Source organism: Sorghum bicolor, chromosome 3 (assembly GCF_000003195.3).
Source record: "Sorghum bicolor cultivar BTx623 chromosome 3, Sorghum_bicolor_NCBIv3, whole genome shotgun sequence".
In the NCBI taxonomy this organism is placed as follows: domain Eukaryota; kingdom Viridiplantae; phylum Streptophyta; class Magnoliopsida; order Poales; family Poaceae; genus Sorghum; species Sorghum bicolor.
In genome coordinates this window covers 59,522,471-59,593,028 of record NC_012872.2, presented here as the reverse complement: position 1 = coordinate 59,593,028, position 70,558 = coordinate 59,522,471, and the positions used below count along the sequence as shown (strand labels likewise).

The following is a 70,558-nucleotide window of genomic DNA, read 5'->3' as shown; positions in this document are numbered from 1 at the left end:
GTGATGAAGCCGTCAAGATATGACCCCACACATAAATTCGCATCCTTGTATCCCCTCAAATTAGATATATGTGATGTTAGCTTCAAGAGTAACAAATGCTTGACGAAAGTTTGGTGAAACCCGACGATTGTTTAAAGTTTGGTTTGCTCTATTTTACTCAATACCAACTTGAAACCTCTCAACCCAGTACTTGAATCTCACGCTAATTACTCACTCCTAGAAAGAGATGGATGGGAAGGGCTCTCACAAGGCTTAGAATATTCTCTATGATCATAAGAACATCATCAAACTCTCCAAGAGACGTGAGATGGGTATATATACCCACTCACAAAAATTGGCCATTAGAGCTAAAAGGACTAGTCGTTGACATGCCCGCACATGAAAAACATCATAACTTTTCTCTATGAACTTTGGTTTCGATGATTTTGGACTTTGCAAAAAACTTATTCAAAGAGCTATGCACCCCCACAAAAAATAAGCTCAAGATAAAAGATAAAAAGGATAAGTGTTGTGGAATGTGTTTTCTCTCATGTTAGCCCTCGAGGTTTTGTTAGTTTGAGCACTTGAGATGATCCCCTTTAAAGTACAATATAGATACACTAAAGATCGATAATGATATATCTATTTCAACCATTTGGATTTTCAATATCTTCATATGACATTTATTTGTCCGTATGGGTTTTAACCATCTTTGTCTCATTCTTCTTGAGCAAGTCAAATTTCAACATGTGATTTGAACCATTTTTAACACATGTAAGTTTTATTCATGGCTTCAAGTTACTTTCACTTATGATACAAGAATGATAACCCACATACAATATGGCTCCTCATATCTCAATTAGTACACTGACTCAACGCAAGTACTCTCTTCTCTACCTTAACCATAGTACCTCGTTTTTTTACCTTAGCCACTTGACAAATTCTTAATATTTTCTAAATATACAAGGTTTTTTTATAATAATTGTAAGAAAAAAGTTCAAATACTACCTATAAGTATGCTTATGTCCAGATAACAGTCAAAATTAATGTTTAGTTTGGTTTACTTGCCCTTAACTATCCAGTCAGTCTAATTTAGCCCTTAACAAGTTTTTTGTTTTTATTTTTGTATACATACAAGTTGAATTTTAACTTGGAGACTTTGAGGTGATATAGCACACCATAAATTATTTTAAAATACATTATAAATTTTATTTCATTATGTTTATTTTTTTGTGTTGATTTATTTATTATATGTCATAATCTATCAAAATAAACATTAGAAATTATGACATATTTTAAAACATAAATTATGGTGTTAGCTATCCCCTCAAAAAAATGAAACTAAAAATCAATTTTATTATTGAGAAATAAAAGGACAAATCTTCTTGTGGGGTAAATTGAACCAACAGAAATAATTAAGGGGAGTAGACTCAACCATACCATGGTTTAGGAAGTTATATCTAGATATAGACCATGCTTGCGGTTAGTATATATTGGATTTTGTTCCAAATTGTAATATGGCAAGGGTGTTTGTAGTGTTTTTTTCCAGTGTGTTTTTAAGCCTCAGTGGGCAGCGAGCGATCAAAATAAGGAGAGAACCTGATTGGTTTTTGCTATAATCTTATTTTCTTAAAGTTGTTTTGTGTCAATTATTTATATTGGCTATGTTTTTTCTTGAAAAATACCATATCTAAGGCCTTGTTTAGATGCAAAGTTTTTTACAAAATGGACACCGTAGTAATTTCGTTTGTATTTAACTAATATCGTCTAATCATAGACTAACTAGATTCAAAAGATTCATCTCGCAAATTATCACGAGCCTTAAAATTTATTTGATTTATTATGGTTAGACCAAACCTAATTAAATTCAACAACATAGCTACTCTCTCCATTCCAAACTATAAGTCATTCAAACTTTTTTGGAGAATCAAAGCATTTCAAGTTTGATTCAAATTATAGAAAAAATATAAAATTTATAACATCAAATAGGTATACTATGAAAATGTAACTGATACAAAATCTAATGGTGCTAATTATGTATCATAAATATTATTATTTTATCATATAAATTTGGTTAAATTTAGAATGCTTTAATTCTCTAAGGAGACTATATATATTTTTTCTAAATGTTAGAAATAAAGATTTTGGTGAAAATTACTCGTCAACAGCTTGTCTAAATGATTATGCAAATATAGCTATATTCTATTTATGATTTTTTGCTAGCCAAAAATAAAAGATGAGAATGGATCTCTAGAGGGCGCACGAGATATAAAAAAGTTGTTGAAGAGTGAAAACAATTTTATGGAAATGACTCTTCAAACGATGATTTAGAGAGTGAAATCTAAAAAGACTTTTTTTCTCGAATACGCAGGAGAGTTGCGTATAAGACAAAAGGGGCAAGAGCCCTTACAACACACACCCACACTCCTAATCTCTTAGAAAAACACATGCGCCTTTTACTAAGACAAAACACGACCTCATCTCCATAGAAAGAACCCTACTAGCTATCTTAGGCTCAAGATAAGAGCTTTCCTGAGCCTTTGCAAGACTCAGTAACGTTGTTCTTCACTTGCAAGCAGCAATGCTCCAGCCAAGTTAGGAGGAGTACCATAAAAAACACATCGATTGCGATTTTTCCAAATTATCCATGCTCCAAGGATGATAAGCGAGTTGAGTTTTTTTGTGTGAACCATCCATTTTTGACTCTGCCTTGGCCCACCATTCATCAAAAGGAGGGTTCATCTTGTTGTGGTGAAAGGGCTGCTAAACCCACTTTCTGCAGCAAAACAAACCAAAATTCTCGTGTAAACACACATGATACTAACATATGATTGATAGTTTCTTCCTCTTAATCGCAATGGAGGCAGTGAGTAGGATGTGGGAGACCTCGACGTGTAAGCCTATCTCCAGCATTTGTTATGTGTTGCCAACCACATAAAGAAGCGACATTAATATGCACGTGCGACACGCACGTGTTTGTATTGTTGGACGTTCGTTGATTTTATTTTCACTCCACGTTAGAGTTGTTGTTCATTCTACTATAAGTAACGTAAGATGTTTGCTATCTTTTTCTTTCTTGTTTGTCATAATAAATAAAATTATGTATGCTCAAATTTTATTATTTTCTTTTTAGTTGTAATACATACACTTGCATGTATTTGTATTGATGTGCCTTTATTATTCTATTTTTCTAAATTAGTTATTTATTATAGTTGCATGCATGCATTCATATTTTCCTTTTTCCAATTAATCTATTTATTAGTTGCATGCATGCATCTTGATATGTATTATTTTTTTCCAAACAATCCACGGCAAGCGGCGGTGCATCCATATTTTTCTTTTTTTAAATTAATCTATTTACTATTCTCGTGCAAAGCATGTTACGGTGCTAATGAATTGGACGTAAAATATTAGCGCAAATATGAACCAGTTCTAAGGAAGCAAGATTATCTAGGAACCAAAAACTGAAGTATTTGTAACTCTATTATTTTCTATTTTGGAGTTTAGGAGGAATTTTGGTTTAGAAGTAGTCTTATAACTTACATCATATAAGATCATAAGTGACGGAGAACTCATATAGCACGACATTTAGATGGAACAATTGTTAGAGAAGGAGAGCTCGCTAAAATCTGCTCTTTTATAGTGTGGTGATTGCATACATTTTTCCGGTCATAGAAAGCAAGTGGTAAAAGATTATTTTTTTCTTTAAAAAAAATTTAAGTTGCAAAAGAGGCCTTCCTCCCTTCTTTACCATCAGGACGTATCCAAAGTGGCAGCCGACAGTAAAAAAAAAGTGGCCGTCGGAGTCTTTGTGCCACCACAAGGTCTAAAAAATTAGAAAAGATACACAAATATGGATAAAGAATTAATATTACTCGGGAACAGAAACTGAGGTCTATTATTTTTTTGGTTTTGGAGTCTAGGAGAAATCTTAGTTTAGAAGGAGTCTTATATCCATGTGTTTTTGGACTCTAGGAGGAATCTTAATTTAGGAGGTGTCTTACATCTTATATCATATAAGATCATGGATAACGGAGGGCTCATATAGTCCGACGTTTAGATCGAACGGTTATTAGAGAGTGAGAGCTTTCTAAAAAAACTCGTTCTTTTATAGTGTGACTATACAATTAATTATTATTTTTATCTATATTTAATGCTTCATATATGCGTCGTAAGATTCTATGTGACAGAAAATCTGATTTTTTTTAAAATTTTTTAGAAACTAAATAAGCCTAAGACACTCTTCTGTGTTTGATTTGAGTGTCTGCTTTCAATCAAAGCTTGCGGCAGCCAAACCCCAGACCCAGGACAATCCTGCCAGTCCCGGTTCCGGATCCAAAGCCGGGCTGTGCCGGTCACCGCAGCCCGCAACAAATAGTCCAATAGGCACACCGCACACCTCCTCCTCACGTGCCGATGCCGCGGGCTGACCGCCTGGCCCCAGCCCCCAGCCCCAACAGGCCAACACAACAACCCCGTCCATCCTGGATGGACGTTTCAAGCGCTGGGTCGCATCCACCGTACACGCGACGACGATTAGCCTGATCCCGCCCGTTCCTTCAAAACCATCGGTCACGAAGGCGAGACCCCCTTACAGCTACACGTCTCGCTGACTCGTGGCCCAGTAGCACCTAGGACCCCGGAAGTCAGTGGGTCAGAGTTTAGGCGAGTTCGTGGGCGGGGGCGTTACGTGGCGTTCACAGTCGATGCGGCGCGTGATCTCACGTACACCATCCGTGTACAAAAACACGAGCGGCGGTTAGCTCACCGGTTATGCCTATCACTGACATGGTGGGCGCTCGGATGCCAGGCCCACCTGTCAGGGTACGTTTCGGCGACGCCGTTCTCGCTTTGTTTGGAAACCGATCCACCTCCCGCTGTCTTGCAGTGCAAGAGAGGAGGCCGCACGTACCGCTCGGATCTTCGGGCCAACAAGTACGTAAAAGCCCCCGTAATCCTCCCCGTAATCACCAAACTTGCCACGCCCCGCGCCGGGGGCAGTTTGGGGAAAGGAGGAGCGGTGGCAGAAGGGTGATTGGTGGACCATGCTCGAGGGCAAAACGGGGAGAGCGCAACAGATAAATCCTCTATTTGGACCCGGCGCTGCTTCCCATCACCATTGCTGCCTCTTCTCTTCTCTTCTCTTCTCTTCTCTCCCATCCCCTGTTCACAATTTTGCTTGTGAATTTCCTGCCAGTTCCTCGGCATCTTATTTCTCGTGTCTACTGAGACGTAGACCAAGAACGAGGAGAGTAATTGGCGAGCGGTTGGAGAACGAAGACGAGACGGCTGCGGCGGCCGGCGGAGGCCCATTTTTGATGCGTGGCGCCGTCGAGGTCCACGCGATTGGCAGAGACGTCGCGTCGCCGAGCCCCCTGAGACTCAGAGACGCTCCGGCATTGGACATGATGAGGTAGCCGGCAGATCTCCGGCCTCTGACCTCTCCCTCTCTCCCTCTCTGTTCATTTGGTTCCTCGGCTATTATGTGTCTGTTCTCGTTGCAGATCGAAGTGCAACATGTTTTTCAACTCGTTTGCGTTTGTTTTCGCCTTTGGTCTCTTCTCTCTGGCTTCGGTTGTTGAAGGATTTGGCTTCTTCGCCGCCGGCCGGAGCTGGCCGGCCGGCCTTGTCAAATCTCTTTCTGGCCTCTGTGCCTTTGCTTTCTTCATCCGCCTGATATTTCAGCTCTCTGTCGGCATGGTATTTCGATTTCATGTTCTTAGTTGCAGTTTTGTTGATCCGTACCATATATCTCCAACTGTTTATCTCGATGCCGGTATCGCCAATTCCAGCGGCCGTGCTGAGTCTGTTGTTCTTCGACTCCACGTTTTGTTCTTCGACTCCACGTTTTTCAGGATTGTGCGCAAGCGTCTCCCAAATTCCGCTGCTTTCCAGGCTGTTTCTGGATATATAAGAACAAGCCATCCATTTGCTGTTTCGGATTTGCACTCTTCGATCCTTTCCTGGTCAGAAGATGACCAGTCATGTAGTTTATCACACCGCCGCCGGAGTAAAATTTCTGGTTTCCTTTGCGGTAGCCATCTCTTCCGAGTTCCGGAGTTCCTAATGGTTTTGTTCTTCCCTTCATGCCCGCTTTACTTGGTTCCGTTTCAACGAGTTGTTCATGTTGGAATTTTGTGGTCGTTTTGTTCGTGCTGGGGCTGGTGATCGATCTGTTTGACTGCTCGTTTCATAGCCGCTAGCAACGGAGCGAGCGATCTGTCACTTGCATTTTGCAGCGGATCTCCTTGTTCGATGAAATCGCTAAAGACTGGCCTCGCCTCTTGATTCGTTGCAGGTACCAAAGGCTGAGCCCGGACTGCCTCCCCCTCGGCAACGGCGGCGGTGGCGGAGGCGGAAGCGCCGTGCCCCGGAAGCAGGCGTCCAGATCCTCCTTCATCAGAGACGACGACGCCCCGGCCGTGGCCACGGATGGCTCCCGCCTCGCTTCGTACCTCGCGGCCTCCCCGCACGAGTCCAAGCCGCTGCGCGCCCGCGCGCCGCAGCCGGCGCCTCTTTCTTCGGCGACGGCCGGCCGGAGCCCAGCGCGCGAGCAGGCGCACCACCACACCTCCGACTCCTCCGACACCGCCTCCCCGAGCTCCACCGGCGGCGGCGGTGCCGTCGTCGGCGACGTGCTGCTGCAGTGGGGGCACAACAAGCGGTCGCGCTGCCGGCGCGACTCGGCCACCGCCGCGCCGTCCGCGCAGCGGCGGCAGTCTGCGGTCGGCGGCGGCGGGGTCAAGATCCAGCGGCGCGCATCGGCGCCGGCGGAGAAGCTCATGCCGCCGCCGCCGACGACGACCGCCGCAGGTTCCTACACGCGCGGGTCCAACCTGCGGTCGGCGTCGTCCTTCCCGTCCCGCGCCTCCGCTTCCGCCTCCACCGCTGCCGTCGGCAGCCACCACCTGCCCCACCACCACAGGTAACGACGATGCTCCCACCCTCCCCTTTCCTTCGTATCCTGCGCGGCGGCGCGTCGTTTCCCCTATCTATTCCCTCTTGTTCGCCTCGGCGACCTTTTTTTTTCTGTTTCCGGTTTTGCCCCCGCGGAAAGTACTGCTGACGAGTAGTTGGAGTCGTGGTCGCGTTCTTTGGGTGGGAAGTGGGATGATGGATCGTGCCTTGGCGTCGCTGTAGTGTTATTTATTTTTCGCTCCTTGGGCTCGGCCGGCCGGTCTGCTTTGGTTTTGGTGAGCTGTACCGCCACATCTTTCCGCACCGTAGGAGAGTTGGATGGAAGATATTCCTTTCTTTCTTTTCCTCTCAATCGCATCATTTCTCCTTTTTTTATATAATTAAAAAAAATCCAAGTAGGGTTTTCTGTGAATATTTTTTTAGTACCGATTCGATCTGGATCGATTTTGTTTTTTCAGCTTATCTTTTGGTATTTTTTTAGTTCTAAATAAATGTATTTTTATTATGATTAGGATGGTTTTTTGGGAAAGTTGTGTGTCTGGATCTGCAGCGTCGACGGTAACCTTACCTTTCTGCTAGTCCGTGGATGTGTGGCGAGAAAGCACTAGCCTTATTTGTCACACATTGTTTGCAGCATGTTGGGGCCATGTTATATTGTACTTCGTCGGTTAAGAGTGATTTGGGCGATTGTTTTGATGAATCTGGTTGTTTTGGGTATTGGGATGATGCCAATGGTATGAATGAATGAATGAATTGCATATTTAGGGTGTCTGTTGCACTAGACTAGAGGTAGAGTAGATGGGTTATAAATATACACATTTCAACTTCCTATCCATTCTATGTAGACGCATAGACAGCAGCAGGAGCAGGAGCTCTCCTCGTTTTGCTTTGCTCTGCATCCACCTTTGTTGAGGGTAGGATTGGAGCCTCGAGTCTGTGGTAGGCGGTAGTACCAATCCACCACCCGACCCACCTTTTTTTTCCTCAACTTGCCAACCACCTCCACGACGACGCCACCACCCCTGCAACGCAAATCGCATCATCACTAACATTCATTCTTCTTTCTTTCTATAGGTCCGTCGAGGAGCGATCGGCGCAGAAGCGGTCGTCGCCGGACAAGGGGCACAAGTCCGCGTCCGCCATGGACGCCGTCCTGCACATGGAATCCAAGAACTATCACCACCACCACCACCACGACTCGCCGTTGACCAGCAACGGCGCCGCCACCACTGCAGCCGAGAAGCTGGGCGTGGAGCGGTTCGAGCTGCCGCGGATCTACATCTCGCTGTCGCGAAAGGAGAAGGAGGACGACTTCCTTGCGATGAAGGGCTCCAAGCTGCCCCAGCGGCCCAAGAAGAGGGCCAAGAACGTGGACAAGACCCTCCAAGTATACAACCAAACCACCTGGCCTTGAGCTCGATCTGATCCTGTTCCTATCCGATCCGATCCGATCTCTCTTCTCGTCGTCACAAAACTTACATGTGCTGCCTTTATCATGCAGTTTGTCTTCCCGGGGATGTGGTTGCCAGATTTGACGAAAGGCCGGTACGAGGTGCGCGAGAAGAAATGCGTGAAGAAGGTATAAATCGAAAACCATTTTTTCTACTACGTACTACCCTGATCTGGCCTGCTCGACGATTTCAGCTCATGCAGCTTATTCAGCAGCGACGATAATTCCTAACTTTTTCCTTTTTCGTTTTTCTGTATGGCTGAAAGAATAAGAAGAAAAAGAAAGGGGGGACGCAGGGAAAATCGGTTAGAAAAAAATTGGGGCATGGGTGTGCGAACGAATGCAATGCAAAATAAAGCTGAAAAGCGGGGCGGAATTGTGGTTGCCCTTTTCTTTCGGGATGGGCCCTCGTCACGCCTCACGTGGGGCCCATGACCCGTGATGCTCCGTGCCCTCATTGATGACGGCACTGCTCTAGTTTATTTGCTCCGCCGCGGCTTTATTGCCGTGGACGTGGAGGGAGATGGATGCGTGCCCTTAACCTGAGGAGTCTTCTAGGTTTAGCTTCATTTATCTGCCATGGCGTATGTGCTTTACTTTGCCAAGCAAAAACAAAACACACGCTACTAGTGGACAACTGCCTCACTAATACAAACATCGTACCAATGGGGTTCACCGTGCCGTGCCTGAAAATTTGCTTGTGAATCGCACGTATACGGGACAGCTACTTATTGCGGTCTGCTCGCATGGGGTCCACCTGTCAGGCGAGTCTTTGGGATTGTCGAGCTCAGCCACTGACAAGTGGGTTCCTGGGAGACACGTACTACGTATCTTTGGCTGGTTTGGACCACATGATTGTGGTCCGGATAGAGCTTGGAATCATAACCATCGAAAAAAGAACAAAAAGGGGGTGGTGCTCTAGTCTTTGTATCACATCGTTGGTTCCCCCTGTTTATTCTGATGGCAAATTGCGACGGCCGATTTGTCAATAGCAAGGACCAGCTCGAATCTTGTAACATGAACTCTAATTATTTATTTATTACTCTAATCTGCAAAGGCTGTGGTTGGTTCGTGCTTTGGGTTTGTTAGAATACTGTATGCACATGACCTGAGCTCGGTCTTGCCTTTACCACACACACGCTAAAGAAAGAAAAAAGAGCTTGCAACAACTACCGATTGATGTTTCTGTACTAAGCATGGCTTGCACTAACTGAGATCAATCCTCCTTGTATTTGGTCTGCAGAAGAGAAGAGGGCTGAAAGGGATGGAGAGCATGGACAGCGACTCGGAGTGACTCGCTGCAAAAGATGGAGTTGCAAAAGGGTGCAATAAGATGGAGGGTGCAGCAGCCGTCATCGGCCATGGGTGGAAGAGGAAGAAGGATCACCGGTAGCTAGGCAACGGGAGAGAGAGAGAGAGTTCGTTTCATCTCATCTCAGAGTGTAAAAAATAGGAAGATAAAGATGGGAGTTGGGAGGAGACGCTGAGGGCAAGGAGTGGTCGCCGTTGCTCACCTTGAGCCGCCGCCGCCGCCGCAGCGGCTCGCCCTGGGAAGCGTCGGAGGATGATGGTGCGGTGCCACACTGGCTGTGTTTTTGGCGGTGAAATTTGTGTGGCGGTGGTCGTGAGGTTTCATGCCGAGCTGCGTGTTTTTTCGTCTCTCCGCGGCCGCGAGTCTAATTTGGTGGTTTGGTAGCTGTGTGAGCTGCGGTCCATCTATATATATCCCACGCAGTCAAATCTCTGCCTCACTTGTCCTAATGCGCTTGAAACGTGGAAATCGATTCCACCGGTGACGCTAAATTGAAAATGACGCCAAGTTCGAAAGGGACGTGAAAGTTCTGTTACTTTTGTATCTTTGGCGTACAGTGTTCCCAGTAGCACGAGCAATTACACCGCTGACTCAGGTCAGGTGTCGACTGGTTGTCGGAAGGAAGGTGAAAGTTTTTCCAAGTTTTAGGTGTACAGTGTGTTACCAGCAGCCCAGTAGCAACACCGATGACTTAGTAGTTGGGCTAGGCTTCTCTGAAGGACATGGGCCTGGCCCTTCAAGTCGCAGTGCGCAAGTTGTACGGGTACGCCATCAGACTAGCGTGTTCTACTTGCTGCTTCCGGCTAGATAAAAAAAAATGGCAAAGGCTTTGTCGCGGACTCGCAGTGGCTGAGATCTCGATGAGCACGACTAGATCCAGCCAGAGAGGCTGGATTGCAGCATGTGGGGTTCTTATTTTTTTTTTAAGGAACTGGAGGGATTTGCACCCCTACAGAAAATGGATTAATATAAAAAGTAGAGGTTCAGTAAATACAAAAAACCAAAAAAAACAGAGTCAAAGACATGACCCGCTCAAGAAAGGTTCTTATTTTAGGAGCTTGACATGGTGGATGCCGACCGTACCCTGCGTTGAACTTGAACGAACCTCGGCAAGTCTTCCGTGCATTTCCATCCAAGGCAACGGCGGCGGCGATTTGGGAGTCGGATGGTGGAAAGCCAAATTGCTCCGCCGCCTGTCGCTTTCTCGCCGTCATGATTGGGGGAGCAATTGGGCCGCGGGAGACGGGGGACACCCGAGCCTGTTTCTTTCGTTTCGTGTTTCATCCTTTCTTCTTCGAGAAAGAAACTGCTACTCCTACTCCTACCAGCAGTAAAGATGGTCCGGCTTCGGCCGGCAGCGACCAGTAAGGCCTTGTTTAGTTAAAAAAAAAAATCAGATTCTCCGTCACATTAAAATCTTGCAACACATGTATAAAACATTAAATATAGACGAAAACAAAAACTAATTACACAGTTTGTCTGTAAATTACGAAACACATTTTTTAATTCTAGTTAGTCTATAATTAAACAATATTTGTCATAAACAAACGAAAATGCAACGGTTGTAAAATCTAAAAAAAACTTCGCATCTAAACGAGGCAACTCACCAGCTGCTCCCCTCCCTGATTGCGCAGTCTGGGCGGGCGTCCCCGATCGAGCCCTGACAGCCGTCGAGAGACCGCCGCCTCCTGCGTTAGCAGGCGCGCAAGACGTGAGCCGGCGGCATAGAGGTGTCGGTGCGCTGGCGCAGCGCATGTGCTGTGCGTCAGACGAAGAGGCTCGTCTCGTCTCGTGCGCGGAACGGAAGGCTCCGCAACCAGAGGAGCGCCGCGCAGCGTTTCGGTGGATCGAGAAGGAACATCCGACGTGAGTCAGGCGGTTGTTCCGGGCACGGACCTGCAAGAACTTGTATTTGTACGGGAACCGTCGGCCGGCGCGCTCCGATCCGTCCTCAGTCCGTCCTCAGAAGTCAGAAGCAAAGCAAGCATCCGTCCGAGAGACTCCTCGGCGTCTCGCCCTCAACCCAAGGGCTCAAGTCGCTTTGCGTGAAACGGCTGGGCGAGCCTGCAGCGCACGCGCGAGAGCGCTCCTCGATCTGCCGCTCGCTCGCTCGCTCGTCTCGTTCGCCCTCTCACGGAAAGGAAGCACGACATGCGCCTGGCTGGCTAGTTGTTGCCCTTCTTTCGCTTCGTCGTGCCGTTCCTGCTTTTCTTTTGACTACTACTACTACTATTATTATCGGTTTTAAGGCCCCAACGTTTAACTGGAGTAGCTTCCGCTTCGGTAATCCTCTGTCTTTTTTTTTTCAGCTCTTCCTTTGTGAAATGAAATGATCAGGGTCAGAGGGCCATCAGCCTGTCGACGTCATGGGTCATGCTGCTGGGTATTGGAATTACCCCACTAACGATCGAGATGTCTGTGATGGAGATAAGAGACGACGAGAAGCGGTCGCACATGTCTTGGGGGATTATACTAGGAGGATTAAAGCGGGATTATTACGAAGAACAAACTTCACGAGTTCTCGTAGTACTACTAGATCTCTGAATTCTAGGAGCTTCTCTTACTAGCTCTGAAACGGAGGAGGAGCAAGTAGGCATCCTTGTGCGATTCACCAGACTCTTCACTGGTAGGACAGTAGCCAACTAGCCATCCGTCACCGTCAGTGCCGCCTGCCTACGGCGACTGACACAACTCCTGCGCTCGTGGTTCGTCTATCTTCAACGTGTTCGCATATCTACGACGATCCCCAGGAATTTCGATCGATCTGCGAGTAGACTTGGTAGAGTCCCCTTTCCCTGCGAGGTCATGATACGAGGATGCTTCACTCCCCCTCCTGTCTCCAGAGATATCAAGGTTTCGCTGGGTCCTAAAAGCATCGCGCAACAACCTTGCCTGGCTGCCTGCCTCTAATAAGCTGCACTAGCTAGTCGAGTAGGGACAGGATCACAAGATAAGGCACATGCAACCTTCTGGTCAGTTTTTTTCTGGTTCTTCCTTGTGCTGGATTTGCTTGGCTCAGGACGAAACTATAGGCCGTATTTGCCCGTGCTCCGCGGCAGCTCTTTGCAGCGGTGTCAAACGGCCGCGGAAGAAGGAGCGCTTCTGCATCTCAATCTGCAGCCACGATTTGCAACGGTGGAGCCACGATTTGCAGCTCTGCCGCTCCGGCTCCGGCGAAGAAGCAGCACAGCCGCAGCTCGGCCGAACACGGCCCTAAGGTATCCGTCCACACATGCACTCAATCTCAACCATTCAATGCACTGCATCGATAGATCCACGTCCACCCACCCACTTATATGCATATATCTTAACTGTTAGATGTATATTATTATGCATTTAACTATTTTTTATCTATATTTAATGTTCTATGTGACGAAAATCTGAAAATTTTTATTTTTTTTTTTAAAAAAATATACAATTCACATCCTTGGCAATTGGCACGGCGATTGACGAGCACTACATCAATCGGCGAAGATCCGGGGGAGGCCTGGCCAAAGCCGCTCATCTCTCCACAAATCCCGCTGCATGTTTCTGACTTCCTTCTAATCACTGTACCAGGAATGTCGTGCGACAAGTGTTATGCATCACTGCTTCCATGCTTCGTCTTCCTGCTAGCTCATCAAAAAAAAAAAAAAAAAACTCTCTCTGCACGCGCGTACGTACCCTGTACCCACATCCATTTGGCCGCCACATAACAAAAGGCAGGCCGCAGGCCCGTGAAGGCACACACAGACCCACTACAGGCAGCAGTTCGGCGTTTTGTTCCATCCGCCACGTGCCCTGCAGATCCGCCATGATCTCATCGAACTAACCCCGAGCAGATCTGCCGTGATCTCGGCCAAGGAATCTCAGAAAGTCAGAATGGAGCTACCTATTGTTCAGTACTTCAGCAGCTAGTACAAAGTCAAAACACCCTTGCACTGGCCACCGGGTCTGGTCTCTGGTCTAGTGATCTTGGAAGCAGTTTGTAACTCTTAACCTGGATCCTCTCTTGAGCGGCCTTGCCATAACGAGCTGTCAGTCCCAATCGAAGAGAAACTGGGCACCGTTAAGAGCAGCAACGAAATGTTAACAACCGATCTCTAGTACTCAAAAGGCATATATAATGTGAACAACAGCACGCCACTCGACTCAAACATATCCAAATAGCGCATGGAAATCAGATTCTGCACAATCACAGACGATTTAGGCCCCGTGGCAGTGATTTAGGTTCCCGTTTTGCCTTTCTAATTCCTTCTCTAAAAGATGAGTTGCAATCTGGCAGGATTTCTCTACAGAAACTGTGAGCGTATGGTCAGGTTTCTGTCCAGAAACTGCAAAAAACTCGAATCAGAAACCCTACCAAATGGGGGCCTTACTTTATAGTACACAGGTTTTCAGGGTACATTCCGTACATATGACAATATTTGCAATTACATGGGAAAGCGCATTGTTCCACATCCGTCCTGACTCATGTGTACATATACATGCTTCAATTCTAGCGGAAGAGCCTAGGAACAGATCGCCGTGGGATCTTGCCTTCAAGCTTCAATCTTCTGTATGCTTCCCTGATGTGGCAAGGCCTAATGGGTCCTGAATCCTTCCTCTCAGTCATAACTACTCTTGCTGCAATACACACAATGAAATTGTTAGGACAAAACAACAATCAAGAAAGCCATCCTGAAGCGTGAAGACTTTTGTTGAAACCTACAAATTCTGCAAGCAAGTTCCTTGTATCATACAGAGGTGGAAAAAAGAAAATGGACTCTGATTCCGAACAGAAACAGAAGCCAAACTAAAACACAAAATCATAATAGTTAAGATTACCGTTGGATGTTGGTTATCATGCTTAGACAAAGTACAAAATATACAATTTAGCAACCCAACCCCGTAGCAGATTGGATTCCATAGAAACAAAGTAAACAACACAACTATTCTGAACTTGCCTGTTTCAATTAGCTCACCAACAAACATTTTTGCTATTCCTGATACCACAATTGATGTAGGGATAGAAATCTTCTGACTTCCAGTGATGCCTACCAACAGCTGCAATTAAACACGATATGGATCAACACTGCAAATCTGGCCGCAGACTGTTTTGAGTTACTGAATAACAAATACATGACAAAAAGATTGAAATTTGTTATCGGCACACCCTCTATCTTACTTATTAATTGGTATGGGGCTATGGGCATAAAGCTTTAAAGAGTACAGCATGATGAAGAAATCAAGCTAAAAACTACCCAAGTTGTTACTTTTATAGGAAATAAAAATCAATACATGTAACATACATTCATATAAGGAATCTAGAGCAAAGTAATTTTCCATGACTTGGAGTGAAAAAAAAAATAGATATTTGCTTTAGCAGCTAGCACTAATTTGGTTTAAGATACTACCATTAATAGTGCATTTGAGAGAATAAACTATCTGCCCTATATGCATATATTCATTTACAAAATTCAATCCTTGAGGAATAATGGGACAAATATAAATAATGCATGAGGTTAGATCATTTAATTTAGGGAAAATAGAAAAGATTGCCTACAAGTCAGGGGGTATCAAAGTTCAAATATCCACTTGCATCTCAATTCGTTACGGTCTCAAACCTACAAGTGTTATGTGCATTTTCCCTACAATTTATACAACTAATAAGTGAAGCCATACCCTTTTCATGTTAGATTTCTGAAATCCAGATCTTCGGAATGACTCATAACGGTTCATCTGCTGTTCTGTAAATTGGGACAGTATAGCACTGACAAAGGACACAGTTAGAACATACACATAGAATTTAGCATTCAATCATAAGAAAGTATGAATACTTTTTATGTACTGAGGAATATAAATCACAGGTGTGAACCATGGTATTTTTCTCAGCAACCACCACTACATAGTAGTAATTCAGAAAAATAACTTTCTAAATATAAACGATCATATTAACAAGCCGCCTATACAAAAGAAAGGGCAAATGATGCTAACACTAATATTGACTTGGTAGCATGATTCAACTGTCAGCTGCTAGTTTTGTTATGTGTAACTGGTTTCAGTGTGTTTAAGTATTGACCTGGTAGCATGATTTAATTGACAGCTGCTAGTTTTGTTATGTGTAATTGGCTTCTGTGTGTTTAACAAAAGCAGAGTAAGGGTTCGCCAACTTGCTGATCCAGTGATCAGCAATCACACCTATTTGTTTATATTTATCTATATGAAAGCACAACTAGAATTACGAAAATCAACGAAAACTACCAGCAATAAGGCAATGAGTGGCCACTCATTTGCTTCGCATCGTTACTGATTTCTGTGTGGATAACCTAGGCATAACTAGGGTTCGCTGGCTTGCAGTCCCCCCCAAACACATATCTACTACTCAGAGAATTATTCGAATTACGAAGAACCAACGAATTTGTATGTCTAGCAAGGCAGTGTCACTTGCTAGATTCAAAAAATCAACAGGAAGTCATAATCAGGCACAAACTTCATCTTGGCGAGCTTGTCGGGGTCGCCAGTGCTGCTGGGCAGCTTCTCGAGGTCGACCTCCATCTGGTCCTCCTCATCGTCGTCATCCTCCTGCTGCTCCCTCTGGACCCGGCCCTTGGCCTTAGCCGCGGCGGCGGCTGCGTGCGACGCCGGGGCCGACGGCTGGCGCGGGGCCAGGCCCCGCGGGCCGCCGCCGTCGTAGTCCTCGGGGTCGTCCGCGGGGCCCGCGGCGCCGGGTTCCTCCTCGGCCGGCGCCGGCGACTCCGGCGGCGAGTCCTGCTCCTCGACGGCCGCCTCGAACGGGTCCTTCATGGAAGACGCGGCGCGGTGGCGGTGGATGCGCGAGACGGCGAGAGGCCGGGGGAAACGGATGCAGGAGAAGACTGTAGAGGGGGGAACGGGGGAAGTGCTGCTGGGCCGGCTGGACTCCTGGGGTCGGCAAGCTGGCTGGGCCTAGGCGGGCGGGCATCGTGGGCTTTCGTTCGCGCGGCATCTGGTTTGGATCCAGGGATTCCAGGCCAGCATCTGGTTTGGCGCGGTTGGTGTTGGACCTCTTGCGTGTTTGGATGGGTTAGGCCCATGGGCTCTGGAACGGACGTGGTGCGCGGTGAGCTGATGACGTGCTAGTAACTAACTATGGGCTCCCTTTCATAAAATAAAAAATAACTATGGGCTGGATCGCGCATGCTACGGAATGTGGATGAGAGGCTAGCCCACAAGGCAAGGCTTTATGTCGACAACAAATCGACGATAGTGTGCATCCACTATAACCACTAACGTAACCACACAGGTGGAACATTCTAATTGCTAGTGCCTAACATAACGCAATGATGATGTTTTATTAGTGTACGGCAAAGGTTACCAAGAACCACCACTTCCAGATGCTATGAAGATCTCTCTAGCTCCGGCCTCATCACCTCATAGTGATCCAACTGCGCGACCGTCCAACATCCACATCCACACCCACCCAGTCATGCACCAGTGTGTGTGCTATCATCCTCCGTGTTGGCCATTTGGCACGCTTCTGATCTGACGCCGTGGCGATCGTGATACTCTGTACTGTACTTCTCGCTGCTGGTGGCTAATAAGCTTGTTGTTGTTCGACAACATGATTAGGTCTTAATTTCTTTCCATCCATCGCGCTTGCAAGTGCAATATTAATGCATCTATATATCTATCTAGTACGTTATATATATACCAAAAGCTAGCAGCAGCAGGCTAGCTAACGCGTGCAAGCTAGCCCTATCCGGACAGGAATTTAGGATAGGATTTGCCCCAGCTTTCCTACAATTCGTATCACATGTAGTGGCGGCTTATTTGTTTGTTTAACCTAAACCACCCCAGCGCATAGGATTCTCGCTCACTAGCTCACTCGTCTTTGACCCCCATATATACACTTTCAATCGCCAAAGCTAATCGATCCACATTACTTTATTCAGATGCAACAGCAGATCACTCGTATATTTTAGGCCCCCAATACTCATACAGTGCAAATTAGGTGCCATCAGCCATCTGCAGAACGACAGAAGAGTCCTTTTTGGCGCCGATTACTCTATATATATACCTTCGTCGTCATCTATCGTGTTCGCCTCGATGTCGATCTCTTCCTGTCGATCATCAGAGCTGGCGTCAGAGTATGTGTGTGGGTGAATGAATATTCGGCTCTGTTTCGATCGAACTCTGACCAACTACACTACTCCCGGCGCCATGCATGATTGCTCTTCTTATTCCTCCAATCGGTTGCGCCCATCTCGCTTTCCTGGAAAAAGAGATGCCCAGTTGTTGCTCTCTCTTGCATTTGTTTGTGCATGCAGTTAGACCTTGACAACGAGCATCATCATTGACAGCGCGCTGGCGAGAGTAATGCGCCAGAGTATTATACAGCATAGACTATGAGAGACCGTATCTGCTGCCGGGGGATCGTATCGTCCCGTTCCTACCTGCAAAGGGAACTGGATTTGGCTTCATGTGCCCGGTGATGTACTGATGTGTCGAGCTCTCAGCAGCTCGCACGGATCGGAGCCTCCAAGGCGATCGACACGGCCGGCCGGCCGGGCAGATGCATGCATGCAATGGCGCCTGGCTCGACGACGACGACGACAACGACCTCGATCGAGCATCAGTGGACAGCAGTGGTGGTGTCGTCTCGATAGGCCGGCTCTGCCTGCCTGCGCTCCGCTCTCCGGCGGCCATATGGGGTTGTGGTTGAATTGTGGCCTGGATGGATGCGTATGGAAAGCCAAGCCTTTCTTTCAAGTTTTGGCGCCTTTTCTCCATGCTCATTGTGGTGCAGTTCCGCTAGCTTTTCTTTCTTTGCCTTGCATTGCGCGATTCCCACGACAACGATCGACAATTGCTGTGCTGTGTATAGATAGCCTTTTTTCCCCTTGTGCGATTCTAGTGGCCATTATAGTCTGGGGGCCGGGCACTTGTGATTGATGAGTTTGTTTGTGTACTTTAGTTTCATCTGTGCTATATATGCCTACAGTATGCGATTTTCAGGTGTGTATACTGGTTTGGAGCATATTTATTTTTTGGTTACGTTACATAGAATATAGTTCATGCATGTTCCAGTTCTCCTGTTTAAACATATATATATATATATATATATATATATATATATATATATATATATATATATATATATATATATATATATATATATATATATCCTCTTTAAAGATAACTAAATAATGGCACAGAACATGTGCTTATACGCTAGCTAGCGCTACCCATATGGTGAGTGCAAATGACAGCTGGCTCAATTTGTATCGGTTACATATATCGGTTCCGCAGCTGATGGGAAATAAAACAATTAATCAATCTCTTCGAAAGTGGACATGGAGGATGAATCAAATTAAATTGAATTTGAAGGTAATTTGATCTAGGCATCTAGCTAGAGGTTATGCTAAATCCTACATTTCACTATAAAGAGTACTTCACTTCTCCGGCCCTCTATAGTCAACGATAGTCGATTTGGATAATGATGTGGCCTAGCTAGCTAGGGAATATATGTCTTTGGCCACTATGTCGTAATTAGAAAATGTTTATAAAAAATTATGTAGGAATTTTGGTGCTAGAGATAGCGAGAGCATAAAATTTTTAAGACAAACAGTATGTAATTGTCATGCATGCATATGTCTTATTTAAACCTAGCATTTTGTCAAATACTATATATCGATTGTATTATGTCTCAAAACTTAATTTTTAAAGCTTCATCGTCGACTAGAGAACTTGTTCAAGTCGACCTGTGAGAGTGAGAGTGAGAGTAAAAACTGCAGTAAATTAACAGTTGCTGACTGTGTGGCGGCAAAATAAACTGAAAACTTAATTTATGAGCCCTCCAATGCGTCTGGAGAATCTTAATTACAAAAACAACAAATTGGCTTCTGGTCGCCATGCATGAGCATCAATTATTGTGCAAAAGCCAATTTAGGGAAGGTCGAGAATGTCGCTTTTGCCTAGTTGACACTAAAGTTTTACCTTGCCAATCTGTGCAGAGATATCGTATGGCATTGCGAGGAAGCATAGTATTAGTTTTTCCATGCAACGAACCAAACATTGCTGCCACTTGATGATACCCACTGCACAGCCCCATATATAGATTATTAAGCAGGACTAATCGAGAGGAGCATACAATTAGGAGCAGCAGACTAGCACACAGGGGCGGTTCTAGAGTAGTAGCATGGGGGACAGCTGTCCCCCCAAATTTTTTTAAAAACATTTAATATGTATACTCTTTAATAATATATACATGTATAATACATTGTTATATATAATTGCTAGTCTATTCAGCTTATGTAACAACCTTAACACTCTATATTCACAACTATTTTATCACCGTTTAGTATTCTAATTATGTTATGTTCATATCGATGAATTATATCGTTTTCGTTCGTACCCCCATGATTAAAATCCTAGATCCACCACTGCTAGCACAAGATGTTCTTCTTGTTTGTCTCCTTGTTCATTAGCTCTATCTGCTGTGCAATTTTCAAGCCTGTATGTGGACGTGTTTGGTTGGCAGGAAGGGCCGGGGCGTTGGTCGATTGTTCCCAGAAAAGCTTAGGCAGCAGGTACGCGCTGAGGTCTTTTGCGTCGCCCACGGCGGTGGTGGTTGGACGACGACGAAAATTTTATAGGCTGTACGTACGTGGTGGCGCTGTCATTGCGTGCGCACAGCCGGTCCTATCAGCGGGAAATTGCACGCGCGTGTGTGATTGATTCGCCATTTTCCGCTCATCGCCGCGTCATCGTGCACTAATAAATATCAGGTTGCTCACGAACCAATAATGTGTCATCAGCGACAGAGTAAGCTTGTTTTATGTGCGTCTGCCTCTGGGCATAGATCATTTATATAAACTACAGCCAAGGCTTGTCGATCCAAACCTTGCTTCCCATGGTATCTCGTCGGTGTGTACTTTGTGCAGTTTAATTATTAGGCTTATTGTAAATTCCGCTAATGCTGTGACTGTGATTACTTGATGAGAATTAGCTTATATTATATATGCACGCACTGTAATGTATTTAGTGATTCATATAATGATACTAATTATGGATAATAAATTTTTAATATTTAATGACATTTTTTATGGGATGGATGGAGTATGTTCTAGATTGTCTAGCATGTTGACAATCAGAAAACAAAAACTTAATTGTTCCATTGCAATTACAGAAACAACACTTTTGGGTACCTGACTAATTTCTTTTGGATAAATTATCCTTTGTTAATAGGGAGTTTCAACTTCCAAATAATTTAAGAGGGATTAAATTAATAAACTCCCTTTATGAAGGTATCAAAAAGAAAAATCTTTATTTTAAGAGGGGGTTTCAACTTCCAAATAATTTTCTTGGTAAAAGGGATGTCTCGGTTTATTAGGAATTGGTACATCGACTGAACAGAGAATTGACCATGATTATATATACAAATCCCAATTAAAACCATTCTTATCCTAGGAAAGTCGTATATTAGCTATTCTTACTGCCAGATTATGCCAAGCCGTTAATTTGTCTCCGGATAGGGCTCTTCGAAAAGAAAAATTAAGAGGCCTTTGACTCATGACATTAGCAAAAATAAGATGAAGTAAGAGATAATATTATGCAAGCTAGGAAAGTGTTCTTTCAGTGGTGTAGAGCTTATCCATATATTTTCCCATGATATGGTTTGTGAGCATCTCTTATCTTAAATGTCCCGCGTCCTACATAATCATCCTGGCCTTTGAAACGATCAAGATGCCCAAGAGGAGGGTGAATTAGGCTAATCTAAATTTTCTCGCAATAATTAAAACCTACCATTTAACACACTCCACCTGTTGTGCCTAGATTGTGTTTCTATCTAGCACAAAAATATAGCACCCTCTAGATTCCAAACCTGCACACTATCATAGAAATTCTAATAAAGTAAAGATATGAATGAAATTGCTCAAATGTAAATGTTCAATGTAAAGAGAGTGTTAGGAACATGAAGATATTTTTTAAATTTGAGGTATCATAGAGGTGCGTTGGAGCACCCACGCAAGGGTATTATGTTCCCCACTACTACAAAAATGATTTTACAAGACACTGCCCAAACATCAACCGAGGCAGTCATAAAATCCATCTACCTCGCAAAATTCTTGAGGGTTTTCTGAAGGTAGTCACAATTGTTCATATCACAAAATGCAATTACGGAGGCGGTCATAAAATAACCGCCTCCTAAAATGAATTTATGGAAGCAGAACTTTTAAGAGATCCACCTCCAAAAATAGAGGTTATTTTCAGAGACGGACCTCTTAAGAGACCCACCTTTGTTAATGTGGCCAAGTGTAGGCAACCCATCTCGACCCGATATCATACTTAGTGTATATATAAAGAGACTTAGGGTTTCATTTGCACCCTCCCTTTCTCAACCACGCGCCATGGTTGTCTCTCTCCCTCTCTCTCACCCATGAGGTTATCTCTCTCCCTCTCGCGACACACTGGGCCACTGTCGGGCACCCTCTCTCTTGTGCATGTGAGCACAAGGGGCAATGGTGGCCTCTCTTCGACTCTCTCTTCTCTTGCACAGGGTCGTGGACGAGCAATGTTTGCACAGAGCTTCTCATGATGGTGGGTGGATCTCGGTAGCCAAAGGTTGGATCCAACAGTGACAAGGCAGATCCCGACGGTGGCACATGACCTCCTCCCTCACTGACGACCTCCACCACTAGACCCGACGACGACAACACACACTTTCTCCAACAGTAGCCTCTACCACCTGATCTAAGGGGCATATGGCATGAGAGGGTAGATCCGGCCATGGCGCCTGACCTCCTCCACTAACAATGCCCTCCTCTATCAGATCCCATGGTGGAGGGCGGGTGAGGGTGGATCCGGCTGCAGGGTGCGACCTTCTCCCCCTATGGTGGCCTCCACCACTAGGTCTAGTGGTAGCAGGCATGATGAGGAGGGTGGTGCTTGTGGATCTAGGCGTTGATTGGCTCGATGGGCTCGTGGATAGGCTTGGTAGTCTTGTACATGGATTTTTTTTCTATTTTTTGATTCATTTTCACAAATGAGCATTGCGTCCACTCAGTAAAGCCACATTAATTAACACTAGCCTTTTGGTGGAGGCGAACGCTTTTCCCGCTAGGGTAAACCCAAAATGACTGCCTCAAAAAACATTTATGTAGAGCAAGGACTGTGTGCTCATTATGAACTGATTCTTTGTCCCTTCAACATATTGAATCACCCACAACAGCTCACCCCATGAGATGGGTCACCCTACAAGCACCACCGAGTGATCACCAATCTCCCTAACACCATCGAGCTGTCTAGATGATGCCAATCACCATGAGTAACACAAGCACAAACTCTCACTTGACCCAATTAAGCATAATGAGAAGAGTGAATACACACATGCTACTCTCTATGCATTAATGAAGTCTTTAATCCTATGATTATCAAATCTCAATTAACCCACTAGGCATGAACTCCCGCTTGCTCTCCAATGTGTTTCTTGAGCTGAACAAATGGCAAGAGAGCCTTAATACACGAGTTGGAGGGGTATAAATATAATAGCTCTGAGGCAAGCCAGGAACTCGCAGTTGCCCCTCCACTTAGCCTTCATGGGGGCACCAGACGTAAGGGTGGGCATTCGGTTCTCGGTTCGGTTCCCTCTGTTGTTTATAAAATTTGGTTCCTAGAACATAAGAACCGCTCGGTTCCAAAAAAATTAGGAACCGAGCATTTCGGTTCTTGGTTAATTTTTTCAGCAAAGGTTAATACAATAAAAAATATAGGTTTTAAAGCAAATATAGGGAACACCACCTCTAATTTAGATAATAATAATAATTGATAAGGGAACAATATCAATATACTAACATAAATACATAGTAATTAAGTATGAGACGTCACACAAAAATCAAACTTTGTCTTACAAAATGCTAGAAAGCAAAGTAAAATTTATGAATTTTAGCTGTTTCGGTTAATTCGGTTAACCGAGGGTAGGAGCCGAATTGTTCTGGGTTTATTTCGATTCCTTAAAACTTGGAACCGAATAAGGAACCAATTTTTTCGATTCCGGTTCTTTCGGTTTCGGTTCTTGTCGGCGTCTAGACTCGTGGTCTAGACACAAAAAGTATAAGTTTGCGTAACTACCCAAGCCTGGATGGTGATGCAAGTGGAACACAGAGGGTTTATACTGGTTCGGGCCTAGAATGCCCTACGTCCAGTGAGATTGGGGGTCTGTATAGCCTTGCACCCAAAGGTGCTTGTAGTAGGGGGGTACAAGCAGGTTGCGAGAGAGGGCTAAGTCCCAAGTCTCGGCTTTGTGGTGGACAGAGTGCTGGTCACTACTTTGTGAGTGAGTGCGGTGGTCGTGTGTGAACTTGGTGAACCTGAACTTAGTTGTGAGCCCTGGCTCCCCTTTTATAGCCTCAAGGGGAGACAGGTATTTACATGAGTAGATTTCCTTTGTTGAATGGTGAAGCCACAGTCCCGACCCTGTTGAAGCCTGTCCATCTCGTCCTTGAGGGATGACTGACAGCATGGCTGCTCCTGTGCAGGGTTACCGAGCCCTGTAGGAGTCATGGGGGTCGGATCGGTGGTACTGCTGATCATCCTGTTAATAGTGGGAGAAGACAACAAACAGTGACGCTGGTTAACCTTCCCCATTTCTCTTTTACTGTGAGGCAGTACACCACAGTGAAAGAGGTAAAGGTTGCATAGTGAAAGAGGTAAGGCTACAGTGACCAGGGTGGTTGGAATAGTCGCCACCATGCCCTGCTGTGATATGGGAGTCACTGTGCCTGTCACGTCGAGGGTACGGGCGCCGTGAGTCAGAAGCCTTGTCCTGATCCGGTGGAGCGGCGTTTGGCGCCCGAGCCCCGGACGGGTCGGGCGAGTCGGAACTTACGCCCGAGGCCCTGAGGGTCGGGCGAGGCGGTGTCTGCGTCCGAGCCCTGGGGGGTCGGGCGAGACGGAACTTGCGCCCGAGGCTAGTGGGGTCGGGCGTGCCGTGTTTTGAGCTCGAGATCGAGGAAGTAGATGGCTGGGGCCCGCGTCCTGGTGATCCTGGGGGCTTGCTTTGCCTTTTGTGATTTTTTATTGCTCTGATCTGGGTATCCTTTTTATGGTACCCAACAGTTCTGGTTCTTTTTGGTTCGGTTCCTCGGTTTCAGTTAATTGTGTCCACCGTGAGACAAGTACTATTCATAAACTAGACAGGCCCGGTGCACCCCAACGGCTAGTTTATGAAACTATCCATTACTTGTATGGCATCTGGTGCTCTAGTTCAATGCACACTGGACGCGTCTGGTGAGTACATGACCAGCTCACATCCAAAAATATGGTTGTGCCTTGGTTCGGTGCACCACTAGACACGTCTGGTGAGTGCCACGACCCTGGGCCCTCCCTTTAATTTTAAGTAGCACCAAAGTTGTCTAGACTCACCTGGTCTAGTGTACAACGGTCAGTCCGGTGTGCTACTCTGCTATGTTGTCAACCTTAGAACTTGCAATGCTCCATGTCTAGTCTGCAGAGCCACCAACTCATCCATTTCCTACACTCTTTTGAGTTGTGTTTGATCTCAAACTTATTTTGGGCTTTCATAGAGCTACCTAGTGCTAGTTTTCATAAGTGTGCACCACATCCACTCACTAGACTCAACCAGATCAAGCTACCCATTTTATACCCCCTTTGTAGTAGGGCCGAAGAAAAAGTAAACATCTTATCACTAAACCATGTGTCCCTCAGTGCCATCGACACTTAGAACTAGCTGGTTGTTAATCTTCGTGTTCATCCTTTGAAAACCGAAATTGAATACATCAATAGGGGCATGAAACCATAAGTGCCCAATTCTATTATTGTGACCTAACTTATATTGTCTCTCTAAAATACATGTTAGTCACAATAATCTTGTGTAGTTATTAATCACCGAAACCCAACTAAGGGCCTACATGCTTTCAGCCTTTAAAAAGGCCTTTCCAATGTTGAGAGTCCTAGGTTTAATGTGAGCCTGGGTCAAAAATTTTGAGCTCAAGTATTATTTGTGAGTAAGGTAGTTTCCTTCTTCTTTAAGGGCCTACATGCCTAACGCCTTGGTCTTTAGACCTTACACGGCAAACTATAATTTGGTGGATTAATTCTATCTTGATGTAACGTTGATCACGCAGCAATACTTGTAGAATATTTATGAGAATATTTTCTTCTAACACCCTTACCCTTTTCCTTAGGCTCTTTCATGAGCAGGACGTTGCATATCGTACGGATTTGTTTTTTGCTTCACTATCATCCAGTTGACTTCCTTGGTAGGCTAACATCCATTCAGTGTTTTGGAACTTGAGAGATTCGACAGTGACGAGAGAGGAGAGGAAAGGATGGCATGCAACACCAGCAGGGCATCATCCACTCAAGCCACATATATATATGTGTGTGTGTGTGTGTGTGAGAGAGAGAGAGAGAGAGAGAGAGAGAGATAGGATTATATATATGATTTTAAGTTTTCATAGTTATATAGAAAGCACCACCTTTTGTATCAATCTATTTGTCAAGTGTGAATTGGAATTTTATGGGGTAGATCGACTACACATTAACATTTCAACTTCTGAGAGAAAAGAAAATTGTAGATGAATAAGTACATATTTATGGCTTTCTTTAATACTAGTTCCCACTTATTTTTGGTGAGAAACAATCTAAGAGCATTAGTTTCTCTTTTATCTTCTTCTGGGTAGCATGAGGTGATGTTTCATTTGCCTTGTATGTATAGCCATAATGAGAGCATACAAGTTTAATAATACAACTCACTTGCTAGCGGTAAGGTTTTTTGTAGCCTTCTCTCAGTCCACCCATACAATAGTTAGCTATTCATTATTAATACATGACTCACTTATCTCTCTCACCAAGTTTTTTGGTTCCTGTGCCTAAGCTGGCTGTAAGTTTACAGTCTGCTTCTCCTCTTTCTTCTTCATTCTCTCCTCCACCTCAGCATTTAGTCGGCTTACAATCCACTATAATACTTGCTCTGAGTAAACAGGATATATAACCGGCCATAATATAATGGCAGGTATGAGCTAGCTAGCTAGCTTGACTATACTTATAGTTATATATCTTGGGCCGTGTTTAGTTTCGGAAGGAAAAATTTCACGATAATGTAGCACTTTCGTTTGTTTGTGATAATTATTGTCCAACCATAGACTAACTACACTTAAAAGATTCGTCTCGTAAATTTCGACCAAACTGTCTAATTAGTTTTTATTTTCGTCTATGTTTAATACTCTATGCATGCGTCTAAAAATTCAATGTGACTGAGAATTTTAAAAGATTTTGGGTTTTAGAATGGAAGTAAACAAGGCCTGCTTTCACTCTTCCACGCACTATTCAGGAACAGGTCGATAAGTGCTGACTCGTTAGTGCCAATAAAGCACTGCACGCGTGTGCCTCTTCTGTAGGCGAAAACAACCAAGCGGCTTTCCTGCTCACGATGGATAGCTACTACTACTACCGAGCTCTCTTCTAGTATGAGGCGTTAACAAATCCGCGAAAGGACGTACTGCGACGACCTTGTGACCAGCTTATTTGCAAAGAAGTAAAACCACAAAGCATAATACAAAGCAATCCACGCGTGAGAATGAGATCTTGTGAATTTTTATTTAGTGGAGGTCAATGAAAATATCCTCAATAAATTAAGTTACCTTTACCGATGGGAAATTAATCACCGACTAGGTCAACTGAAGAAGAAGTCTGGAAGTCCGAGAGGAAGAGGATATCCTCAACGGCAGTGATAGAAGACTCTGGCAGATCGGCGACAGCCATTACCGATGGGAAATTAATCACCGACTAGGTCAACTGAAGAAGTCTGGGAGTCCGAGAGGAAGAGGATATCCTCAACGGCAGTGATAGAAGACTCTGGCAGATTGGCGACGACATGACCTCAACGACGGTGCCTGTCCTATGGGTGACGGAGGCTTTGAAAATCGGTGAAGCAAAAGCGGATCTTGTCAACTTGCGTCTAGTCGCGGTTTGTTCTAATTGAACGACGACAGATGAAGGTGTCCTAACCAATGACATATGGCGTCACCTCATTTGAAGCCGATGACGATGGCACTAGCTGAGGTTCATGGGGATGGCGCACTAGGGGCACTGGCAACTTGACGACTTTCATCCATCAAATCTAGCTGTTTTAGGAGAGGATGCCGTGAAACAGATTTATGTCAAGGTCTTAGGTTTTTTCCCTTTTTTGGTTGTGTATTCTCCTCTTATGAGGTGTGAGTCTAAGTGCTCTTGTACTTTTAGTTGTATATCCTTGGTAATATAGGGTCTGTTTGGTTTGTTGGTCTCATATAGCCTGGCTACCAAATGTAGCTTGGGCAGCCCAGGCCTGCTTTCAGGGAGCCAATGGGTGTGTGTTTGGTTGTGTGCAAAGATAAAGATGGCTAAGTTGAGTTTTTGTTTGGTTAGTTGTGTTTCTTTGATAGAATCACCACATCTCAACACCGGTAAGTTTACCCTCAAAGAAACAATTCATCGAACACCTTCTCAGCACCACTGCCATTGCCATCCGTTCATCCTCATCCTCCTCTCATTCACCTCCACCATGAACACAGCAGAGCACAGAACACGTCAACCAGGGCAGCCGTCGCCCCGCTGCGCAGGGGAGGCCTCGCCGCGGGGTGCCAGCCGGCGCGGTCGCTGGCGTTCGCGGCGGGCGACGCGGGCGACGCGCGGCTCACGGTGCCAGCAGGCGTCCTCCACGCGCGGCACGCGGGCCATGGCCACCATGGCCAAGAAGAGCATCGGGGACCTCACGGAGGCCGACCTCGAGGGCAAGAGCGTCTGTGGCTGCCTTGAGCTCCACAGGCGCCACCACCGGCGGAGGAGGCGGGGGAGGCGCCGACGGCGTCTGGATGCGCGACACGTTGGGCTGCGCGGCCACGGTGGCGAGCTCGTCGGAGACGTCGACGAGTGAGCAGACACGGACCATCGAGCTTGTCGAGGATCCAGACGCCGCCGGCGCCTCCCTTTGGATCTAGACGCGGAGGAGCTCCACTTGGATCCAGACGCCGCGGACACGAACTCGTCGACCCCGCATGGACCTCCACTTGGATCTCGCGGGTGAGCACGGCGCAACCATCGAGCTTGTCGAGGACGTGGACGAGCTCGCCGAGGAGGTTGCCGACGAGCGGACGTGGAGGAGCGTCTCGACAGTGAGGAGACCTCGATTGCGGGCTTAGCCAAGCCTGGCTCCCAGAAAACAACCAGCGCCTACGTTTTTCTGGAGCCAGGCTAAGGGGTGGTTGGTGGCTTCATAGAGCCTGGTTTGGACATCAAAACATGCAACCAAACAATCTGAAGGTGGCTTTGTGGAGCCTGGTTGGGATTTAGCCACCCAACCAAACAGACCCATACATGCTGAATTAATAAAATTCATGATTTTAAAAAAACTAAAGAAGAAGTCTAACGGTGACAAGACACACACGTGACGACGAACATAGCTACAAAAAGACAAGGCAAAATGTAAGTGGTTGCATTGCTTGACAACAGTTGAGAAATGGGTCAAGTATGTGCTACATCCATAGCATGCCCTAATAACTAATAAGTGGCTGTTTGCCTTTTTTCTTTCTTGGGCAGCATGAGTGTGCATAGTCAAAATGTTCTCACAAATTGCCATCTTTTTGGCCAGATTAGGCCAGCCGCCAATCAGCTTGTGAGCATCCCCTTGATTTGTCAATGCTATATAAGACCCGGTGCTGGCCCCTCCACTATCTATTCTAACCAAGTGTTCCCTTATTATCAGAATATATAATTGTCACCTCTCTCTCTCTCTCTCTCTCTTTGTGTGTGTGTGACGAAATGCAAAGTGAGTCAGACTTCTTTTTTAACACTAGGATGTTGCTGCCCATTTCTGTATATTCTATATTCTGAAAACGTCGTTCCTAGACCTGCCTTTTGTGCCTGTTTCATGGCTTTTGTTGCGAACCGCACGGACAACAAATCATTGTTCTCCAAGCTAGGCGGTACACCAGCGTGAATGCGTCACGCACGATCGACCTACTAGCACAAGCGAATGAACAAGTAGTGGTGTCTCGATTAACGATGGGGATAACCTCCAAATAGATACTCGTGGTTTTTCTCTAATCTAATGTAATTAAATGAACTAAATGAAAATAAGGGAATAAATTGTCTATTTACTTCATTATTAAATTAGACTAAAGAAGAACCACATATACCTATTTTGAAGCACCATCTCCATCCTTAGTCTTAATGCTTTTGCCCTAGCAACAAAGGCTAATATTTAGTGAAACTACAATGAATTGTTGTTTGTGTAAGGTACTTGTGTGCATTTAACGGCATATGGCTCCTCAAAGATTAGGCATCGAAAGCGTGCCTTTTTATTTAGTTACGAGGAGTGTAAATCTATAGTAGTATAGATGGCCAACGGGTCGGGAGGCACGGCCTTGAGGGGGTCGAGCTGCCGGGCCATGCCTAGCCACTGGCCAAGCACAACCTCTCGAGCTGATTTTTGGGCTGGGTTAGCCCGGTAAGCAAGACATTTCCAGCAGACCGGACCAGCCTGAGGCTCGTATAAAAAACAAGGAAGGAAGGATCTGAGGGGTAGGGCAATGCTGGTATCGCATCACATAGGAGTCGAGGCATGGGGAGCGCTGCCACCGTGGCACAAGGGAGTGGAAGGGAGTTGCCGAGGCCTTGATGCCTCGTCATCATGGGTAAGCACTGCCGCTTCCATGTGCCGCCACTCGCGAAGGAGCGCCACCACCATCAATAGGGCGGGTAGCTCAAAGAAGAGAGCGAGGAACGGAGCTGCCCTCGGCCGCAGAGGAGCGGAGGCGGAGGCGTGGAGTAGAGCGAGGAGCCACCCGTGTGAGGAGCTTGGGAAAGGCTAGGGGACTAGGAGAGTGCGGCGTGGGCAGTGGACGCGTGGGCATGGGGAGGGGATTGGGAGAGTGCGGTGCCGGGGGTGGGGGGAAGGGAATTAAGGTTAGGTGAGATGGGGGCACAAAGGGCTTCTGCTAGGCCAGCCAAGTCATCGGGCCACATCGGGCCTACTGGTATATATTGGGTCGTGCCATGGCAGCATGCGTGTCTAGGGTGCGCCCCAAGCACGGCCCTGTGCATGGGGCCATGCCGACTTGAACGCGCACAATACCAGGTCGTGTTGTGTTTGGGCCGAGGAAAAAAAACCGTGCTTCTGTCATACCGTGAGGACATATATACATAGTAGGAATGGATACTATGTAAAGCTCCTGGTCATGAACCAAGTACTTGCTCAGCACACGTGCGTCCACTGTTAAAAAACGCTGAGCTTTTTTTAGTAATAAAAATGCTGAGCATCCTATCGAAGAGACGATTGATATGAAAATTTGGATTAAAATAACTGTAAGAAACGTTAAAGTTAATTACCAGTGAATTTGGGGCAATCTATCGTGGTTCATGATGATGGATGGACACCACTGCGTGGGGGTTTATATCGTGGCTATCTATCTGGAAAAGGGACTTAATAATGGTGGGACATGGTACAAGGTAAATCTTGAAAGTGTATAAAGATGAAGCACATCGATCATTCAAATATTCTAGAAGATCTTTTAAAATATTAGTGATGATTTCACCTAGACTATTAGATCAGCCTTAAAGGAGGTTTCAAATTTAATATTGTAACACATCAGTAATTTCGATGACTTGATAGGCTAATTATGAAGATATTGTAACACTATAGAGAGAGTTTTATTTAGATGAGATCCGTTGTCAGTTATCAATACAAATAGTGACGTGTTAGTCATAGTAGTTGTGTGATTAAACTTCCACCGAAACTGTCCTTATAATATGTCCAGCAAATTACCTAAATATATTATCTATCCTAGATTTGAGTAGTGGAGACCAACAAACCACCTACTAGCTAGACTACCTAAATTTGTTCTTAGTTATTAGATCATCGTAAATTCAACAGTGTGTATTCCTTTTTAATCGGCCTTGTGTTTGATATGGATAGTCTATTTATTCTTGTTTGTTAAATCATTATAAAATCTAAAAATACATATTCTTTTCTATTTCATTAATCTCATGATTTCTAGGTCTTGTATTTGACATGGATACTCTATTTATTCTTGTCCATTAGATCATCATACAATTCAATGATGCATATTTTTTCTTTTTTTAATTAATCTTGTGATTTATGGATCTTGTATTTGATATGTATGCTCTATTTATCCTTGGCAGTTATATCATTGTAAAATCCAACGGTACACATTTCTCTTCTTTTTCAATTAATCCTATGATTCCTAGGTCTTGTACTTGATACGTATATTCTATTTGTTCTCCGCTGTTAGATCGATTATTGGATAATCCAACAGTGCACTTTTTTTATTTCTTTTTTCTAATTAATAGCGTAGGTTTTAGGCCTTATATTTGACCTGGATACTCTTGGTCGTTAGATTATCATAAAATCCAACAATGCGTATTCTTTCGTTTTTCTGATACTCTACCGTCTATTATTTGTTATTAGATCATTAATTTCTGGACACTCATCCTTTAACACTATAATATATAATATATGATATTGCATCGATTCAAATAGAGTTTGGTAATGCAACCATCCAAGCGTAACATCAAGGACTTTGAAGGAGTGCAATAATTGTCTCATAAACTGAAAGATAGAACGGTAGATGGAGGATCAGTAGACACTTGTGTAGAGGGAATTGTGATGTACTATCATGTTTGTTTGATATTTTTGGTCATGGTTAGTGATTTTTTTATGGAGGGTAGTTTACGGTAAATCTATTGTCGTACTTTCAAGAAAAAATAAATGAGACATGGTAGAACGACTGAGTTATGAAAACCAATCGTGTGACACATCAATATCTTGAAATAAGACTATCTATATTATATTATGTTATACAAATATAAGCAAAGATGATGTTTTTTTTAATTTTATGATGATTTGTGAACATCGTACCTCTCTAGGCTCTTGTTTTCTTTCTACCGGTCTGCAAGCTAAGTCACTCCTTTGATTTTTTTTTTGTTTTATTTCGAGGTTATGTTCACATGAAGCACAGGAGTTGCGTTGTTCATCATATACCTTTGATTAATTAGCTGGTAACACAGCTCCTCAAAATGCAAAAGGTTGCAACCTTTTAGTGCACGATAGGTTTTGGCAAAGTTGATGTTCCTTTTTTGTACATGTGGCCTTCCTAGGTAGAGTCCTAGACCCCCAACATAAATTTAGCAAAAACATAATAAGAAAGACTGGTGCAACAGAACTTTGGGAGCTTATCTTTACACAAGGCAAAGTTAAATTTGCCCGAAGGACATGTGCTCCCATGCACATCATTACATCACCATTGGATGTGCATTGAGGGCAAAAAACAATTGTGCTCAAGCAAAAAAATCCTTCAATGATAGTACCATTACATGCACACACTTTAGCTGTAGAGGTTTGTGCCACTGCAACTGCCAGACATTTTTTATAACACTGCCGCCGCTTCAAGTTGATTAGTACAAAAATGATGCACAAAACATCATAACCACCAAGCTAACTTTCCCACCCACAGGCCACACCACACATCATTCTCTCTCAAATCAACAATATTTTCTAACAAAAAGCCACACATCTCTCCTTTGCCACAACTAGCTAAGCACACTGTCCCTATAATCAAATTGTTTTCTCCTTTCATGTCAACTTAGATAAGCAATGCACAATACTTAGTTTTAATTAGTACATAAACGCACGTCGTGATCACTAGTTCAAGTTTAATTGTTACTAGAAAACTGCAGCCAACATCATTCATTGGCTAATGTCAACTTCACTTTATGGCTCTCTCTCTCTCTCTCTCTCTCTCTGTGTGTGTGTGTGTGTGTGTGTGTGTGTGTGTGTGTGTGTGTGTGTGTGTGTGTGTGTGTGTGTGTGTGTGTGTGTGTGTGTGTGTGTGTGTGTGTGTGTGTGTGTTGCTTCGACTTTTCCATTTCACGAATGTCTTGAGGCATCCTCAAACCCCAATGACTCAAGGCATGATAGGCCAAGGGAGTAAAGTAATAACTGTATGAGCACTATATAGTCCACCTTCATTTGTGTGGACTTAATTCTCTGAGGATGATTCTTTCTAGGAAAAAACCAACTCACACATCCCTTTCGTTCTTCACCCCCATTTTCTTATGTGGAATTGGACAAGCAACAAGCCCTATATTTAACATTTGGATGTCATTCAATCGATTCAATCCACTTTGGTGATCACTCAAATGATGATGATGTATACCATAAACAGTGATCCTCTCACACATGTCAAGCGAGAGGCATATGTTTACAAATATATGGGTGAAAGCAATCACGCAATATTTGAGTAGCAAAAATAATAATTCTTATTTGTCTTTGTTGGTGTGGCATAGTTGTGCAACGTTCGCTTTCTAATCGCAAAAATCACAAAAAGGTAGAATAATAGGAACACATCAATTCAAAATTACATTTAGAATATCGCATTGTAAATTGTTCATACCACCAATTTTTAAATATGGTAAGTAATTGGTGGTATACATGGTAGCACTAGGCGTCCACCAAAAATGACTGAAAAATGCATTGATATATAATCTGTTCATGCTATTAATACTTATACATCTAGAGAAAAGGCAAAATTTCCAAGAAAGTAACTGTTCATTGGTTTATCAGTTCAGGTTATAATACATCACGACAGCAGTACTTGCTTGTACCATTTTTATATAACCTCCCACGGATCGTCCATCCATCCATGCACAGTTACACTAAACCTTAAACCTCACAAACAAGCAGTACCCAACCACAACCACCTCTCTCTCTCTCTCTCTCTCTCTCTCTCATGTGGACTGTTCAACAGTATGTAGTATGTACACAACATTTGTCTCTTGTGTCATGCATGCCTAGTTTATGTTACATGCATTGTGCAATTAATTAGCTATACGACACAGTTAATGGATGTACCCTTCATGTCATGTGCTGCCATCTTCTCCTTCACTTCACGTCTCCATTGTCTATGTGCTCATCTAGAAATGGAATGAAAAAGGCTAGCAGCGTCGAACGAGCTCGATCAGACGGTTTCAACTGCACCTCCTCCTCCTCCTCCCACACCACCACCACCACCACTAGCAACACTCTTGTGCCCATCGCCGGCGGCCGCCGCCACCTTTCCGTCGCCTTCCTGCGCCTGCTGCGTGCTGCTGTACTCACCGTAGAGGTAGGAGGAGAAGCCCCAGACGCAGAGCACCGAGGCCACGGCCTTCTCCCAGCCGAACGGGTCGCGGAACACGACCACGCCGCCGATCACGTTGGCGGTCAGCACGGCGGTCATGCACACGCCGCTGTGCAGCGACGACGTCAGGTACACCATCCCGGCGGTGCCCATGAAGCAGGCCTGCCACGTCACCACCAGCGCGGCCACCACCGCCCAGTACGCGGCCGGCGAGAGGTCCCAGCGCGCCAGCTCCTCCCGCCACCCACCAGCCGCGGCCAGCCCGGCGACCGCCAGGGCCGTCGCGGCGGCCTGCATGATCACCTGCACCTCCACCGCCATGCGGAAGCCGCCGGACACGGCCCTGCGGTACACCAGCTCCATCACCGGCAGGTAGGCGGCGAAGAGCCCCGCGGCGCCGAGCGTGACGGCGAAGCCCACGAAGTACCTGGCCCGGCTCCCGCCGTCGGGGCGCTCGGCCGAGTCGGACGATCGGAGCGCCAGCAGCACGGAGCTGAGCGTGAGGAGCACCACGGCATTGAGGTTGGAGAAGGTGAGCGGGTGGCGCACGATGACAGCGGCGAGCACGAGCGTGAAGGCCAGCTGCGTGGACAGCAGCAGCGAGGAGGTGGACACGGGCAGGTACGAGGAGCTGTAGGAGAAGAGCAGGTTGTTGACGCCCATGAGGACGCCGATGACGACGCACGCGGCCAGCAGCCGCCGCGTGAACCACGCGAACGGCCGGGGCTGGGACTGGGAGGCGGACCGGCACCGGCCGGCATAGACGGGCACGAGCAGGACCGGGAACCCGACCGACTGCACCAGCGTGGCCACCCACCGATCGCACCCGCCGTGCGCGAAGTAGTACCGGGACAGCAGGCTGGAAGCCACGGAGCCGCCGAGAAGCGCGGCGTAGTTGGCGCACAGCAGCAGCCGCCGCCGCCGCCGCCGACTCGCCACGCCATTATTAGTGGCCGTGGCGTCCGTCGACGGCGCTGGCATGTCGAGGAGGGGGGCCGGGGTGGTAGTGGGCATTTGGCGAGCGGGGTTGGTTTGTGATGGCGAGGTGAGGAGGGTGCGGTGGTGGATGGGGGAGTATTTAAGCGAGATAAGTGCGGGTGATTTGCGTGGAGATTAGCTGTGCTCTTTTTAAAGAGGAGGCGACTACGACGACCCCCTTTTTTTTTTCTTAGTTGATTGATGGGGATCAAGTAAATGGTGGGAATAAAACTGGGGGATCGGTTTGTTTGGATGGGATTTGATTATATTTTCTAGTAGCGATATGTTTTGTTATTGCTCTCAGCAAATTCGTACGTATCCATCTCCTGGATCCTGCTTGGTAGTGCACTAGATCATTGCAGCTAGATCAAATCTCAGAGCTTGGTAGCATGAGTGATGGATGAGCAAATTGACCACTATTCGATCACCAATGGTAAGGAGTGTAGGTGATTATGTGTGGTCATGATCTTACATAATCTGTCGTAATACTTTATTTTCTGCCCCCCTCAACTTTACAAAGAAATTCCATTGGCCGTCGAGGAACAACATGGCCACAACCACTGGTTAATTAAAAGACTTGAAACTCTTCTTGGTTTGGGCACGAATGATCTTTGACTAACTTTGTTTTTAAAAGATGATATGGGATGATTTCAACTTATATCTTCGTACGTACCCAAGTTTAAATTCAATATGTGTTGATTGTAACTAAAATAAGAGATAAGGTTTAAATTCTTGACTTGACATGGATTCTCATATTTTCCTGTTTGTTTAAGGTGCTCTGCGCTTCCTTTTTTTTATTTCTGCTTTGATGTTAATCATGAAATTATACTCTCTCTGTTTATAAAAGAATCAAAAATACAATTCTAAAATAGTGCATGATTAAAGAATCTTAAGTTTGACCAACTATATATATAGATAAAAATATATCAAAATTTTTATGATATCGGTTATTAAATAAGTATTACTTTATGAAATATATATATATATATATATATATATATATATATATTTGGTGTTATAAATGTGTTAATATATTTTTATCAGTAAATTTGGTTAAACTTTAGATATTTTAACAAGGATTGCATCTAGAAGAAGATTCTTTTTGTGGAGATAGTACATATCCTATCGTAAAAAACTGTTTTTCTAGACACGATTGAATTAAGCAATGGACAGAGCTACTTAACGTTGACTGTTCATTACTAATATCAAATATTTGCAGCATATATATCGATATTATTTTGAAGAGAAATCTATCAGCATGACCTTTAAAATTTCAACAAAAAGAAATTCTTCAAAAGGATATCGATGGTCCAAGCTTAAAAGCATACGTTTGCTAATAACATATCACCCTATACCTGTTCGTTTGGCTGATAAGCTATGACTGGAAATATTATTCTCTAATTTGTTGTGAGAGAAAATCACTATTGAATAACTAACAGATTTGATAGATAAATTCAAGCGACACAAACACAACAGGAAAACTACATTGTCCACAGTTTTTTTCCCCTCAGGATCTTTCCATGTTTATTTGCTATGAGATCCAAAATGATTTGCCAGGTTTGCATTCAGCATGAACAGGCCGGCCGGGCACCCCAGTGGGAGATGTACAATGTGGGTGCTTAGCGGGAAAAACACTGCATGCATAAGATTTGCTGTATGACTCACGATCTCACAGATACCCTGTGTCCCCCTTTTGTTCGTACGTTCCCAACTGCTCTTTACGTGACGTGGTACAGTGCCATGAATCCATGATCCCTGCATGCACGCACAAACGGTCGCGGCAAAAGCGCATCTGCGGATGGAAAAAAAAAAAGGATGATGAGGAGCAGCGCCAGGAGGCAGCAGAGCCCGTCAGGGGACTCGTCGTCGTTCCAGACCAGTCTGGAGGTGGAGGCCGCGAGCGCGCGCGCGTGGCGCGGACGGAAACGACACGGGAGAACCATCAGCTGACACGAGCTCGCCGACCACCTGTCGACGCTGGCGTGGTTTTTTTTCCCCTATCGGCAAGGCAAGTGAAACACAGAGGTACCGGGCCTGAAACTGCCTCTCGTCGACATCTCCGGGACTGAAACTGAGGCGCGCCGGAAAGGAGAGGGAGGGGCAAAGTGGCCAGCAGCAGCAGGTCGAGAGCACGTCGTAGCTGCAGGCAGCGGCTGTCGCAGCGTGAGCCACTCGCGGGGCTGCACGTGAAATGCTCCCGATTTTTTTTTATTTTTTGCAATTTATTAGTCTCTCTCTTTTTCTTTTTGTCAAAATTTCACATTTATATTTCTGGCCATCAAAAACCTGTCTTTCACATTTATACTTCTACTACTAGGAGCTAGCGATGTGGCACTAGAGTATCCAAATGTTGGAGCCAACCTCGGCACCCTTATCTACGGCACCGGGCTCGGCGAATTCAACCATAACCGTAAATTATCATGATTTAGACACTCTAAAATTTTACCATGACAGGATCATATAAATTTTGATTGCCGTGGGCAACTCGAATCTCTACAAAACTTCAAGGAATTTTTTTTCGGTTTTCGGAGTATTCTTTGTGGCTTGAATAGCAAAGTCAAAGTTTGTGGTCCGATGAAAATCCAGCTAGCTTTTTTGGCCAGCTCGATGCGTTCCGGCGAAATCCAAAACCACCACTCGTCTTGTTCTCTACATCATAGCGTATTCTTTTCATGAATCCGTCACTGTTTGACTGTTTTCTCCTTTGTTCTTCCTTTTTGGTGGTGTTTCTCGAGGGCACCTCCTTACACGTTCTTTGAGCTTCAAAGTTTTTCGTCCATCTCTGCTTGTGGTCATGACCCTCCTGAATAGGTGCTTCTATAGGGCCTAGACAGGCCCTCCCCCCACCCCGCGCTGCTCTGTTCGAGTAGGGCAGGTGCCACCGCCGCCAAGGCCTAGGCTTGTGCGCGTCACATGGCTAAGTGTCATAGCCAATCCTGAGCCGCCTCGCCACTACTGCTGGCACTGCCCCTTCCCCGGTGGAGAAGTCCAAGGCGAGCCCTCTTCCTCTCTTCGTTTTTTTCCTGTTGAAGCTCCACGATAAGGAATACAAAAGCAAGGTATGAGATTATGTATATATTTATAGTTCTGCCAATGAACGTAAGTGACCGTTGATTGTTTGTTTTAACTCTAGTGATCTACATGTTAGTCCTTAAACTCACTTGTGGGGGTGCATCATTTCGGTTCTTAAACTTTGTTTGGGTCTCATATTCATCCAAACGGATATGGATTCATACCCGCCTCGCCTCCATACCCGTGTGAAAAATCCTATCGTTCCTTTGTGTTCAAACTAGCCACTTGATCAATATGGAGAGGGTGTGAGTTGATTTATCTTGTCTCGTCACCATGTGAGAGGCCGAAAAGGAGACATCATAATTCAAGTGGAGCTACTTCACTTTGATGCGTAAAAATGAAACTCATGTGACCAAGATCAGCTCAGACTCCGGAAATAAATTGTGTGAGCGCGGGCTCACTGCACCGTGGAGATTCGACGGAGAGGTGGGCCAGCGCGGCGGTGCCACTCTACGGCCCAACGTGGGGAGCTAGACGACCTCGTGAGTGGAAACGGGCCTGCGATCTGATGCGGGCCAGAAAATCATTCACAAGGCCCACCAAAGTATTGTGCTGGTGAGGTCAGCCCAATTTTACGAGGAGTCGGGAGGGAAGCCGCACGTGACTCCGTGTTTTCTCCCCAGCCTAAGCTCCTTGGTGTCCGGCGGGCAGTGGTGGCGGCACGGGCGCACCACGCCATCACGCACGGCTGGCACACGGAGGGCAGGGGCAGGCCAGCAACAACACGTAGCAGCCGGCGCCTGGACGCCTCATTCTCTTCTCGCCTATGCGGCAGAAAGACCCAAAGATTCAATCTTTATGCTCTTTGCCTTGCCATGTTTGGATGGTTAGAATTTTGTGCGAGCGTTCGCAAGAATATGTAGTTGGTTACTACTTATTAATTAATTGGTAGTTCCGTTTAAACCCAAACTGTTGTTTTGCGCGATGCTTGTATTGTATGCAATAAAGAGTTTAAGCTTTCCTGACTGGCTGCAGCTGTTTTGGCTGTTTCTACAGGAACTCGTGAGAGAAGTTCCTGCAATTACAGCAGCTACAGCCAACAACAATGGCAGGCTGGTTGCTCCAGTAAAACGCTCAGCAGCTATTTGGTACTATTGTGATTAGAAGCTTAGGTTGTCGGTGAGTTGGAGATAACGGGTAAGGCCTTGTTTATTTCCACCCAAAAACTCAAAAATTTTCAAGATTCCACATCACATCGAATGTTTAGACATATACATGAAGTATTAAATATAGACGAAAATTAAAATTAATTACACAATTTGGTCGAAATTGACGAGACGAATCTTTTGAGCCTAATTAGTCTATAGTTAGACAATAATTACCACAAACAAACGAAAGTGCTATAGTGTCACGAAATGTTTTTCTTCGACAACTAAACAAGGCCTAAGTCGGGTTTGCCGGTGTGAATATAATATTTTCTTGTGTGTCAACTAATATCCGTCGTGTTTGAAGATGTACCTGCATCTATGTCCATGGGCAGACTCGCACACCCGTACCCTTGCTTAGCAGGTCTTTGCCCACGGGCATGCAGGCTGAGCCATCTTTACGCAGGGATTGCGCCCTCGCCAGACGCCAACCGCAACCAAGGTCGTGCCCCGTGCAAACTCCGCCAATGCTTCTGGAGGTGGTCACACGAGAGGATTTTCAGGACCGCGCCCATCGATGAAGAAGTGCAAGAGAGCGTTGCATCGGTGCTAGGGAGCGATTGTCACATAGGCGAGTGACGAGAGAGCGCAGTGACCGACTAATGCCAGCGAGCATTGAGCAGCTTCGTGACCAAGAGTTGGCTGTACTTGTTGGTATGTCGTGGAGACCTGGACGTGTGTGTCTATTCAACATGTTAAACAAATCGAATACACGTATGTGGGCTAGGACAAAGGCCCATTTACCAGCCAACCAGGCCACCTAGGCCAATCCAAGATTTGAGTTGTAATAAAAGAAAATTAAGATTTATGTCTTCTATTTTGTTAAAAAATATTCTTTTGTGCTACAAAATTATATTAAAGAAAAAAATTATTTAAATAATCTATATAAATATACCTCTATATAATATAATATAACTAATATCAAAGAACCCAAGATTGGAGCAGTCACTTAAATTCTTTTGTTGCCTTATTCGCTTGAACTTATCAGCCGAATGTGCCAGCCATTTAACAGTATTTTTCTCTCTCAATAAATAAGTCAATAATATTTTCTGCCATAGCTTATCAGAGAGGCGAAATTTTCACCCTTTTTTTTGGTTTGGAGTTTTTTCGTCTGACTACTTAGGATAGGGAGATCAAACGTAAGACAAACAGAAAGAAAAGGATCCTCTCCTAAATCGAACTTCTCCAAATCGAACTCTACCAAATCTAAGGAAACCATATGAACTAAAATAGTTCGCATCTAGACCCTACAAGACGGACTAAGACGGACTAGGATTAAGATACTTTTTCTTCTTTCCTTCTAAGATAGACGCTTGTTTTACAATAACAAGAGTCCGGATACAGCTCGTCAAACCAGCCAACCAACCAGCCAAGGTGTACGTAGACACTGAAGATGAATTAAATTAGTATAAGCTATTTTTTTAGAATTAATATATGCTATATTTGCATATATGCGTGATTAAGGATAATACAGCCAGACTTTTTTATTTGGTATATGTATGCACACATAATATAAAAAGGAGCCTTTTCACGTGATTGATTGAATACAAAATAGGTCTATTCTTCGAGAAAAGGATGGCATGTTTTAGGTTTAGATTTTTGTTCACTGGTTTAGAAAATATGCTTGTACGATTTGAATCACTGATTCAACCAGAACAACAAGGCACGATATCTATATCTATACGTAGATACATATTGGAACATATCTTACTCTCATATTATATGAGTTAATATGAGGTGTCTAACTATAGTGTGTTGGGTACCATAAAATGGGATACCCAAATTAAGGAAATAAAAATCACAAAAAGGGATAAGTCGAACGCTCAAAACCTCCCAGGGCTCGGGCGCAAGTTCCGTCTCGTCCGACCCCTTGGCCTCGGGCACAAGACTCCGTCTCGCCCGACCCCTTGGCCTCGGGCGCAAGACTCCATCTGTTCCGACCCCTTGGCCTTGGACGCAAGTTCCGTCTCGCCCGACTCCCCTAGGCTCGGGCGCAGACACCGCCTCGCCCGAACCACTGTCTCAGGGCCAGGCTTCCAATGCACGGCGGTCGTGTCACCGATGTGACGCGCGCCATATCCCCCATGCTGCAGCAGGACATGACGGCAACTATTCTAACCACTCTTCTTACTGTGGAGCCTTACCTCTTTCACTGTAAAGTACCACCTCACAGTAAAAGGAGGTATGGAAGGAGTTAACCCCTGTCACTGTGGCTGTCTTTTCCCTACTATTACAAGACATGCTGCAGTATCACCGACCCGACCACCACGACCTCAACAGGGCTCGGCAACCCTCCACAGGAGCAACCACGCTGTCAGCCATGCCCCAAGGACGAAATGGATAAGTCTCCACAGGATCAGCACTGCTACTCCACCATTTACCGAAGATAGTTTACAAACTAACACATGTAAAAACCTGTCACCCCTTGCGACTATAAAAGGGGAGGTAGGGTACCCCTTTAGGGGACCACGAAAACCACAAGACAAGATCACACACACACACATCCAGACCACAGATAGTGCTCCACACCGGAGTAACGAGTACTACTCTGTCCACTTCTCAAAGCCGAGACTTGTGACTTAGCCCTCTCTCGGAACCAGCTTGTACACCCCTACTGCAAGCACTCTCGGGTGCAAGGCAATACAGACACCGACTCTCACACATGACGTAGGGCATTCTTGGCCCGAACCAGTATAACTCCCTGTGTTTCCCTTGCATCACCATTCGGGTTTAGGAGGACACACAGACTTATTACTCGTTAGTGTCTAGACGACGTGTCTAGACGGCGACAATTGGCGCGCCAGGTAGGGGCCTTCTGCGTCGTACTCTCCTTTCCCCGTTAGGGAAAGCCCGGATGGCAGACAGATTTCGTCCTCTTCGCCTCGACACCATCATGATGTTTGGGAGCTTGGAGTTCATGTCTCTCGGCTCCGGCTATGACATGGTCCTTCTCCCACCTCGTGATGACACCGAGCCACGTCCCGAGCCGATCTCGCCACAGTTAGCGCGTGGGAGGCGCTCGGGGCATCATGCAGGGGGAGTCCGGCGCAGGCGTCAGAGGTCCAGCATCTCTGATCTTACCGCTGAGGCCAGGGCTCAACCGGCCCTCCCCCCGCATGTCCCTCATTAGATTGTCCACTCCTCTGGTCCACGTGGCGCTAGAGGAAGGGCCCGTGGAGCGTCAAGATCTGCTTCACGGACAAACAGGGGGACGTCACGACCCCCTGTTCCGCCCCGGTCAAAGGGCAAAGCACGACTCCCACCTCCTCCTCAAAGGAGGGATCAGGGGGCTTCGACCTCTCATTGCCCTCATACGTCGCCTAGAGCTACGATGGGGGAGCTGGCAGCTACGCCTCCTGAGCTTCCTTTCGAGCTCAGGAGCGCAGCCGCCACCTATGCCTCTTCCACGAGCACTTTGCTAAGTGCATACGTGTACCTTCCAGGGCACCACCTTAGGTCTACTCTGGACCTTATCACTACACCACCCGTTTCGTCATACCCCGAGGATCCCACCTCGGGAGAAGATGAATGGGCTGGCGCTGATTTTTTCGGTTGTGACGACCCGGCGCTTCCTTGAGGCTAGTAACTATTGCCTCGGTTACTACGACTCCTATGACGGTGGCTACGACCCGTCATGAGAGTGCTTCAACCTCGAGGTTGGAGGAGCATCCCCTGACGTCCAAGGTGGCGCAGGACCCTCTGAGTGGCGGAACGCGACTCCCCCTCCAAACACGACTCTAGGAAGCCATCCTAGAGCACGCGGGACCGCATCAGCCCTTGTAGAGGTTCGACGTCCTGACCTCGAACAGCTCGATGAGCTAGAGGCCAGGCTCGAAGAAGAACGCGTGTGTCTCCGACAACTACGTGAGACCTTGGAGCAGGACCAGCCTGCCCGGGGAGACGGAGGCGCGGCCACGCGCCGTGCCCGCGACGTCAACCGTCGCATCATCGAGGACGCAGGGGGAGACAACCCCCCGATCTTCAGCACGGCCAGCCAGAACGTGATGGCTGCCGCACTCCTCCTCAGAGCGATGCCTGAGCCATCGACTCCTGAGAGAAGAAGGGTGCGCCAGGGGTTTCGTGGCCTCCTGGAGCAAGCCGTGGTGCAAAACGTAGAAAGCTCTGTGTCGCAGTCCCACGACACAAGGGCAAGACGCCTGGGGGATCAGCCCCCCAACAAGGCACCAACGGTGCAGGGCCCGGCACCCCCTAACCCGCAAGGGGGCGCCAGAGCCCCATCTGTCCACGAGCGCGTGGGACCAACGTGGACGCCCGGGCCACCCTCGAGGCCAGACGACGTGACAGGGACGAGACCGAGTCTCGATGGTACCGACCGCGCTGAGGCGGAAGGTACGACCCTGACCACGACCGCAGCACGTCGCCAGAGCCTCCGGGTCCCCGCGTCTTCAGCGAGGCCATCCGCAGGGCCAAGTTCCCGACCCGCTTCCGACAGCCCGCTAACCTCACCAAGTAGTCGGGGAGACCAACCCTGAGCTCTGGCTAGCGGACTACCGCCTATCATGCCAGCTAGGCGGAGCGGACAATGACTTGCTCATCATCCGCTACTTGCCGCTACACTTGGCCGATTCGGCCAGGGCGTGGCTCGAGCATCTTCCTGAGCGTATGATCCACGGCTGGGCTGACCTAGTCAGGATCTTTTGTCGGGAACTTCCAGGGCACATACGTGTTCCCTGGAAATTCCTAGGACCACAGAAGCTACCGACAGAAGTCTGATGAATCTCTCCAAGATTTCATCAGGCGATTCTCCAAGCAGTGCATCGAGCTCCCCAACATCACAGACTCCGACGTCATCGGAGCCTTCATTGCCGGCACCACCTGCAAGGAGCTGGTACACGAGCTCGGGCGCAAGACCCCCATGAGGACCAGTCAGTTGCTCACTTTGCCTCGGGCGAAGAGGCAGTTGGATCAATCTTCTCCGACGGTACCGCCAAGGGGAAACAAAAGGCCGAGGCCACCGAGGCCTCGGGCTCTCGCGACCCTAAGAAGAAGAAAAAAGGGTCGCAAGGGAAAGCAGGGTCGGTCGGACGACAACTTGGTCGTCGCGGCAGACCGCAAGAACCCCAAGAGGGCTCCTGCTGGCCCCGGCCTCTTCGACGAAATGTTGAAGAAGCCATGCCCCTATCACAGGGGATCCACCAAGCACACCCTCGAGGAGTGCACTGTCCTGCGTCGGTACTACACCGACATCATAGCCAAGGAAGACGCAGAGGAGCCCCCTAAGGGGAACGAAGCCGAGGGGGAAGGCTTCCCCAAGGTACACCAGTTGATTTTCAGTATGTTTGATCACAATTTTATGAGGTCAAGTGAAAAATTTGCATTTTATTCCTTTTTAAAACGTATTTTATAAATAGACCCTTGATAAAACCTTTTCTAAAAATAGTCCAAAGTTCGGCGTACGGTAACTCTACGCTGACGATTCAATATTTAACTTAACACGCAACTGCAAACGCGATTTGGCCGAGGCTCGGCGTTTGATCAATTAGCGCCGAGGTGTTGCACCTACATACTAGTATACAAGCTAACAGCTGATGGCGAAGGAGAAAGTTGGGAAACTATGGCTTGGAGGGCCGGCTTGGAAGGTTGGGAAACTCGTTTGACTGATTTGATTTTCGACTGATAAACTCAAACGAACAAGGTGGAGCAGAAAGAGGCTCCCAGCCAGCTATCTGTTGCTGACTGGTGCCTGGCCCTGTGACCGGCTGAGTGATCTGCTGCCAAGAAAGTTTCCCGCAAATTCAACTTTTTAATATTTTGCGAATTACTTTTTGGAAACTGTTGACAGCCCTTCTTTGCTACTCCTAATTATGTTTGGCCAATTGGAAAACTCAAGGATTCTATAAAGTAAATTTTGGGAACTCTTGGAGATTCTCTAGTTATTTAGGAGCTACGAATTGATTTTGTTGCATATCTAAATTTTCACAATAACTGAATTTGGAAAGGCACATTCTAAATTTCCATGTACTGACTTATCAAAATATATGTTATTTTATCTACTATGTAATGTGCCCGTGCGTTGCTACGGGATAACAATAATTTATACTAAAAATACACGGATCGCACGATAAGATGACAATACTGTAAAATTAAATACCAATGTAAAGTGTCATTTAATTTTAAAAAATAAAGTTTGTGAAATTAACACAGTCATGGAGACCGCGGTGTCACAGGCTATATAGACCCTTCTGTGATGTGTCTAAGATAATGTTTTATATTGACAGAAAAAACCTTCGATATCTATTTCTTTCATGCGCCAATAAATCCACGAATAAGTTCTGTCACATCTTCATACCATGTTATACATACATGAGTATATTTGTAAATGTTAGATCGTGGTTTGCAGGGCGAGGGTGGGGGCAAGACGTCAATCGCGGGGACGCGGTCCCACCTGCTAGCGCCTCGCCCCGTTGTCGTGGTTTCCTTCCTTCCCACTTCCTAGATCGTGGGCTCATCGCGGTTTCCTTCCTTCCCAGATCACGGTTCCACAAGAGCGACGACCCAAGCGCTTGTTGCACGTCGCGATGTCCTTGTTTCTGAGCGTGGACAACGCGCTTTCCTTGTATGCGTGGCGCTACCGTATGCAGGAGAAGCTGCGGGATCGCACGTCGCAAGGGAAAGGCGACGCAAAAAATTGTCGTACGAAGTTTTGGTCTTACTTTTGTTCTTTTTATTTGTAGGAGATTATTAATGAATCTTTTATTTGATAGACGCGTACCGGACGTGCATATGTACTAGGTAGAAACTATAGATAGTATTTCTTTGGGCAATTTATTTAGCTTGCATATAGAATATTCAATAAATTTAGGTATCTACCGGAAGGAAGCGTATAGAGAAAAAGCTAATGAGAAATCAAGAGAGATTGGACCTTGTTTAGGTGGTAAAATTTTTTGGTTTTAGATACTGTAATATTTTTATTTTTATTTGATAATTATTGTCCAATCATAGAGTAATTAGACTCAAAAGATTGGTCTCATAAATTACAGTTAAATTGTGTAATTGGTTATTTATTTTACCTATATTTAATATTTCATTTCATGCGTATATTGTAAGATTTAATATGATGGAGAATTTTGAAAAAAAAAAGGATTCTGAGGTGAACTGCAAGGCCAAGATTGAGTATGGATCTCGGCGTGAAATGACATGTATGAAGGTCGGCGTTGAATGACCTCACGCTGAGGTCTGGCGTGGACACACCACGTTTGGCTCTGGCAGGTTTTGGCGCAGTTTGATATAACGCCTATACAAATATCTCGGCGTTTTGTTGTTTAACGCTAAGTTTTTGGTCTATTTCTTAAAAAGGGTTTCACGAAGAATCCTTTTGTAGAAACAGTTTATAGACGGGCTATGCTAGCGCTCGGACGTCGAAACGCGTGTCCGGACGCCCGCGCCTAGTGCTGCACTGTTGCGCCACTGCGGAGTGTATGCGAGACAAAGGAGTACAACACGCATACTTTGTTGACTCAGTTGCATGCTGCACTATTGGACGAGGCTCTGGTGCTCTACTACTCTGCACGGGAGAGCATGAGCGCGTGGGCCTGTCCAGCTGAGAGAAACGTCTAGCAACATGTAGGCCTTGTTTAGTTCCAAAATTTTTTGCAAAATCAACACTGTAGCACTTTCGTTTGTATTTGATAAATATTGTCCAATCATGGACTAATTAGACTCAAAAGATTCGTCTCGTCAATTTCGATCAAACTGTGTAATTAGTTTTTATTTTCATCTGTATTTAATACTCCATGCATGAGTCTAAAGATTCGATGTGACGGAGAATCTGAAAAATTTTGCAAAATTTTTTGGAACTAAACAAGGCCGTAGAAAAGCGCCCAACCGCATGCCAGAGAGAAGGTGCAAAGCGTGTGTACCTTGTGTCTACGGGCGCAGGAGGCTCGCTCTGCATTGTCCGACTTAGAGCAAGCCCGCAGATAGAGATAGGCAGCGCTAGTGCGTGTAGCGTGTGCGTGCCCGCGAGTCAGAACAAAGAGAGTAGCACTTGCTGTGACATATGTACTCCCTTGCAAGTTGTTTAAAATAACGACATGCTCTCTAAAACCTAACTTTGACTCTTTATTTTTATAAAAATATTTATCACAAAGTGGTATATGTATACTTTTATAAAATAATTTTTCAAGACAAATCTATTCATATGGTTTTCACATTTTCAAATTCAACAACTTAAAAGTTATTCATGATTTACATTTTGAATGTTTGACGCAAACCTTGTCCAAAACGACTTTATTTATGGGTATGGAGGGAGTATGAAACAAAGTGAAATATTTGAAACATATTCTTGCAACATATGTATATATATAGTTATTGCAACATATGCAACATCCAGATAAAAACACTTGTAACATACGTATGATGTAGACGAAACATTCTGATCATATACATGCAACATACATGTATAGCCACTGCAACATTAAAATAAAGCACATGCAACATCAAGATAAAATAGCTGAAACATTGGAAACATATTATTGCAACATACATATACAACAATTGCAACATATGTGTATAGTTATTGCAACATATACAACACCCACATAAAAACACTTGTAACATACATATGGTGCAGACCAAACATTCGGATCATACACTTGCAACATACGTCTATAGTCACTGCAACATTAAAATAAAACACATGCAACATCAAGATAAAATAGATGAAACATTGAAAACAACTATTGCAACATATGTATACAACAATTGCAACATATATACAACATCTTAGGCAAAATAAACTTTACCCAACACCTTAATATACTTTTGCAACATCTATATTAAACACTCGCAACATACCTCTGAAACATGTGAAACATACTCTTGCAACATGCGTTTTCCACCTTCCTCCGTGCGACGCAGAGCAGAGCGAAAATGGTCGGTTCCGGCCAGCCGGCGGTCGAGGATGGTGGCATGGCCTGGCAGTGGCCAGCTGCGCCTATGCCCGCCTGGGCCAGCAACGACTCCTCTCCTAGGGTGGTCCTAGCGACGACCGTGAGCGGGATGTGGACGCTAGGCCGTGGCACTAGGCATTTGCCCCCCATGCTTGAGGCAACAACGGCGGTCAGGTGGCTGCAGTCTCCCTCTCCATGAGTGATGAGCGACGATCAAGCAACAGTGCCAGTCGGTCGACAGGTTTGCTGCCTGTGGCAAGCGGCAAAAGCGAGCGAAGGGGCGAGCGGTGCAGTGGAGACATAGCTGGTCATTCAACACAACTCTCCACGGATACCAATTATGTCCTCTTCTAATATACACATATTCATGTTTTTTTGAGACCACCGTACGTGTACATACACATATTTGTGCTACGTTGTGTCTATGAATTAAAATATAATTAGGTCCACTGAACAGCTGATACGCCCTGGAGCAATGACATAGATGAGGCACAGGACATGTGGAACGATCAGTCTGGACACTTAACCAAATAAAACTCAAGATGCAAGCGGGCTGCTCTGCAGAGCTCTGCAAGCCACCGCCGCAATAATCATTTGCAGGCTTTGCGGGCGTTCGCGGTTTGCAGCCTGTAGGCCCATAAGAACCCACTAGGCCTAGTGATCAAGTCTGCAAAGCCTAGCAGGGCCCGCATGGACTTTTTTTAATGAGAGACATATAGGAAACTAGCTGAATGCAAACAACGAACGGAACTAAATATGGCTCAGCTTGTTTTTTCCAATTTAAAATTGATAGATCCAAGCAACTGAAAGTCTACAAACACCTACAACACTTGATACTGCATGAAAATTGATCACATGTTACAAAATCTAAGTGCGCTCCTTGTTCCTTAATCCTTACTTGATCTCTAAGACACACCAGCTGGACATATGTTCCATTTATCTAAAACAGCATAGCCCAACTGAAAACTGAGCAAATTTTATCCTGCATGTTTCCTATTGTAATCAACGGTACGGAAACGAATTAAACAACATGTGCCTGCTTGTAAATAAACTGGAATATGCTACTTGTGTAGATGTAGTGCTTGATTAAGGGTCTCTGCTATATATATATGTTGCCAGCATGTATTGTCACAAAACTTGGCTTGCATTTTCATGCCAATAATTTGAAGAATCAAATAGTGCCAACAAAAAATAGCATACCTGCTGTGACGTCTGGCCGTCAGCGTCCACATCTTGGAGCAGGGGCAGCGTGGACCTCGAGGCCGGCAACCCGTGACAAGGGTTTGCACTGTTGTGTGAGTGGCGGCGATGGCTATGCCAGATCTAGGGAGCTCAGTTGTGGATGTGGGCACATCGCCAGTCTTCGGTATCTTGGCGATGGGGATCTCGGAGGTCGAAACAGGGTGCGACAGCCCCTTCCCCTTCCTCTTGGTGACGGGAGCCTCGGCAGCCAGAGCTAGGTCTGGCGGACCCTTCCCCTTCCTCTTCTTGTCATTGGAGGAAGACGATGGCTTCTTCTTGGCTGGCGCGGCAGCGGGGGCATCGGCGAGCTTCTCCGGCACCGGCATCGGAGAGCGAAGAGCGGTGTCCTCGACCATGGAAGGGGGAGGAGCAACCATTAGGGAGAGCAGAGAGCGGCGACCTAGTAGCAGATTCTACGATACTTGCGGCGGCGGAGTCCAGGTTTAGGATAGGGAGCAGGTTCTTAGCAGGTTTACGATAGGAGCAGATTCTGCGATACCTAGCAGGCCTTAGCAGTTTTTTGCGGGCTCTGCAATTGGCCTGCACGCGCTAGCAGGCTGGACTGCCCTGTCCAGCAATAGAAAATTAAGTGGCCTGCAGTTGTCCAGTGGGCTTGTTTTGCAGGGCGGGCTAAGTGGGCTTGAAAACAGGTCCGCACCACTTGCATCTTGAAATAAAACCGACGCGCATGCGGAGCGGTCCGTCCGGACGGACGCCCGCTAAGTAGCATTACCGTTTATAGACAATCGATGTTGCTTTTGTGTGGCGCTTAGGCATATATATGATCAGCTACAGAGTCCAGACACAAGAACTCTAGGCGCTCTGTTAACATCATCAAAAATGGAATTTGACCTGTACAAGCAACAGGTATGGAGGCTAGAAACAGAACACGAAATATCAGAGCATTATTGACCAACTGCTGTATTATACTTTCACGCAACGTTTTTGACATTAGAGTGATTTCCCGTTTGGCCAAAATGCAAGCACTAGTAAAAACTAGATCAGCCGGATATTCAGGCACACATAATCTGAAATAGTTGCTTCTAAGGTTTTGGATGTGCTTACCAGATTGAAAGCAGTTTTAGACCTCCCCCAAACTACAAAACATGAAAATGGTACAGTGAGCAAGGGATGACGTCCCCCTAAACTATAAAGCATGAAAATGGTACAGTGAGCAATGGATGACGTCCCCCTAAACTATAAAGTATGAAAATGGTACAGTGAGCAAGGGATGCCTTAAGATTGAGGAATCATTCTCGGAATTCAGGCCACTGGGGTCAATCCTCATTATAGCAACAGGTCACGCATGTAAGTTAAATCTATAAAATGGAGGGGGGGGGGGGGGGGGGGGGAATCATTAGTACCGGCAAGTTCAGCTAAATATTTTCTTGAGTGATAAGATGGAGGTGATTAAAGAAGCTGTTTGTTTAATAGGAGGCTGGAAGTGTTATGGCAGGGACTTATTGGGCCTGGACTGGTGGTATAGCCCATTAGTGTTAGGGTTAATTAGAAATAAAGGTTGCTTGCTTAGGTATCAAGTAGCTTGGGAGTCAAGTAAACCTCTCTATATAGGGAGAGGAGATGTATCAATCTAATGAAGCAAAAATTAAGAATTAAGACGAAAACCCTTCACTCTTGCCCAACCATGGGGCAAGGCCCTTGGCCAGCTTCCTCTCCCTTGCAGCGCACCCTAGCCGCTGTGAACAGCACCCACAGTGTAGCACCACGAGTACAGCCACCATCGCTCCCCTCAACTCTCTACATTCAATCCCAACATCCATAACAGGAAGACTTACCAGCTTATGTACAATCAAATATGTTAGCAATCAATGAGAACATCAGGCGCCATATTATTGCAGCAGTCTCTGCACAAATGGGTGCTCAAATAGCTGAGCGGCAGATGGCCGGTCATCATTTGGATTTGCTTGGAGACACTTCTTTATGAAATCACGCGCGTCTTCTGATAATGTGTTAGGAATTTCTGGTGGTATTCCCCTACCAATTTTAAGCAAAACATGTGTCAACAAAACAGGGGAAATATGATAGCATTCACCATGAAAGTATAGCTTTCTATCAAGAGAGGTGCTACTTGTGTGTGTGCATTTACGATATTTCTCATGAAAGCAGGCGGCTTACACTACGTATAGGCCTGATTCCAAGGAGCGCAAAAACCCTGATTCATTCTTCAAAATAGTCTTTTGAACTCAGTTAGAGGATGGAATCATCTAGACCAAGACTACTGCTATTTTTGGTCCAATATACCATACGTACGACATTTGCACAAACATAGATAAACAGCAAATCTATCAGTCAGGAAAGGTAGCCATATGGATCTTGTTTCTTTCTTCTTGTCTGTCAGCATCTCCAAAACTGTGCAGCCAAGACTCCATATGTCCGGCTGGAGGTCTATGTGACCATGTGGTTCGCAACTTGCCAGACCAAATTTTATTGTCACTTTTCTGATAAAGTAAAGAAACAGCTTTAAGTCATATAACACTTTTGTTTGTCATAGTGCTTACAAGTTTTTGAGTTACAACTAGCTGGCTTGATTTTCTAAAGCAGGCTCATAAGTATCAAACTTGCCATTGTCAAGTAACTGAACTACGGAAAGGCACATCATTAAGGTTGAAACAGCAAGGGATATTTTTAGGCAATCTCCACTTAAGATAATTAGAATTATATTCTGGATTATTTTAAGAATTCAACATGGTACTGTAAGATCACTCAGATAGAAACAGCACAGAACCACAACTGCACATACTAACCTCAGGTGCCATCAAGTAGACAGTTCCCTTGCTAGATTTTGCTAGGCTCAAAATTGGCATCTTGCAAATGCAAATTAGAAAGAGTCAGCACAACATGTAGATGTAGAACTTAGATGAATCTTACGGTGTTTAGAATGTCACAGTGAATACCTCCTTTGCAAGTCCAAAATCTGCCAATTTGACCAACCCGCTTGCATCTACTAGGATATTGGCACATTTTATGACTCTAGTAACATAGGGAATGAGCATGTTCAATATCCAGGTAAGATAAACTTACATCCAGATATGAAGTAGAAAATCAAATTGATATATCATTCTAATCTAAGTAACCCGTACAGTACATTCTGCTGATGTAGATAATGCAAACCGTTCAGAATCTATATAAAGCTGCCAAAGATCCTTGGTAACAAGTTCAAGAAAATTATATAGTTTCCCACCTTCCTGCAATGAATTTGTCCCACAAATTTAACATTAAAAAAACACTCATGATGGACAGCTGCCATATACTTGAAAATAGCATGTAATATAAACAAAAGGAGAGCACAAAACAGAGCACAACAAAGCAATCACCACATAGAGCAAATTTTATTATAGAAAATAATTGTATGCTTATCATACTTTTATTCTGGAAATGAATTTCATGACTATAGAAATGAGTTTAGTACCTTATCTGTTCCAAAATACTGAACTATATTTTCATGCTCCAAATGACTCAAGAGAGATATCTCCTGAAACAGTGAAACAAAATAATTACCTATTATCAGTGGAAGTCAAGAAAAATAATGGGACGATTGAGAAACATGTTTGCAGCAGCGTAATCAGCATAATTCTCAAGCCTGCATAATTCATAACTCACATGTTCAAGCTACAGACTGCATTGTTTTGCATTGAGTCCTTGGTACTTCCTTGACAGCAAAGAAAAAGCCATCACTGTAAAAGACATGTTAGAAGTCAGTATCTGAAATATTATGACCGGATGTATATGTTTATCGAAACTGTCTGAATGTTTTCCCACCAAATAGCCTGTTGGCTGCATTTGATAATAGCAAATTTGTGAACTCTGGAGTTCCTATGAAAATGATAAATTGATCTCATATAATGCTAGCTAACATCAAGAAAGGCATCACGGACAGCCAAGGGGGTGGTGAAGTCCTCGGGGAGTCAGGGTTCCGAATAGCATAGTATTTTCCATATTACTACAATAACATAGTATTTCCATATTACTAGAGCTTAGACTGACAAAATTTAGACTTCGAAGTTATCCTGCCAAGTTCAGAACCAACAACAAAACAGAAGAATAACTGAACATCATCCAGGCACTTCCTGACTTAACACTGACAATGCAACAGTATATGATACAACATTTGCTGGTAATCTCGCATCAATGCATTTGAATGCCATAAAATAGAATGCCTATTGTTCAGCCCAGTCCATCCCATCACTCAGCCAGGTCCATGAGTGTCTTGGTCACTTCCTTGGTCAGGTCAAGGCGACGCAGATGCAGTCTCATCTGTGCATGCCTCTGCCTCTTGATCTTCTCGTCCAGTGCACGGGCCTTGCTATCGTCGATCATCGCGAACTCCCGCTTGAACATGCCCGGGTGTGCCTTCTGAAGCGCCTTCACCTCCTCCGCAAGGTATGGGTACAGCTCACACATCTCGTCAGGCTCCCTACCAGCACCACTGGTAGGCGCCACCTTGGTAGGTGCCACCTTCGTAACGGGCCAGACGTTCTTGAAGAGGTCGAAGAGACGGCGGTCTTCATCCTTGCTCGGCAGCACGCCCTTCTTGACCGCTTTGATGTTCCTGCTCTGCAAACTCTTCACCTTCCTCTGGAGCTCGGGGAGGCTGCAGCCACTGTTGTCGAGCTTGCCAGCGAGGGCGTTGGCCAGCACGTCTATTTTGGGCAGCCTGCCGTGCTCCAGGCGGTGCGCAGCGAGGACCTCCAGGATGCGGAACTCGTCGTCCGTCGACCAGGTGCGCTGGAACAGCGCGCTCGGCCGCTTTGCGCCCTTCGCCTCCATCTCTTGAGTTGGAGCGAGCTTCGTCTGCGGCATCTCGTCGTCCGCCTCCTCCTCCTCTTCTTCGTCGGAGGTCTCGGATTCCTCGCGAGCCGGCGGCGGCGGAGGCGGGTTCTTGGTGGCCGAAGAAGGGATCACGCGGTTGGCCTTCTCGTCTTCTTCTTCTTCTTCTTCTTCTTCCTCCTCCTCCTCCTCGCCATCTTCATCCTCATCGGACGCTTCGGATTCCTGGTCCTTCTGCGGCGGCGGAGCAATGCTCTTGTGAGCGGCCGGAGGAGGTGAGTGGGCGATCTCCTCCTCGTCCTCCTCCTCCTCCTCCTCGGAGCCCGAACCAGAGGCGGTCTCCTCGGAGGAGGCAACCGGGGGCGGAGGTGGAGCCGAGCGCTTGGGAGCCATCGCCGCCGCCGCTCTAGGGTTTAAGCGGGGGTGGCGGCGCCGGGATCGGGGCTTCCAGGCGTCGTGGTTAGCCTGTCCTTGTTTATACGGCCCGATTGGGACGCTCATCCGTTGGATTTGACACTGGAGTCAGAATCTGCCGTCCATTTCCAATGAAAACGCGGACAGTGTCTGCGACCTGTTAGCCGTCTCCATTCAGGGCGTCGAAACATCATCAGAGTTCAGACATGTTCAGCGTCAGGGAAATCAAATGCTATCGTAGTATCATGGAAGGAAAATGCTGAACTGGAATGCAAGAGGCTTTTCTTGCCTCTCTTGCAGTGGATGAGCACCGGCTGACCTGTTTCTCACGTCTGAATAGATAGAAACGGGAGAAGAGTTAGAGATGTCAGGTGGTGAAAGTTGCAATGTCATGAAGTTGAACTGTAGAAGTATCAGTGAATGCCGGTACCAAGAATAACTTTGAAACTAATAAAAGGAAAAGTTTGAGGAGTGAAACACACCTTGATAGTTCATGGATGAAACTAAGCCCCAAAAGTATACTGAAAGTAACCAACTGTAGCCATAGGTATGGCCCAGCCATGGTAAATTTGGTGCATTGTACTTTCAGCATACCCATCTTCAGTTGCAAGTATTTAGGCCCATAAACGCCTAAACGGCCTAACGGGAAATGAAGCAGCTGAAGACTGAGGCAGTACTGGGTTGGGCTGACAATTTCTTTAATTATCCTTCAACAACGGGTTGCCTTCAGGTTAACGTTTTCAGCGACCGAACCAAAGTAAGGAATCGTGTTTTGCGGCGCCTACGAAAGAAACTGAGGGTAGCCAGATCGTTCGCCGACGACAGCAATCAGGAGCAGATTAATCCATTGATTTTTTTTTTCTCGCGACCGTGCCATGGCAATCAGGAGCAGATTAATCCATTGATTTCTTTTTTCGGTCATACCACAATACTTCACTAAAACATGGACTGCATTATTAGTTTATTACTCTGTAATAACAAGATGATAAACTCCAAAACCAAACTGGACACATTTCCTATGATTTGTTGGACACATTTCCTATGATTTGTTGAGCAAGGTTTAAAATTATGGGCTATAGTAAAGAGCAGCATCTTTTTCCTAGAAGCTATAAAGTATAGCATAGCTATAACGGAGCTATAACAAATAGCGGTTTTAAGATAATAACCATGAAAAATACGAGTAATTGATTCACAAAAATATTAGATTCATGAAATATGATGACACAGATATGTTTACAAGGCATCAGGAGTCTAGGAAACATTACTTATATGGCACATGAGACTCAAGTGTTTAATTTTTCAAAAGACCAACTTAGCAGCAAAAATATAATAGACAATAACTAAATTGTCACTCTTATAGCTAAAATTGAAATAGCAGCACTATTTCAAAGCTACAACCAAACAATTTAGCAGCGCCAAAGCGCAATATAAAGGTGAAATAGCGGAAAAAATAACAATAACTTAGTGTGGGTTCTCTCCATATGCTAACCTCAAATCCATGTTTGTGTGGTATAATCCCTCGTTATCAAACAAGAAAATAATCATAGCAGCTAAAGACTGGCAATTAAAAGAAGCATCTGAAAATAAAGGAAGAACTATGTGAACCTATTCTACCATAGGAAAGAACCATCTCCAGTTACAAAATATTATGTATGTTTTAACAAGGCAAACAAGCAGCTGAAGCTTTCCACTTCACAGACCAAGCAATTTGTAGGCTGCAACACCCTTTGCTCCTAACTGAAGAGCAAGCAATCAGCCGACTCAAACAAAAATTCTTCTCAACATTTCAAAAGGCAAAATGATAGCATCCATAAAGTGACCTTTATACATATTAGGCCTTGTTATTTTAGATTTCGCTACTGTAACACTTTTGTTTGTTTGTGGCAAATATTGTCCAATCATAAACTAACTAGGATCAAAAGATTCGTCTCGCAATTTACAGACAAACTGTGTAATTAGTTTTTGTTTTCGTATATATTTAATGCTTAATGCATAAGATGCAAGATTCGATGTGACAGAAAATCTTAAAAATTTTTTGGTTTTTATAGTGAACTAAACAAGGCCTTATTATGCCCAGAAAGCAAACAGATACCAAGTCCCTTTCCGAAAGGACTGGATGTCAGTTCACAATCCGTCGAAATCACTCTGGAAAGTGCTCCACAGTCTTTACACAATGTATATTCGTTCATCAGAACGCGGCGAAGGCCAACCACAGATGTCCGAATCGGACACCCAATTTAGCCATAAAGAACCAAGCGAAAACGAAAGGCTCGTCACAGGCTGCAAGACACATGGTATCGGCGAAGTACACATCAACTGCTTTTCAAATCCTTTTTGTTCATTTTCTTGATAATGGAAGAAACAGCAACATAAGATTAAGTTATTGTAATTAATTCCTAATCCCTCACAATCCTTTTTTTTCCTTTTTTTCTTCTATGTCAGTTTCTAGAACAATTGCACATATTCTAAAAGGAAACAGTCAACACATAACACATCCTAGAGGACAACCCACAAAGCAACAAACACTCCGTTAAGCACACCCAGCCATAAAGCAAACTGGCTTCTTTGGACCACAGCGCATACTGCTTCGCAAAATCTCAGCAGTGTAATAGGAAGAACAAGAGAAGAAAAAAAAAAGACACAACACAAGAAAAGAAAATACCCTCCGAGATAAAAAAAAAATAGACAAGGAGGGGTCTCTAATGCCTTAGCACCAGGGGCCTCAACATAAATGTGTCTTAGAACCTTTTTCCCAGTCATTGAACATTTCTCGTGGGAAGACAGTCCCATAGCTTCACTTTCTTTTTCCTTTTCTGCTTGCATGAGAAAATGGAAGAGAACCGATGACAAATGATGGTTTCTTGACATTGTACACATCAAATTTATCATTCAGGTTGAAGTCCATTCCAGAGGCTATCTCATTCCCCAGTTCAACTAGCTCATGGCATCAACATTGTGTTGCAACTTTGTTGGGTTGCTCCTTGTTGCTACAGGCTGCATCAACTACTTCTGAAACGTTGTTGCTCTGCTCCTCATTTTTCTTGGTTGTATCATGCACCACCCCAACATTGTTGCCCTGCCCCTCATTACTCTTGGCTCTACCGAATTCTGTGGCATGTGTTTGCCTTTTGATTTCTGCAGTTTTTTCAGCTTTTGGCTGCATAGAAGATGAAAATCAATGAGGAACAGAATAATCGCTATTCGTCAATGATAATGTAAATGACAGATTATTATTATTATTATTAGGAGATATTAATATGTGAAACTAAAATCTTCTGTCGCCAAAAGCCAATTGTTGGGTCAATTAAGTTACAGAAAAAAAAACTGGACCAAAGAATTCAAAATGACAAGTTCTTTACCCAGAAAAAAAACACTTAGAATAGCCAAACAGATTATATTTGTTAAGAAATGTAAAATGATATGGATATGATTCTCATTATCTATTTTGGCCAATTGTATTATTTCCTTGTGTATTCCTGGAGGAAGTTCTAGGTCTCAATTGAAATACCCCTAACCTGGAACCAAACATAAACCAAGAAGCATAGCACTGACATTTTGACCAAGTAAAACTATTTGCTTTATATGGTCCATAAATACAATGAACAAATAGAAACAAATAATACTGTTGTTAAAGAATAGGAGTTCAGACTATTCAGTTCATCACTACATACCAATGGGTGATCAAACAATGTAGTAAGCGGCTTGCCTCTTCTGTCCTGCATTACTTTCTGCCGATTTTCGTAGAAGTCAAAGTCATCCAGTATTGATGTTTTACATGCAAAGTTCTTGAAAATGTTCAACATCTCTGTACCTTGTGAAAATTTGACCTGGATTTGAAATCATACATAATCAGTGGTAGAATTAAATCAAAATACCATCTTTACAGTACAAGAAAAACATATTTAGACAAGAATGAAACACCCTAACTGATTAGTAAAACAGAGGAAACTGAAGAATAGAATAGACAAGAACCTAAAAGTGGTTCCGATGCTTATAAAGTTGTTGCCATTTGTTTCATACAAAATAGAAGAATCAAGAGAATCATTCAGATCATGGAAGATTCATTAATCACACAGAGCACAAATAGGATTGATTGTTTCAACGGCAAGAAAAAACACATGGGCAATAGCATGAAATATTATGAACAAACAGATTTCCTGACAAATTGTCATGAAATGAGAATTAACTTACAGAGCTCAACCTCTTGCTGTAAAAAATAGCAAGCAACTCTTGCCAAGTATTGGAAGGTTACCTCTTGCGTGTCCCTGCTGTTTGTCACAGGTTTATTCTCATTATTCTCCAAAATTATATGGCGAAATTGTGGATTGGGAACATCCTTGATAATGTGCCATTTTACCGAGAAGAAACCGTTCCACTTGTCCTGTTGCCAGAAGTTCATGTTCCGGTTGAAATCTACTGGGCCAACCATCTCAGCCACACCACAAAACTGACCACTAGCATTAACCTGTAGTTTAATAATCAATATGAAAAGGTCAGAAGAAAAATAATAATGCAAATCTTTTCATAAAAGGGCCACTTCGATATGCAACTCATTAACTTGCTACGAACATGTGAAACAAAGTATGAAAAAAACAAGGCAGCACTGTGTTATCAGATAGTTAAAACAAAGGTTGCCATGTTCTACCTACATACTGGTACACCATGTTTAGACGGCTGTAATGATTACTAGAACAGAATTCTAAAAGTTCCATGGAACAAAGAAACCAAATGGCATGTTATTTTAAAATAAACAGATAAATTAGAAAGTAATCGCTTCGTGTTGTGCACTTCTCACGTGAAACTAAGTGCTCAAAAAACAGTTAGATACATTGAATAAGAACAAATGTTGGAATACAACGGGGACACTATACTCAGAGATTCAAGGTGATGTTCATGAGAAAAAATAATTCTCTAGGAACAATTAGTAGTGTGTACTTACTGAAAAGAAAAGGAAAACAGGACATTTGGTTCCTTTTTCTGCCATCCTTTCTTGTGCAAGTCTATAGGCACTGTCAAGCCTTTTATTTCCATTAGGAGTACTTGCCCAGACATTGTACTTGATACTCTTGTGAATATCATCTTCACTATAAGACTTAATTACAAAGAATAGAGCTTGTTCATACTTTGTAACAAAATCTGAAAGATTATATGCATTTTTGCTTATTGCAACATGTGAAGGTATGCTAGCGTTAGCACCCCCTGAACTTGGCAATCCAACATCAGATTGAGGGCTCAAACTGTGTTTTGAGTTATCAGTGTGGTTGTTCTCATTAGATTCAGAATCACCATGTCCATTTAACTTACTTCTCATCTTAAGCTTCTCACCGTTGTTCCAGCTTCTACCACTTTCTTTCACATTGATACCTTTGCTTTGATAAACACTGATTTTTCCTTGGTTATTACTATGCATCACAAACTTGCTAGATGGAAGATATCCTTTTGTTATGGAAGCACCAGATGCCTAGCATGAGAACAAGCATGTGAAAGTAAGTTTCCTACGTTTATGGGGCAAGGGCCAAGATGGCAAGATCAATGTTTTACAGGGTTTACCTTATTTGCACCCTTCGATGATGGGCTGCTATTAGCAGCATTTGCTACAGTTTCTAGACCTGATGATGATCCTTTGACAGTATCTGCTGCGGGTTTTGCACTGCGGGCAGCTTTCGAAGAAGGAATAGCATGCTTATTAGAAGAATATTTTGGTCTTGCAGCATAATTTGTTTGATGCACACCAACTGGATGTCCCTGAACTCCATCCAGAAGAACAAAAGAAGGGTCCCATGAGTATGCAGGTACTAGTTCAGTTCCGTAAGCAATTGGTTGAGCAAAAATGCCAGGTGTGCTTAGATCCTGTAATGGAATTGCAGTGGAGTAATATTGTTCTTTGCTGACATATTGACCATCCACACTAGCAATGCCTCCAGGAACAACCGGACTATAAGAAGCATATCCATTTTCATACCCCGGAAGATGACACAGATATGACCCATTGTCAGCTTGAACCACCTGAAATGGAACATAAGACAGATATAAAACAAGTTCTTGTGCAAACAGCTTTAACAGCTGCACAGTCAAGGAGCAGTTCATCATGGAAATGATGACACCGGAAAAGAAAGATGCCAAATAACTAAAAAAAAGCAACAATTCAGTCACCACATTTGAAATTGAGTACTTCAAACAACACTCATAATTTACACTTCATTCAAGTAGGATTGAAAAGTATATATATGAACTTGACTATAATTACTTGCATAGCAGGCATGCAACCAAAACGACTTGTCCTGCAGTACAGCAGAATAGTCATGAGGTCATGACAGCATATAGGGCGATGGCAATAAAAATTGTTTAACAAATCCTGCAGAGAGATTTTTGGCACAAGGATAACAATAGAAGAATATAGAGTGACACTAAAAATAGTAGGCCACTTTCCCAAACATGTCAAGAAAAGATGACAGCCAACAGGTGCAAAGCTCGTTGGTACCACCATAGAAACGCACAAAGTGCACCAGACTTCAAAGTTAGGACCACTGGTGGCTACAATAGGAAAGGCATATGTGAGACTTTATGAAGTACACTATTATTATAACTTACTGCTGGGTGCACCTCTAGGCCATTATATCCAACAAAGTTGCCATTCTCATCCAGTCCTCCATATGAACCTGCACTAAACAATCAAGTAGGCAAATGAATGAACTTCTTTTTTAAGAAAAAATAATCAAATCATAATCTACCTACCAGGATAATAATATCCATAGTAATACATCCCTTGGTCCCCAAAATAAGTTTCTTGGTTCATTTCAGTTTCCTTCACAGTACTAGCTGCATCTCCGGAGGAAATGCAAGATACTGCATCAGAAGAACTTGCATCTTTCTTAGCAGGCTACAAGGGTCGAATATGAAAGGCATCAAGAAGGATATAGCACAACCAACCAACCATAGGACAAAGAAGGAAATAAAGGTGTTCCTTATATGCTAAGAAGATAAGCAAGTTAGTAAATTGTGTATGGGAATGAGAATCTCACCAAGTTGACATTGCTTGCCTTGGTGCTAGCATCAATCTTCAAGCCGTCGATTGCTTCTTCGATAGCTGGATGATAGAAAAGTCAAGGTTTGCAAACAGAATATATACTTGTAAGGGTCATTGTCCACGAGTGGGGAGTGGCCAATAAAATAAGCCAACCACAACCACAGTGATGAACAGACATAACATCGGCTGATATTGTGCAGCTAATATTTGTCCTTCATCAATGGATCATAGGGATAGATCTAAAAAAAATAGATTATTATTTTATTAAAGTACATAAAATTTCATTTCTGTTTCACAAATGCAAGGGTGGTCAAGGAGCTCTAGCTGAAGTAGATTTGAGGGACTGAGACATGCGACGCCAACCTAACCAATATACAGGAATCCTTCAGCGAGGGCACCATATATTGGTGTACCTGTCAAATAAATGGGAGTTGGCTCAGCTCTCACCATCTCTGAAACCCCAATAATGAAGGGCATCTATAATAGCGTATATTACTGGATTGCTAATAGCAACCCTAACATGATTGAATGGAAAGGCTCAATAATGGCAACTGTCAGGATTAAATTTAAAATGGGTCAAAATTTTGATCAGAATTCTACACAGCCAGCACATGAAAAAAGAAGAAAAAAACTGCATAGACAATTCTGCGATAAGTTCTGGCAAACTGTGATCCAAGGGCAATCCAGATTCAAAGACTGTTTTCGTTTTCCAAAGTAACGGATAAAAACGGAGTTGAATAGCTCCAGTACCTTTTCAGATTAAAACAGCTACTGAAATTCTATTGATCCAACCAAAAAAAACTCGCAACAACAAGAATAGCAATCGCATGAGCTCCACGAATCCATCCACCGGATCCACAGAAAGAGAAAAAAATAAGCCGTACGGGGAGCGAAGAGAAATGAGAAGGAAAGGATACGCTTCTGGGCCAACTCGCCCTTGGGCTCCATGAGGCCACACCACAGCTCGCCGCAGAAGAACCCGGCGTTGCTACGCGTGTCCTCCAGCTCGACCGCGAAGTGGGGGCGCCGGGGGCCGCCGGTAACCTAAGCCTCTCTGCTCCGGCCGCCGCTGCAGAGCGCGATAAACGAGGCGTCAGCTAGACAGACATGGCACGGGGTTTGAGGCAGCACGCGAGAGCTGCTGAACGACGAGGCGAAGGCGAGGGAGTAGGTCAGTACGGCGGAGGCGGGCAGCCGACGAGGAGAGGCGTTGGAGTCGATGCGCGGGAGTAGGGGCGGAAGGCGAGGAGACGGCGGCGAGTTGCGGCGAGCGGGGTTTAATTGGTTGGGAAGCTTTTTTTTTTTTCCTGGTGGATGGATGGCGATTTTCGGTCTCTCTGCAGTTTTTGAACTTTTGATGATCCTGGAGACGAGATGGAGAGTGGAGGTCGGCTGCGTTTGTTTGTGGGTTGCTTGCAGGTTTCTTTGCAAAGAGTTTTGTAGCGTTCAGGCTGGGTATATATTTTGGCTTTCTTTAATTACAACTTTTGCATTGTATCCCACACGGCAGGAGTAGGACTGCACGACTGGGATCCTCTGCGAGTCCCGTGACATAGCCTTCTTGTTTTGAGCCATGTTTATGATTTCTAAATTTCTCAAAACTAAGAGATGTCTGCTCAGTGTCAACTATCCTACGACATTTATCTACATCTCTATGCTTGGTGTCGATCGTCAAACAACATCTATTTGTATCTATATATCTACATCTCTATTACTCTCACCTCTCTTGCTTTTCTTTAAAGTAACAATTTTTTCGTTGGTAAAGTTGTTGAAGTTTGTGGCAAAGTTGTTAGAGGTTATATAGACTTTGAATATACCACATCAGCAAAATCACCTTTAAAACCGACTTAAATGGTTATTTAGACGGTTTTCAATAGTTTGAGGGGTAGAATATCTGGTTTTATAGGTGAGAGAATAAAGTAGACAAACACCAACAATTGAAGGAGCTAAGTAGACTTTTTCCTATAACAATATAAGGGAACATGTTTCTACATCTGTTTTGGGATAAAGTTTAGGCCTGGTTCAGTTCGCGAAAATTTTTGGATTTCGCTACTGTAGCACTTTCGTTTGTTTGTGGCAGATTTTGTCCAATCATAGACTAACTAGAGTCAAAAGATTTGTCTCGTGATTTTACAGGCAAACTGTATAATTAATTTTTATTTTTGTCTATATTTAATGCTCCATGCATGTGCCGCAAGATTCGATGTAACGGAGCATCTTAAAAAATTTTAGGAACTAAACAAGGCCTTAACCTCACTTAAAGTCGGGCAGGACAATACATGGCAGACCCAGGTCCTTAGGCTTGTTGCGCAGCTGGCTTAGGGCACTCACAATACAGACTCTATTATAGAGTCTAAAGTTATTTATTACCTCGAACAATGTGGACTTAGAGTCTAAATAAGACTTGGAGTCTTATTTTTTTCTACCTCTTTCTTCAATAAATATGCTGCCACATAAGCAAAATACCATAAATAATATACAATTAATTGTTCGAACTCTGTGATAGAGTCTTGCATTGTGAGTGCCCTTAGTAGTCTATACGAGTTTACTTCTGTCCACAAAAGAATATATAACCATAAGGTAGGTGTATGTTAAACTAGTTTAATTTTAACTGAATTTATAGTAATAGTATAGTATTAACATTTATCAACTAGGTTTATCACGAAAAACATTTTATAATCAAGTTAATATTATTAATTTTATAACTTAAACATTATCATTTTTTATATAATTTGATCAAACTTTAGTATTTTATAATTTATAAAAAAGCGATAATTGTAATACGGATGAAGTACATGTCAATGGCAATGGAAAAGGCAGACGACGCTACAGGACGAAGCTGGATGCAGACGAGAATTCGGTGTCAAGCGTAGGCGTGGGCGGCGGTGCAAGTTGCGGGGAGGATCGCCGGTGCGGCAGCAGGCAAGGCAAGAGGGGGAATAGGCTAGGAAAGCGGCGAATTCCGGCACTAGAAGGCAGGGGAAGCAGGTGCAGGACCACGGAAACCCGTTGCGAAACGAACCAAACGGCCGGCGATCGCGATCGCGATCGCGATCTTGTCCCGGGGGAGTGAGTGCGGCGGTGAGCCCCCATGCTAGATTAGATGCTAAACAACACTACCCATGTAGCATCATGGTTTTCTCTATATATTTCTTCCACGGCAACAAAGCATGTATATTATATTAGTTTTAGTTGCTGAATGAACTGAGAAAAGTGGAAGGGCGAGCAAGCGCAATGCAATGGTCACCCCACTGTGCCATTATTATTTATAAAGGAGACTCTTTGCCTTGCCACCTTTCGATCGATGCCAGAAAAGAGAAAGGCACCAAGTGGTGACTAGACAGTAGACACGTACTAGTACTAGTACAATGGGGAGGCATTTTGTGTGATGCTCCACTAGCCTCGAGAGAAAGAAAGAAAGGGCAGGCAGCAAGGGAAAAGGGAGAGGAGCTAGCCACAAAGGATAACCAAAGTGCTCGCAGGCAATTTTTCCTCTCATCTGATTTGACATCGGCAGAAAAGAAATTTTGAGTGCTAGATAGAAGTGCCCATAATAATTCCTTATCGTGTTGGTTTTCCCTCCCCCAAGGGCTCACAGAGACCATCCGTTCTTAAACTTTGGTCAGTTCTTGGTTCTTCTTGCTTTCTTTCTCCCATCTCTCATAGAAATAAAAAAGAAAGAAAAAAAAGTGGATATATATATATATGATATATATAGCCCTTGCTTCTTCTATCCTAAAATAGATGTCGTTCTTATTTCTCGAAAATAGTCAAAACACTTTTAACTTTAACCAAACATATAAAGGAAATATAAATATTTATAATATATAATTATTATCATTAGATAGATCTTCGAATCTATTTTCATAATAAACTTACTAGGATATATAAATGTGTTGCTAATACTTTTTTACAAACATAGTTAAACTTAGAAATACCATAGTAATATTTATTTTGGGATGGAGGAAGTACTTTCAAGAAGAAAAATGTTTACCTTTTCTATTCTAAGGCATCTTTTCCATTGTGTCAAAATAAAAGGATTCCATCTTCTCTTTAAAAAAGAGCTGATTCCCTAACAATTTATTTTTTTCCCTTTTATTGCCGTGGAATATATCTTGTCCCGTCGGCCAAGCAGGGTACCATCCATACCATATGATCATCACCTCTCCCTGGGGAAATGAAAATTCGGCATGGAATATATCTATCTCCTTGGGGACCTACATGGATACGCTCGTGTAGCCGTGATGTCACCACCTGCTGTACTGGGTCTGGGCTCTGCCAAGGGATGATGCCCTACACCAGGTCACGGCAAACGCTGGTGTCCAACCATGTTTCCCGGGCGGCGTTTCAGTTGAACATTTGCCCAACTTATTTTGTCGGCTGATGCCTCGAACGTGTCGACCCAACAAACATATAACCTTCATAATGCTGCGCAGTTCGCATCCATTTGGTAAGGCCTTGTTTAGTTCCTAAAAGATTTTGCAAAATTTTTCAGATTCTTCATTACATCAAATTTTTAGACGTATACATGAAGTATTAAATATAGATAAAAATACAAACTAATTGCACAGTTTAGTCGGAATTGACGAGACGAATCTTTTGAGTCTAGTTAGTTCATGATTAGAAAATATTTATCAAATACAAACGAAAGTGCTATAGTGTCGATTCTCAATATTTTTTAAACTAAACAAAGCCTAAACACACGTCAACGGCCGTGTTCGCGAAAAAGAATATGACTCCCTCCGTAAAGAATTAATTCTTATAATTCGTGCTAGTCAAACTTTTTTAAATTTAACTAACTTTATAAAAAAATAACAATATCTATGATATAAAATGCGCATCATATGAAAAGATATTCTACGATGAATCTAATGATACTAATTTAATGCTATAAATCTTAGCATTTTTCTAAAAAAATTATTAAACTTTAAAATGTTTGACTTAAAACAACTCTAGAAATTGACTCTTTCGTGGATGAAGGGAGTATCTATGTATTTTTGTACTTCTGCCTCTAAAAATTATAGATTGATACTTATGATTAATCTATTTTTTGTGATATATTAAAATAGACTCTTAATGTAATCGGAGCAAACACTGAAAGTCCCTTTATATCATTTCTAATTGATAGAAATAGAAATTTTGGTTACAAAAATATCCTCTAGCAATTTCTTTATTTAGAATCTCTGAATACAGTATTCTCTATTCTAAATTTCTTGTTAACCAAATACGCAGAATGAGGCTAACTCTCTAGAATACGCATAAGATATAGAAAAGTTGTTAAATGATGGAAAGATATAGAAAACATTTTCCATGTCTTATGAGCACTCTAGAGTTCATTCTCGCTCTCCATATTTAATTACAAGAAATCTAAATTATGATGATTATATCTAGAGATCTAACTAAAGAAGTTGTTGAAGGTTTTTATATATGGGAACATATCTAGTGCAAACCACAACCTCCGTGAAAACCTGTGCAAACCATGGCAAAAAAATCGTCTAAATTCATAAAAAAAATCACACATGTGGATGATTTGATGATACACAACATTGTAAAATATCTTGTCCAAACTCAACTTTGTTTGTGAGATATAAAAATAACAAATTTCAAGCCAGAAAGGTGTCCACAAGATTTGCTAGAAATTTGTTATTTTGAGTTTGGATAAGATATTTTACAAGGTTGTGTATCATCATATCATCTATATGTGTGATTTTTTTGGTGAATTTAGATGAATTTTCTGCCATGGTTTGCACAGGTTTTCACGGAGTATATAAATGTATATTCCTATCATCAGTTAGGAAGGATATACAAAGATTTTTTAGTAGCTCTTAGTCTGAAATTCTATACTTGAGATGGCCCTCGGAAAGGTAGATGTGCCAAGCAAGGCTTCACGAGCTGTGCGTATTGAAAACTTCAAAATTGACACTTTATACAAACTTCAAGGGAGTCTCTATATCCTTACTGAATATCAGGAATAGAGATTTTGATAAAAAATACCCCTCAAAAAGCTTCTTTACTTTGTTATTTAAATATAAGCATTCTTTATTCTAGGTTTCTTGCTAGATAAAGATGGAAAGTAAGAATGACTCTCTAGAGTGCGCACATGATATAGAAAAGTTGTTAGAGTTGTGTAGAGTGAAAAAATATAAAAACAATTTTTATGCATATGACTATCCAAATGGTGATTTAGAGTGAGTTTAAAAAAATCTTAGACATGCTCCGCATCCAACTTTTTAGGCTCGGTTTGGATATTTTCATGCTACTTGAAATTAGCAGAACCATTAATAACAAGTTTAAGCAATGTAAACAACAGTTCTTCAGTTTGAAAAGTCATGACTGAAATTATTGTTGGCTAATTTATTATGAGAAGACAAGCGGCTGCACAAGATGATTCTTCGCGTAAGACTCTTTTTTTAAAAAAAATCAACCGAGGAGGAGAGCTGCCGATATATATTGATAAGAAGAAATTGCAGACAGGACAAAACAACATCTTGGGAAGAACTTTATACATACAACAACAACAAAAAAAAGTGTAGATTATGAATCTCTGATCTATCTAAAACGAGGTAAAACTACGCATGAGCTAGACACGACTTCTTGCCTGGAGAGCTTGGTCATGTCTCATGCCCCTATACTAGTACAGGACGATGCTATTTGGTGTGTTCACTATAACAGGCTTTGTGTGAGAAAAAAAATATGGCACATGCCCTCGACAGGTCTAGCCAGGACAGAATAACCCTGCTTTTTCCAAAAGATGTGTGTCGTCTCTTTTGCAAGGATTTCCGAAAGGTAACACTAAACACATGCGCCAGATCAAAACCGTCCATAAAACCCGATCGCAAACGGCATACGGATCTGCCAGGTACTCTGCTTGATTTCAGTTGGTGACCACGTCGGTGCACCTGCAGGCCTCGGCGGATCACAGACAGGTGAAGATTGAAAAACATGGTCTTTTCTCGATCTTTGCCAGTATGTGTCTGCCCGTCCTCGTCTCGGTAAGCCGTCGCGTGCCGGTGCCGCTGCTAGCCGGCCGGCCACGCGACGGCGACACGTAGAAGCATCTCTGCGTTGCCGTGCCCTGCACAGCTTCAAATTCAGGGCTTATTTAGTTCATTCTGAAAACCAAAAAGTTTTCAAGATTTCCTGTCACATCGAATCTTGTGGCATATGCATGAAACATTAAATATAAACGAAAACAAAAACTAATTACACAGTTTAGCTGTAAATCACAAGACGAATCTTTTAATCCTAGTTAGTCTATGATTAGATAATATTTGTCACAAACAAACGAAAGTGCTACGGTACCGAAAACTTTTAACTTTTCGAAACTAAACAAGGCCCGGGACTTGGCGCGACGGACTGTGGACTGCGTCTGCTGGCTTACTTGGCAACCACATACTAGCATCAGGTTCGTGCAAGCTGCTTACTCCAATGAGCCTTTTTTCAGTCGAGCGCAGATTGTACATTCCTGATGATCAGATCACCAAAGCAAGGTAAGATTAATAGACGTCCTAGGCACAAGGTACTATTAGTACGAAAAAAAAGGCTGAAAAAATGGCAAAGACATCAGGTCGAAGAGCGTGTCTGAGGCCTGAACTAGTAGGTCGATAATGACACACGCGCGATGGCTTTGGAGCTGCCTTGTAGTTGGCAGGTACGGACCCCGGGCCTAACCTAACCACTGCAGATTAAGGGTGTGCCAACAACCAAGGAGCGTGCTGTTTCTAAGCATATGCATATGGCCGGAACACGGACACTGTGGCGTGTGGGCGTGGAGCTGGTGATCGGTCACCATCGGCTCAGTAGCACCAAATCAAGCCGCAAATAGCCTATCGGTGGTTTAGGCCTCCACGATGATGTTCTGAGCGAGAGATCAATGCCCAGCCCAGCTAAGAATAATGCTGCTAATCATTGTCGTTATAATCGAGGAGGCGGTCAAGATGCTCTTCCATCGACGTGGCCGCGAAGGTAGTTTAACTCATATTTCTATCATTTTTGTGGAGTTATCTATCAAATCTGTTATCTATTCAGCAGTGTTTTTCTCTCTTATAGAAACCAATGAATAACACTTTCAGCAGCCAAACGGACAGGCTTGTCTGTTTTGACGAGCGGAGTCTTCTAGTTTTGGTTCGCTGTTTCAGTGAGCAAGGTCGCAGTCATTTGAGACATGATTCGTTGGGCGCAC

The 70,558-nt window shown here is 44.2% G+C and overlaps 6 protein-coding genes and 1 long non-coding RNA gene across 8 annotated transcripts; 1 reads left to right on the top strand and 6 right to left on the bottom strand.

Moving 5' to 3' along the window:
- Positions 5,078-10,098, top strand: LOC8061874 (coiled-coil domain-containing protein 80). 2 transcript variants are annotated; one of them, XM_021457059.1, is made up of 5 exons: positions 5,078-5,392; positions 6,278-6,904; positions 7,972-8,284; positions 8,399-8,476; positions 8,614-9,516. In XM_021457059.1, the coding sequence occupies exons 1-5, from the start codon at positions 5,298-5,300 to the stop codon at positions 8,701-8,703; spliced, it is 1,203 nt and encodes a 400-aa protein (XP_021312734.1). In that variant the 5' UTR covers positions 5,078-5,297; the 3' UTR covers positions 8,704-9,516. The 2 variants fall into 2 exon arrangements, with proteins under 2 accessions (XP_021312734.1, XP_002458319.2); XM_002458274.2 differs by lacking the exon at positions 8,614-9,516 and adding an exon at positions 9,591-10,098 and having other exon boundaries at positions 5,080-5,392.
- Positions 13,815-16,498, bottom strand: LOC8068019 (transcription initiation factor TFIID subunit 11). The gene is made up of 4 exons (XM_002456104.2): positions 16,111-16,498; positions 15,303-15,390; positions 14,585-14,684; positions 13,815-14,264 (listed from the first exon to the last, which is right to left on the bottom strand). The coding sequence occupies exons 1-4, from the start codon at positions 16,422-16,424 to the stop codon at positions 14,137-14,139; spliced, it is 630 nt and encodes a 209-aa protein (XP_002456149.1). The 5' UTR covers positions 16,425-16,498; the 3' UTR covers positions 13,815-14,136.
- Positions 34,213-35,879, bottom strand: LOC8061872 (probable purine permease 4). The gene has a single exon (XM_002456103.2). It carries the CDS (start codon positions 35,810-35,812, stop codon positions 34,637-34,639), a length of 1,176 nt encoding a protein of 391 aa, XP_002456148.1. The 5' UTR covers positions 35,813-35,879; the 3' UTR covers positions 34,213-34,636.
- LOC110433283 lies at positions 48,459-50,649 on the bottom strand. Its single transcript, XM_021455081.1, has 2 exons — positions 50,106-50,649; positions 48,459-48,630 (listed from the first exon to the last, which is right to left on the bottom strand). The coding sequence occupies exons 1-2, from the start codon at positions 50,522-50,524 to the stop codon at positions 48,486-48,488; spliced, it is 564 nt and encodes a 187-aa protein (XP_021310756.1). The 5' UTR covers positions 50,525-50,649; the 3' UTR covers positions 48,459-48,485.
- Positions 52,308-53,052, bottom strand: LOC8061870. Its single transcript, XR_002451512.1, has 2 exons — positions 52,913-53,052; positions 52,308-52,606 (listed from the first exon to the last, which is right to left on the bottom strand). It is a non-coding gene; the product is annotated as an uncharacterized LOC8061870 (long non-coding RNA).
- Positions 54,080-55,447, bottom strand: LOC8061869 (nucleolin). The gene has a single exon (XM_002456100.2). The coding sequence runs from the start codon at positions 55,434-55,436 to the stop codon at positions 54,351-54,353; it is 1,086 nt and encodes a 361-aa protein (XP_002456145.2). The 5' UTR covers positions 55,437-55,447; the 3' UTR covers positions 54,080-54,350.
- LOC8061868 lies at positions 57,703-63,819 on the bottom strand. Its single transcript, XM_002456099.2, has 10 exons — positions 63,556-63,819; positions 63,294-63,445; positions 62,372-62,436; positions 62,085-62,229; positions 61,941-62,008; positions 60,900-61,355; positions 60,289-60,810; positions 59,602-59,814; positions 59,021-59,176; positions 57,703-58,506 (listed from the first exon to the last, which is right to left on the bottom strand). The coding sequence occupies exons 2-10, from the start codon at positions 63,322-63,324 to the stop codon at positions 58,297-58,299; spliced, it is 1,866 nt and encodes a 621-aa protein (XP_002456144.1). The 5' UTR covers positions 63,325-63,445; positions 63,556-63,819; the 3' UTR covers positions 57,703-58,296.

What these genes read in the sequence shown, in the direction of transcription:
- LOC8061874 (XM_021457059.1), top strand. Translation starts at nt 5,298, where the DNA reads ATGCGTGGCGCCGTCGAGGTCCACGCGATTGGCAGAGACGTCGCGTCG. An exon ending in CCGGCATTGGACATGATGAG is followed by an intron (nt 5,393 to 6,277) that starts GTAGCCGGCAGA and finishes GATTCGTTGCAG; the next exon opens with GTACCAAAGGCTGAGCCCGG. An exon ending in ACGTGGACAAGACCCTCCAA is followed by an intron (nt 8,285 to 8,398) that starts GTATACAACCAA and finishes TTTATCATGCAG; the next exon opens with TTTGTCTTCCCGGGGATGTG.
- LOC8068019 (XM_002456104.2), bottom strand. Translation starts at nt 16,424, where the DNA reads ATGAAGGACCCGTTCGAGGCGGCCGTCGAGGAGCAGGACTCGCCGCCG. An exon ending in GACAAGCTCGCCAAGATGAA is followed by an intron (nt 15,391 to 16,110) that starts GTTTGTGCCTGA and finishes GTCCTTTGTCAG; the next exon opens with TGCTATACTGTCCCAATTTA. An exon ending in TGGTGAGCTAATTGAAACAG is followed by an intron (nt 14,265 to 14,584) that starts GCAAGTTCAGAA and finishes TGTGTATTGCAG; the next exon opens with CAAGAGTAGTTATGACTGAG.
- LOC8061872 (XM_002456103.2), bottom strand. Translation starts at nt 35,812, where the DNA reads ATGCCCACTACCACCCCGGCCCCCCTCCTCGACATGCCAGCGCCGTCG.
- LOC110433283 (XM_021455081.1), bottom strand. Translation starts at nt 50,524, where the DNA reads ATGGTTGCTCCTCCCCCTTCCATGGTCGAGGACACCGCTCTTCGCTCT. An exon ending in ACGGCCAGACGTCACAGCAG is followed by an intron (nt 48,631 to 50,105) that starts GTATGCTATTTT and finishes TTAATGTTGCAG; the next exon opens with TGACTATAGACGTATGTTGC.
- LOC8061869 (XM_002456100.2), bottom strand. Translation starts at nt 55,436, where the DNA reads ATGAGCGTCCCAATCGGGCCGTATAAACAAGGACAGGCTAACCACGAC.
- LOC8061868 (XM_002456099.2), bottom strand. Translation starts at nt 63,324, where the DNA reads ATGGAGCCCAAGGGCGAGTTGGCCCAGAAGC. An exon ending in GGGCGAGTTGGCCCAGAAGC is followed by an intron (nt 62,437 to 63,293) that starts GTATCCTTTCCT and finishes TCTATCATCCAG; the next exon opens with CTATCGAAGAAGCAATCGAC. An exon ending in CATTGTTTGATCACCCATTG is followed by an intron (nt 58,507 to 59,020) that starts GTATGTAGTGAT and finishes TCTTCTATGCAG; the next exon opens with CCAAAAGCTGAAAAAACTGC.